Below are 72,089 nucleotides of genomic sequence, written 5' to 3' on the forward strand. Positions count from 1 at the left end.
GAGCAAAAAAAAAAACCCAAATCCTGGCAAAATTTCTCATGTCAGCATGCTTGCACAGATTTTGGGATGGAATACTAACATACAAAAAAAAAAAAAAAAGAAAATGATGCAAGCAGATCTTGTGCAGAAAGCTATTAGATGCAGTAAATAGGCAACAGTTCCAAGTAGAGGCTGACCGAATTTCAGTTTTTGATTTGGCACCAAAACTGGACCAAAATGCCTGTGCATTTTTGGCTGAAACCTGAAACTCACTCCTCTCCTGTCATGATCACTTCCTTTCCACAATCCCACCATCCCATAGGCCCTCCCCGGGCCTACTTTAGGAAGGCCTGGTGGTCTAGTGGAGTCTTCAGTGGCAGGATTGAACCCCACTTGTTCATGTTGCTGGCTCCATTTGCGATGGCTGATGAAACTTCCCGCAGCAGCCTCATGAGACTGCCACAGGAGCTTCTGTCTCCTGGTAGTCATTTTGTGATTGTAACAGCACAGGCAGGAGACTGACAAAGTCCTTGACAATGGAGCTTGCCCTCCCACCAACCCTCTCCTGAGTCTGGCTAGATTATATTGATATTAAAGGATTACATTTTTTAAGGGGGTTGTTTTGGTTTGAGGAATGTGCAATTTGTTTCACTTTATTTTCTCCTGTTTTGATTCAGAAGAGGGCCTAGGTTTGTTGAACTGAACATAAGGCAAGTGGAGAGAGCAAATAGGTGGGGCAATGGAGGGTTAAGTGACTTGCCCAGAGTCACAAGGAGCTGCAGTGGGAATTGAACTCAGTTCCCCAGGATCAAAATCCACTGCACTAACCACTAGGCTACTCCTCCACTCCAATGGGAGAGGGCAGCACAGCCTCTGGAGAGGGGGGGCAGAGAAGTGATAAAAGGGATTGTGGAAAGTGGATCCAGGTCTTTGGTTGCCTGCCCCCACTGAGACCCCGAACACCGAGTAGGGGAGTCCTGGAATGAAGTGGATGAAAACCTGTACTGACTGTTGGATGAGATCCTTGACTAAGGGTAAAGGGTGCCTTCAGCTGGTAAAATGCAATATTTTACTGCAGCATTGTTACTACTGCCTTGAGTCAGCTGAACTTGGGGGGAGGGGAAGTCGTAGGGATGATAAACATGCAGAGATGCCAAGTTACCCAGTTTCAGGCTGAAGACTTTTTGGCCTGTCCTGGTTTTGAAAAGCAATGTGGGATTTGTGGGGCCTGATCCTGTCTATTGAAATCACTGCTGCAAGTCCCATGATGCACCAGGATGGGGTGGTCAAAATACAAGAGTGTCTATTAATTAAAAAAAAATGGAAAGGGTGGACATTTTCCAACAGCAGTAAAAATGGGCTCAGGCTCAGCATGCAGGAAAGACCCACATAAGGGCATGGCAAGGCCACGTTTTACTAAAAGGACCCCTAAGGGAGGTTCTCTTTCCCCTTCATCATTTTTGTGACTCTTTTCTGAACCTTTTCAAAATGTCACTGTGCTTTTTACGATGGAGTGACCAGAACTGCAAAAATAGTTTTTCTGTTTAAAGGCAGTGGAACTTAGTGGAAACAGGATGCCAGGCCAGATGGGCTTATGTTATGTAGGATATTTTCACATCAGATTGATAAAGTGGAGGAGTGGCCTAGTGGTTAGGGTGGTGGACTTTGGTTGGGGGGAACTGGGTTCAATTCCCACTTCAGGCACAGGCAGCTCCTTGTGACTCTGGGCAAGTCATGTAACCCTCCATTGCCCCAGGTACAAAGAAGTACCTGTATACAATATGTAAGCCACATTGAGCCTGCCATGAGTGGGAAAGCATGGGGCACAAATGTAACAAAAAAAAAAAAGCTTCCACTACCCTCTATTACTCTCCCTATTTCCATACTCTGGAGCACCAACATCAAAAACACTGCTAGATCTAGATTTTTTTGTCCTGGGACTAGGCTCAATGACTCAACAAAGTCCTGTTTTCTATTCCAAGCCAGGTGCTCCTCTCTGGGCTTGTTGGGGAGTCACAGCCTTTGCTCAACAGTGACACCTACCGGCTGCACTTAGAGACACATATTCTGGAGGCAGTCCTGTCCTATGACTCTCAGCCAAGGACAAAATGGCTGAGCTATGGGGGAATTATAAATTTAAAAAGAATGGGGCACCCCCCCCCCCCCAAGTCAGGAAACCAGTACCATCCACAAAGTTACAATCTCTTTTTTTTTTAATTGTAATATTTTATTTCTTAAAAAATGAAATGTTGTGTTTTCTAAATAAGAGCAATGTACTGCATTGTTTTATTTTTGTTTGGCAGAGAGGAGTCTGTGTTCCATGGGGCTTGAATTCAAGGCTGCTGCTGAGGTGAATGCAGCATGTTGTATAGCTTGCTCAAGTGTGGGTCCCACTTGTCATAGAAGGAAATCCCTTTTCCATTCTCTTCCTTTCCCTCCCACACACTATTTTTGTAATAGGTGTACAGAATAATCAATAAAACATACACAGCATGCAATGATTGCTTTAACACAAAATCACATAGAATTACACGGGGAAGAAGGGAAAAAAGGAAAGAATAACAGCTGTTACTATAAATATGATTAGATATTGGCAAAGAGGAAATCAGCAGCAATGAGGGAGCTAAGAAATAGTGCCAATAGTCTACCCAAATAGCATTCTCTTACAGGGGCACAGCACCTCCCAGTGGATTTGCATTGTGTATACCATAACAGTACTGAACCTCACTGCTAAGCCAGGATTGGTGGAGTATGATCAGTCTCTCAAATTTACTGCTAACCAGTGTTGCAGGGTTGATGATGGCGGGGGCGGGGTTGATGATGCGGGGGTGGGGGTGTCAGGGGCGGGGTTTGAGTTTGGGCGGGTTTTGGGCTGGATTTGGGCTCCTTTGGGTGGGAAAAAAATTTTCCACCTGGCAACCCTGCAGTGCTAACACTTGGAGGCATATTTTCAAAGCACTTTGGGAGGCTAAGTTCCATAGGTTTCTATGGAACTTTGGGAGGCTAAGTGCTTTGAAAATAAGCCTCTTGGTATAGTACATGCAGACTGGATGGACCGTAAAGGTCTTTATCTGCTGCCATTTACTATGTTACTATGCATGTGAGAGAGCTCCCTTCTGGAGTTCGTAAGATGTTACTTGTGCATACGCCAAGCCCCCTCCCTGCCCATCTTCAAGTCTCTGCTTAAAACCCACCTCTTCATTGTTGCATTTGGCACCTAACTCTTACCGTTCAGTAAATCCAGACTGCCCCAATTTGACCGTTCACTTGTCTTCTAGATTGTAAGCTCTTTGAGCAGGGACTGTCCCTCTATGTAAATTGTACAGCGCTGCGTAACTCTAGTAGCACTTTAGAAATGATAAGTAGTAGTAGTAAGTAGTAGTAAGCAACTAATCCTGGTGTGTTTGAAAATTCCCTTTCATCAGGCCTGTGCACCCAAAATGATCCTATATAATAAAACGCAACTCCAACATTCTGAAGCTGACTGCATGGCTGAGGCATTCCTGCTCTCTGTATCCATCTCCTGAATTGACATCCGGGTTCGTCACAAGCAGAAGTGACCAACCACACGAGGTTTCTTGGCTTCAGAATGTTGGAGGTGCATTCTATTAAATAGGATTGGTCAGTTCCTTTGAGAACAGCCAGAGCTCAGCGTCCTGCACAGTAACGCTCAGACACCAGGGAGAGAGGGGGGTGGGGCATCTCTGTCACACACACACACTCTCTCTCTCTCTCACAGTCATTGGAGCCGACTCTGTGGGTGCTGTGGGTGCTTGAGCACCCCCAATATTGAGAAAATTCCTTGTATGTGTCCAGGGTGGGGTTATTTTCATTGGGCTTACCACCCCCAATAATTTTGAAAAGTTGGCTCCTATGCTCACAGTCAATGTCTTTCTCTCTCACACACACTCTATGTCTCACACTGTATCACATTCACTCTCTATGTGTCACACAGTCACTCACACACTCTCTTGGTCTCATACACTCAGTCTCACAGAGTCTGTGTCTCACACACACTGTATCTGTGTGAAACACACGTTCTCTCTCACACACTGTGTCTCACATACGCACTTGCACACACTCTCATTCTCACACACATACTCTCACCCAGACTCACTCTCTCTCTCACACACAGTCACTCTCACATACACTCTCTCAAACATACACACTCTGAGGAAAACCTTGCTAGCGCCCGTTTCATTTGTGTCAGAAAACGGGCCTTTTTTTACTAGAGGTATGTGCTTGTGGGGGGAGGTGGTGGGCGATGCGCCGAAGAGGGGGCAGGGCCTACTCATCGACGTGCGCGCGTCGCGGTTGTGTTTGTTTTTGTACTCCTGCTCCTCCCCCTGTGTCCGTGGTGGTGCTCCCCCCTCCCCCTGCGTCGGTCACGGTTTTGTGTGCCTTCTGCCTTTCCTGCCCTGGCGTCGACATCTGTCCATGCAACTTGTGGCTTCTGCCTTCCCGGCCCCGCCGGCGACGTCATCGTGAGAGGCGGGGTTGGATCGCCTGAGCTGTCAGTAGAGCGTTTCTCTTGTGCAGTGTAAAAGTAATCCTCTCCACATCGTCGCCTATCCAGAAGGCTCGTCCAATGACACAGTATTTCACCGCGCCTTCTAGAGGAGGTTCGCCCATTGACGACCTGCCTAACATGCGGCTCAGCCAATGGCGGGAGAGGACGTGCCGTCGACTTAATCGCGAGAGGTGGAGGGACGCGAGGGCAGAGGGCGGAGCTACAGGCAACAGGCCAAACCGGATATCTCGGGCGCCTCAAGATCCAGCTTGAGGCTTCAATGGAACGTTGGAGGTGCCTTTTACATATATAGATCTTTTATTGAAGCAATCTGTTGCAACAACTGAATACATTTTTACACACAATGCAACACGGGCATGCTTTTAACGTTCAAGCTAGCTAGAAAAAGTGTTAACGGAACTTTTTTGTTGTTGTTGTAGGGACAAAACAAACCAATTTCCGGGTCAGCCCCCAAGCTGCTGTGCCTGGGTAACGTACTGGTGGGACCATGCATGGTCCCTGAGGCCCACCCATCCCGCTGTCTCTTTCACTGTTTTTATTTTCTGCTGTCACAGAAAGGCCACATTACCATATGGCTCCAGAAAAAGGAGGACGGATTGAGCCAGCCAGGTTTTACTTCCATTGCTTGAAAGCAATGGAAGTAAAACCCGGCTGGCTCAATTACTTCCATTGAAAGCAATGGAAGTAAAACCCGGCTGGCTCAATCCGTCCTCTTTTTTCTGGAGCCATATGGTAACCCTCGCTTCCTTTACAGGATGGCACAAAAAGAGTTGAACTCTGTATCTGGTTGGGCCAGATCCCCCTCCGCCACCTTAAATCGAGTTGCAGAAAATCAGCATCTCCAGCTTTTACCCTGTCCCCAAAGGGTCATGGCCAGGAAGCAGCATGTCCTCAGGCGAAATCACGTTCTGAAGGTGGTAAAGCAGCGGATCTGGGAGATCCGGAGGATCCGTTTTGTACCCAGACTCGGCAAAAGGTAAAAGACGGATATAGTGGGATCCTCCCGGATTCAATTACAATAAACCTTTAAAAGTTCATTTTTTCTTTGCCCAGTCGTTTAGATACGGACGTTTTACATATATCCTAAAAAAAAACCCAAAAGAAAACAAAACTTTTTTTTCTTTTTAAAGAAGACTGTTGATGTATTTAAAGCCGAAGATTATTCTCCCGGTCCTCCTTAAAGGTTGCGAGGCCCCGTGCGACGGTAACGTTACGTCACAGGAGGCGTGACTTAGCGGGATCTAGGCGTTCTCGAGGTTTAAATGAAAGTTGAATAACAGAGAAGGAGAGCTTTTTTGTTTTGACGGCCGGCGCTGCTGCTTACAGTTCCCCTGTAGCGCTTCCTGCGAGCCCCTGACTACAAGATGGTGGGCTACTACTCGCCCCCTCCCCCTACCCGGAGAAGATCTGCTACCTGCAGGGCAGGAATTTGCTGAGCAGCCCTTTCGCTGTCCATTTCCTCTTCTACCACGTGGGTCTGCAGTGCAGACATTGCTAGGGAAGACCCCGATCGGGCAGGGGCAGGTGCTCTCCGCTGCCGTCTTTCTATAGCTACATTAGCAGCCGGGCGAGAGGGGAGCAGGAACCCACCGAACCGGCTTCCCGATCTGCTGGGCGAGATCTTCACTTCCCGGCCCATTCTGCTGCAAAGAGACGGGACGCCGAGTGGTTGCACATCCGTCTGATCCTTCTTTTTTTTGTAGGGTAGTAGAGAAGCTGTGATTGCACCTATTACCATAGGGGATGGGGCACTTGCAGGCGGCTTCCAGTTTACCCTCCTCTTCGTTTACATCTGGGAGTTCTTCCGGGGTTGGGGGCCTGCACTTGGGATTAATCGCACTACTCGCTTAACTTTATTTTTAGGATTTATTTACCGCCTTTTGGAAGGAAGTCACTAAAGGTATGGTAATAGTATAGTACTTACAATGTCAACACAAATACATAGTAGAACATTTTAATTGAAAGTGTAGGGTATAAGGAAAGTTGGACATGTACATAGGTAAGAGGAGTTAGAAAGTAAGGTGACTAATGTAAAGAAAGTTGCACATAAGGCCAGAGAGATGGTTAACATGTAGATAGGTAAGAGAGTAAGGGGAGTTAAAAAAAAATAAGGTGGTTAATTTAAAGAGAGCTGCACAGGAGGTAAGAGGGATGCTTAAATATTATCTCAGCTAGGGTAAGAGTGGATAAACATATCCTGCTGCAGTATGTGAGACTAACAAGTTATTTACTTCTTCCATTAAAGGCCTGGTTGACGAGCCAAGCTTTCACCTGCTTCCTGAAATAGAGTCTTGTGTTAAGGGAGGGAGTGCATTCCAGAGTGGGGGGAGGGGGGGGCTATTCCAGAGAAGGCTTGCTTGTAGGTATCACATCATGTAATGTCTTTTGGAGAGGGTGTAGTTAGTGATAGTCCTTGAGAGGTGTGTAGAGGATCATCCTATTCTTCTGGTACTCGGGGGCCATTTCCTTTAAGGGCCTTGAAGATCAGATATAGAGTTTTAAATTTAGTCCTGTATTGTACGGGTAGCCAGTACAGTTTTTGCAAAAACGGTGTGATTTGGTCACATCGCTTGCAACTTTCCATTAGTCTTGCTACAGCATTCTGAATCAATTGGAGCTGGTGCAGACCTTTTGTTGTGAGACCGTTGTAGAGTGCGTTATGGGTTCGATTACCTTAATGTACTTGCCCAGATGGGTTTTTCTTAGTCTCTATCAGGATGTCCTGTTCAGCTCCTTATTGCGTGTCCACTACATCCACAGAAGCCTCTAGGAGACCAGAGAGAGCAAAAGTCAAGAAGATGTTAGGGATCTCTGCATTTTTATAAACATTAATTTTCTGGATTAAACAACAAAACAACCCTTACAGTATTATGCAAAACATTTATGTACATCATTTTAAAACTCCAGATCTTGAAATAAAATTCTGTTTCCTCAATTTGCATGCTAATACAAAAGAAAAGTGTATTAATATAAGTAGGAAAACATTGATCACGTTTACCTCCAATATTTAATGACAGATTGTTTTCTTCTGTAAATCCTATTAGTATTAAAAATGATGGAGAGTTTCGTGACTATAAACAGCTTACAGAATACCTAGACAAGTTCTCAATACTACATAATTCACAATCAGGATTCTGAGCCTACCATAGCACCGAAACTGTCCTAGTCACCCTCCTGGCCAAATTCAAGCAGGAGATAGCCATAGGTAAAAGCATACTCCTCCTCCAGTTCGACATGTCGAGCGCATTCGACATGGTAAACCACAACATACTACTAAGAATACTAGGCCACTTTGGGATTGAAGGAAACGTACTTAACTGGATCAAAGGCTTTCTAACCACCAGAACTTATCAAGTAAAATCAAAGTCACCGTGGAAAGCAGTCTGCGGAGTACCTCAAGGATCACCATTATCACCAATACTCTTCAACATGATGATGATTCCACTGGCACAGTCCTTATCCAACCAAGGCCTTAACCCATTAATTTACGCAGATGATGTTACAATATGCATCCCCTTCAGACATGATCCGACAGAAATAACCAACAAAATCAATGATAGTCTGAACATCATGGACTCCTGGGCAAACTCATTCCAACTGAAACTGAACACCAAAAAAACCCACATTGCCTCATCCTCTCCTCTCCATATAATACAAACCCACAACCATAAATACTCCAGGACATACCCTCCCTACCTCGGACAGTTTGAAAATACTTGGTGTCACACTCAATCGCAACACCCTCAAGAGCCAAGTAAACTCTGTAACAAAGAAAATGTTCTATTCAATGTGGAAGCTCAAACGATTAAAACCTTTCTTCTCAAGAGCAACTTTTCGATACCTAATACAATCAATGGTCCTAAGCCATGCAGATTATTGCAAAAGAATGTAAGCGGGCTGCAAAGAACAACTCATAAAAAAACTCCAGACAGGCTGATATTCAGCAAACGTGCTAAACCTTTCTGAGAAAAGTTGCATTGGCTCCCAATCAAAGAACGGATCATCTTCAAAATCTGCACCTTAGTCCACAAAATCATGTACGGCGTAGTCCCAGGATACATGACAGACCTTATAGACTTACCAATAAGAAACAAAGTCAGATCGTCAAGATCCTACCTAAACCTACACTATCCAAATTGCAAAGGACTGAAATACAAAACAACTTACGCAGCCGGCTTCTCCTACATAAGCGCACAACTATGAAATGGGCTCCCAAAAGCTGTGAAAATAATCCATGACCACTTGAACTTCAGGAAATCACTAAAAACCAACCTCTTCAAAAAGGCCTACCCCAACGACCCCACGTAACCCTCTTCACCTACCAACACAGCATGACTATGATCGAACAGGACATCACGCAATCTTCATTCATTCCGGCCCTCCATTTATACCTCATATGATCACTATGCAACTTTTTATTTGTTATCCATCGACTGGGCAAACGCCTTTGGCGGTACTATGTAAGCCACATTGAGCCTGCAAATAGGTGGGAAAATGTAGGGTACAAATGCAACAAATAAATAAATGAACAATGAGCTCCTTCCCTATTTTAGCCAAGCAGGGACCAATAGATTCTAGCATTTTTTCCAAATCAACATTTTAATAAGGATCAATGTTTCTCAGGTACTGAATAACTTCATGAAGGTAGGACTACTGAACTGCAGTCAGCAGTAGAATATATATATATATATAACCTTAGCATTAAATTTAATCTTATTAAAGATAAACTTCTTAGGATAACAAATGAAACTCGATGAGAACCTTTGGAAAATGTTGAAAAAACACAAGTCTTCTATGGGATTGTTTTGCGGTTTTTTGTAAAGGTGAAATTCTCTAAACAACCAAGTCATTTAACCCTCTATTACCACAGGTACAAACTTAGATTGTAAGCTTTCTGCAAAAATACCTACTGTGTCTACACTTGCCTTGAGCTACTAAGGGTGTGGGGGGAACAAGCTAAATTAAAAAAACCAAATCCCATAAGTTCTGATAGGGTGAGAATCAACTTTCTCAGGGAATCCACAGTGGAAGCCGTCTTCCCACCAGAGCAAGCAATGGGTCATGGATCAAGGAAATGTTTTTTTTTTTTTTGGAGGGGGGGTTGGGGTTGTGGATGTGTCATGGGTCTGTATAATCAGAACATGACTCATCATTTTGAAGTAGGGGCTTACCTATTCAAGCTCAATGTTCAAATATTACTGCAGTTTTCTATTACAGTGGTAATTTTGAGGAGGGGGTGGGGACCTGTGGGAATGACATTCCCTCAGTTAGCAAGGTGGCAGAATGCTTGGGAACAGCATTCTGCTTGTTAAATGTCTAAGACTAAGTAGTTACATATGTAACAATAAGAGAATTGTCATTTTTATTGAATACTAGTAAAAAAGGTCCGTTTCTGTTTTAAAGGAAACAGGCGCTAGCAAGGTTTTTTTTTTTGGTAACCATACAGTTGTTAGAAAAGTATTATAATGAGAAGGAATAATTGTTACATGTGTAAATCATCTGTTGCCATGTTGTACCACCATGTGCAGCAACTTTCTTCCCATGTGCAGTGTGTGAGAGTGACTGTGTGTGTGTGAGAGAGAGAGAGAGAGTGTGTGTGTGACACCGAGATGGATTGTGACAGATATGTGAGAGTGGCAACGTATGGGTGCTCTGCATCGGTCCATTCTTCCAGTAATATCCACATTCCTTGCCGTTGCAGGAACACAGGGGCGGGCAGTGAGATAGAGTGTATGTGTGAGTGTGGGTATGACAGTCGAACAGTGTGTGTGTGTGCGACATTGAGGCACATAGTGATAGACTGGTTGTGTGTGATTCACAGAGAACGTGTGTGTGACAGATAGAGTGTGTGTGACAGTGAGACACAGATAAAGACTGTGTGTGTGAAAGACAGAGAGAGTATGTATGACCCCCTCCTTCTGTCCGAGGTACAGGTTACCCCCCCTTTCTGTTCGAAGTTCCGGCCCTCCCCCTCCCTCTTGAGTGATTGGCAATGTAAGGTTCCTCTGCATGACAGAGTACGTGTGTGTGTGTGTTTTTCTTTCCATGACCCCCTTGTGTGTGCCAGTGAAACACAGATAATGACTATGAGTGTGAAAGAGAGAGTGTGTGCCTATGTGCCAGAGTATGTGTGTGTGTCTGCATGACACCCTCCTTCTGTCCGAGGTGCAGGTTTCCCCCCGCCCCCCCTTTCCGTTCCAAGAGGAACCCGAATTATAGCTACGTCTTGCAAGGTTCCGCGTTAGGAGTTACGGATCAAGAAAGGGATCTGGGTGTCGTCGTCGATGATACGCTGAAACCTTCTGCTCAGTGTGCTGCTGCGGCTAGGAAAGCGAATAGAATGTTGGGTGTTATTAGGAAGGATATGGAGTCCAGGTGTGCGGATGTTATAATGCCGTTGTATCGCTCCATGGTGCGACCGCACCTGGAGTATTGTGTTCAGTACTGGTCTCCGTATCTCAAAAAAGATATAGTAGAATTGGAAAAGGTACAGCGAAGGGCGACGAAAATGATAGTGGGGATGGGACGACTTTCCTATGAAGAGAGGCTGAGAAGGCTAGGGCTTTTCAGCTTGGAGAAGAGACGGCTGAGGGGAGATATGATAGAAGTGTTTAAAATAATGAGTGGAATGGATCGGGTGGATGTGAAGCGACTGTTCACGCTATCCAAAAATACTAGGACTAGAGGGCATGAGTTGAAGCTACAGTGTGGTAAATTTAAAACGAATCGGAGAAAATTTTTCTTCACCCAACGTGTAATTAGACTCTGGAATTCGTTGCCGGAGAACGTGGTACGGGCGGTTAGCTTGACGGAGTTTAAAAAGGGGTTAGATAGATTCCTAAAGGACAAGTCCATAGACCGCTATTAAATGGACTTGGAAAAATTCCGCATTTTTAGGTATAACTTGTCTGGAATGTTTTTACGTTTGGGGAGTGTGCCAGGTGCCCTTGACCTGGATTGGCCACTGTCGGTGACAGGATGCTGGGCTAGATGGACCTTTGGTCTTTCCCAGTATGGCACTACTTATGTACTTAAGTTCTAGCCTGCACCCCCTCCTGTGTGAGTGGCAATGTAAGGTTGTTGTAAATAACCTTCCCCCCCCCCCCCCCCTTTCCAAGTGAATTGCGTTCCCCCCTCCTTCCGTTAGTTCCAGGAGATAATAGGCAGTAGGACATTTACGCAGAGCACTGTCAGGCTTCTGATTATGATTTAAATCCTTTTCTTTTTTTAGCGGCGTGTCAGACGCCTGTGTCATGGCAGCATCAGTTGTCTGTTCTGTCATTTTTTGTTTCGGGAGGGCGTTCTGAGAGCGGAGCAGGTTCGGGAGGGTGTTTTCTGAGGCAGTCTTGTCAGGTGTTTTTTTTTTTTTTGAGTGCACTAGGTTTGTGAGGGCGTCAGTCTGGTCAGCTGTTATTTTATTTTTATTTTTTTGAGGACAGCAGGGTCGGGAGTGCGCTTTGTGAGGACGGCAGTCTCCTCAAGTGCTTCGTTCATTTTTTGGAGTGCGGCAGGTTTGGGAGCGCGGCACTCTCATCTGTTTTTTTGAGGGCGGTTGGTGTGTGCGGCAGGTTTGGGAGGGCGGCAGCCAGTCTTGAGTTTTTTTTTTTTTGTTTGCGCGTGCCACTTCATTGGATTCTCTCAGCAGTGTGGAAGTCATGACGTCACTCTGATCCACGGACGGAAGCAGACCACCTCCGAGGGATCCACGGTCCCAGGCAGCGTCAGAACGTTGGAGGTGAGAATTATTATATAGGATACTGTCAATGGGGCATAGGTCACCACTCAAATGGGTTATGGCCCATGGCTTGCTTTGCTCTCCACCATATCCTTCGTAGAACTTGAGCTGTATGAGTATCTGTGCATGTAGTAATAAGGTGTAATTTCAACTTATCACATGTTAGGACTGTGTATGTCCCATCCCCTATGCAGATCCCTAACTGCGCTCTCTCATTATATGGGAGATTCTAGGCTACAGCTGCTGAGTTTCTCCTACAGAAACAGTGGGGTAGTGGTTGGAGAAGCTTGTTTCTCTGGAACCCCTGGTCTAATGTAACCTATTTTCATACTATATTTGCCACTATCCACCCCCCCATGCCAAATTTGGTCCCATTCAATTTTCAGCAAGGCATTTTGCCCCAGACATTCCCAACCACTTATGTAGAACTATCACACATTTTGCCAGCTCATTTCAGCACTTTTTGGTGCGGTTGTGAAATAGAGTAGAAAACTTTCTCAGAAAAATACTTGGTCACTGATCTACTATTGCATAACCTCTGTGAAGTTTAGCAACCACAACCAAGTATGCAACAGTTTTAAGGTTCTCAAACTTAAGAAAAAGTAAATGGTAAACAAAAGCTAAGAGGCAGGCAGTAGCAAAAAGAGGAACCTGTTATTTTCTTTTGCACAAGGAATCTAGATTCATAAACCACAGAATTCTGTCACAGGAAAGTAGATGTTAAAGAAAAACTAATCTTGCACGCTAGGACCTGTATAAGACAAATGAAACTCTACAGAGATGTAATTTTGGGGTGATGCGGAAAGCTGCATGCATGGTTTCTACCACAAAGAAAAAAATATTTCGTGCCAATGCAGTAATCAATAAGCATGCAAATTACTGCCACCTTAAAAAAAAATGCATTGTCAGAAAAAACAACAACACACACTGCAATAATCTGCAGCTCATTTCACACAACAGAAGTGGTAATATAACCTCCCCCCCCCCCCCCCAAAAAAAAAAAAAAAAGTTAGCAGAGCCCTAGTAGTCTAGCAGTACTCCCCCACCATAAAAAAAAAATTCAACCCTGGTAGCTTGTGCAGGGCTTCTCAAGTCCCTCCTGGAGGAAGACCTAGCCAGTAAAGTTTTCAAGCTTTCCACATAAGCATGGCATGAATTTGCCTACAATCTATATATAATTCATATCATACATATTAATTCTAATAACACTAAAAACCGCACTGACTAGGTCTTCCTCCAGGACAATATTGAGACGCACTGGTCTAGTGGAAAGGCAGGAGCAATGCTCGCTCACTCACACTTCCGGTACCACAATCATTCAAAATGGGCAGCACCTGACCCCTTAGTGGGGGAATCTCTCTATATAAAAAGCAACACCAACGTTCTATGAAGCCTCCAGCCGGAAGTGTGAAGGGGGCGAGATATCCGGTTTCCCTACGAGTGTCTGCCCCGCCCTCTCTGTAACACAGTCAGTGAAGGAAAACAGCAGAGCATGAAATCAAATCACTGGCTCTGTAACAGTGAAGGACTCAGAGGGGGGAGGGGAGAGAGGCCAGAGGGCAGGGACACACACACTCCCACATGCACACAGAAGAAAACATTGCTAGCCCCCGTTTCATTTGCATCAGAAACGGGGCTTTTTTACTAGTAAAGCAATAACATACATACATAGTAATATAGTAGATGACGGCAGAAAAAGACCTGCATGGTCCATCCAGTCTGCCCAACAAGATAAACTCATATGTGTATACCTTACCTTGATTTGTACCTGCCTTATTCAGGGCACAGACCGAACAAGTCTACCCAGCAGTATTTCCCGCCTCCCAACCACCAGTCCCGCCTCCCATCACTGGCTCTGGCACAGACCGTATAAGTCTGCCCTCCACTATCCTCTATTTGGTAGGGTGCTCCTGGTGGCACTTCAAGATGCTACAGTAGGGGTAGGTCTTCCAAATATTGCCTTATTTGATAGACCAACCTCTAATAGTGCATTGTTAACTTACTGCTGGGGTTCAGGGTTTCCATTCTGAAGGAGGGTGGCTCAAATGCCAAGTGGGCATCACTTCTGCCTTTCTATTGTGAGGGAAGGAAGGGTGTACACTAGACTACCAGCAATTTATATACTTTTTTTTGGTTTTTTTTAAACAAAGGAGGTGTCAGTTCGGGGGGGGGGGGGTATTAAATCCTCTCAACTAACCCTTCTACACACCTGGTGTTAAATTTCACACATTGCATTAGATAAACTATATGGTAATGAGGCTATTAGTTAAATATGCTATGCACCGGTCTACTTTGCGAGTTACCTTCATTGCTGAACAACTTTCTGCGTTGTGCGGCCAGTAACCCGAGCATAGACCAGTTAACTGCACACTTCTGGCTACAGTGGCTTTCTGCATTGGTCCCTTACAGATCAATCTAGTGAGCAGTATTAATATATTGCAGTAGAAGTCACTAGGTTTGCTATGTACCATGGATAGAAACACGGCACAACTAGATGCTTGATCACAGCTCCACTAAATGAAAGCATAGTAGAATAAAATTAGTTATTATCCTCCTCTGTATTAACCTGCACTAAGTGGTGTCATTTTTACTACAGCTCAACACACCAAATTTAATACCCATGTGGATATTAGTGTTAAGGCTCCCTTGCAATGGTGGGGGTAGGGGAAGACAAACACTTCTTCCCTGACCCCTCCACCTCAGCCATACTTCTGCCTGATTAAGCTCCCCATCTCAAAAGCTCTTCAAAATTCCTAAAGATAGGACAGCTACTCACAAGCACTCCCTGTAAGCTGTGGTAAACCGTGCCCTTATATGCATCTTTCCCATGCAGCAAGGCCATTTTTACGACCACCAGAAAAATGGGGGCATTATAAATTTTCCTAATGGCCATGCGCTGTTACCGTTAGTGTGCAGCCATGCATGAAAATTAGCATGTGAGCCTTACCACTCCTCCCCCATTTTGTAGGCAGTAAGCACTGGATTAGCCCATGAGCCCTAATCAGTTAGTGCCACAGGGCACCAACTGATTTGCAGCATCACGTCCACTCTCCACCCCCATACATGCCCTTCAAGAGACATTCTGGATTTTTAGCGCTTGGGTTTGTGCATGCATATTGGGATTTTACCACAGGATGCCTCATTGCATCCCACGGTAAGCCCTTTTCAGCTTAAAAAGGCCCCTTAGCATGTGCTGTTAGGAAATCTGAGCAGCTTAGTGGGAAGTATAGTCAGGGCCGGTCTTAGCAAGTGCGAGGCCCTGTGCAGACCAATTTGGTGGGGCCCTATCCTAGCTCCGCCCCCACCCTGGCTCCACCCCATTGATAAGATTATTCCATTTTTAGAAATTTTTTTTTCTTTATTAAATTTCAAATAAAGACAACTGAAACTAAACTTGTACAAAAAACTGATTGAAATAATAAGCACAATGCTATCATGATGAAACCTCCCCTCCCCAGAAATTATTCAGTTCAAGTCCACTACAATTAGTAGTTCCAATTCTCATAACAAAGGAGAAAATAAGGAAAAATATTAAGAAAAGATCCAGCACAGTGCTACATTGTACGCCACGAATGCTTTATCTGCCTATGGCTGGAGAGAGGTTGAGTGACTCGATGCGGTCCCGGGTCGCAGTGGAGGCAGAGTTGAGGCACGCTGAGCGGGGCCCCCTTAGGCGCGGGGCCCTATGCGGCCGCCTTGGTCGCCTCTGCCTAAGACCGGCCCTGAGTATAGTTACAAAACTAAATGAAGAGCTGTGAAATTCATGGGTTTTTAGAGGTACAATCCCTCCCCCACCTCAGTATTTCTTTAGCATTATATAGTATATCAGTATGCAATTGACTGCCAAAATAGTTCGTTATCCTTTTCAAAATAAAAGATGTTTTCGGACAGCTAGTATATATATAAAAAATCCATTAGTACATGTTGATTTTGTAAAAGCCTCAAAAGTTACCATCTTCCTCCTAGAACAGCATGTAGCGTGTTCTTGTTGCAGGGGACTTATTTTAATCCTTTTCTGTTCTCGTTGCCAAAAGAGACCCAAATCAAATTTCAGACACACATACACGGGTAACCCATTTTATTCTTGAGGTATTATGATATATCAGGCTATGAACATAAGGCAACAGGACAGACATTTACATCACATTAAAAGTAACTACTTTCTCAAAATTTCTTAACATTCAAAGAGAATGTTTACGTTGGCATTCAGACAGCGACACTGCCACAGATGTCTGTGCAGTAAAATACTTGGGCTGCTATATTTCATTTGTTACGACGTTTATTCCACATCAGAAGGCAATGTACTAAACACTAGACATTATACATGCATATGCTTTTCACTTGAAAAAAGTCTGGCTCCAAAAACTAGTCGTTTTTTTCTGTCTTATTAAGGCGATAAAGAACAGATACTGTTAAAAAAAAAAAAAAAAGGACACAGATGAGCAGTTGAAGTTCTTTTCAACAAAATCTCATGAGGTATGAGTCTTGCTAGTGTTTGGACTTCATTCTCTTTTTCTTGTGCCAGTTATTCAGCCAGGCTTGATGTGCTTGAGGCAGCAAGGGCACTGCTTCTTTTCAATAGTGCCTTGATTTGGAGTGCTGAATAAGCCACTGTAAGGTTATGTCTGAAACACAAATTACAAAAATGTCAAAGCTTATACTAAGGAAGAAATTCAATTTTGGCAACAGCTTGATAGGCATTGTTGTGCTGCCATGTAAGTGACCTGGATAAGATTAGAGCCAACAGAGTCTCTTCTAAAATCCAGGAATGAACATGTATGTACTGGTAAAATGGATTCTCCCACCGCGTTACACGTGTCAACCTCTAATATCATTGGTATCAGCATCCATGTGTATGTGTGCCATCTTAAGTTTGTAGGTCTCTATATGCAATCAATTAAGAACAAACACCACAGTAATTTGGTGGAATTGATTTTTTGGGGGGGAGGGGGGACGACCCTCCCCTACTAGTCTGCTGCCCCAAAAAAGACAACTATAAAAAAACCAAACCAAAACACAACATAGATGTCCCTGGGAGCAGCTATATATCCTGCTGTTCAGAATAGTGAGCAGAGATCAGGGCTGGGCCTTGGGAGGGGAGTATCTTGATACCCTAGATGAATCTTAAAAAAAACAAAACATGAAGAAAAAAACCTCTGCAGGGCAATGTAGACAATACACAAATTGGAAGATGCCGGTCAATCTCCAAGAGGATCAATAAAAAGTGTTTATTTTCCAAATCTGGTATACAATGGTGCTGACAGCATGAACCCAACAGGGGTAGTGTTTCGGCGCCCAACCCTTAGTGGACTGGAACTCTTTCTGCAACCCGCGGTGCTGTTTCTATGCTAGGCATGATGACATTCATATAGTTTTACAGTGGTGGAAATAAGTATTTGATCCCTTGCTGATTTTGTAAGTTTGCCCACTGACAAAGACATGAGCAGCCCATAATTGAAGGGTAGGTTATTGGTAACAGTGAGAGATAGCACATCACAAATTAAATCCGGAAAATCACATTGTGGAAAGTATATGAATTTATTTGGAGCATCTACCTGGTCTGTAGGGGCCAGATCTCTTATTGGTTGGTGGGGGATCAAATACTTATTTCCCTCTGCAGAATGCAAATAAATTCATATACTTTCCACAATGTGATTTTCCGGATTTAATTTGTGATGTGCTATCTCTCACTGTTACCAATAACCTACCCTTCAATTATGGGCTGCTCATGTCTTTGTCAGTGGGCAAACTTACAAAATCAGCAAGGGATCAAATACTTATTTCCACCACTGTATGTTCTTACAGCTGACCTATATGAATCCCTGAAAAAGGCATTTTCCATTTTTGTGTATTGTCGTCTAGGTGAATATTCAGCCATAGATTCATGCCCCTCCCCACCATGTGCCCAGCATCTCCCCTTTCCATTTCCCCTCCCCCCCTACCTCCATCCTGCACCAGAGCAGAGCCTGCCTCGTAAGGAAAATATAGTGCAGCAGTGACCCTTTCAGCACCCATACGTGCGTACTTGAGGCCTGCTGCATCTTACCCCCTCTGATGTAAATTCTCTGTTGGGAGGGGGCAGGACATGGCATGCACACATGGGTGGCCAAAGGCCTGCTGCTGATAGTGGCTTTAAGCGTTGTGTATTTCCTATTGCAGAAGGCGAATGCACATGTATATTTTGGAATTACCCTAGTCCTGCCCAAGCCACGCCCCCTTACCACATATGCTTATTATTGATTTGGAGAACTAAATCCTAGCTTTCAGAAATCAGGGTTTTTATATTTGTTCGATATAGATAAGCAAATTGATCTTCTAAAATAACCACCTAAGTGTAAGGTACAGGAAATATGGATAAATATCATGTATATTTATGTATGATATTTCACACTATCACTCCAGACAGTTATAATGTTACATCAAATATTCACTTTATTAAACATCAATACTAGTCCAATATATGCCTCAGCAGGTGGTGTATTGCATAGTATGTCCCTGCAAACTATACTATATTGGACAGACAAGTCAGAAACTAAAATTGCGTATTGCAGAACATCTGAGTAGCACAGGCAGCTCCTTGTGACTCTGGCCAAGTCACTTAACCCTCCATTGCCCCATGTAAGCCGCATTGAGCCTGCCATGAGTGGGAAAGCGCACGGTACAAATGTAACAAAAATAAAATAGATACTATTGGAGATTCTACATGGAATGTTGCTACTATTGGAGATTCTACATGGAATGTTGCTATTCCACTAGCAACATTCCATGTAGAAGGCTGCGCAGGCTTCTGTTTCTGTGAGTCTGACGTCCTGCACGTACGTGCAGGACGTCAGACTCACAGAAGCAGAAGCCTGCGCGGCCACATTGGTGATCTGCAAGGGCCGACTTCTACATGGAATGTTGCTAGTGGAATAGCAACATTCCATGTAGAATCTCAAATAGTAGCAACAGTGGAGGAGTGGCCTAGTGGTTAGGGTGGTGGAATTTGGTGGACTTTGGTCCTGAGGAACTGAGTTTGATTCCCACTTCAGGCACAGGCAGCTCCTTGTGACTCTGGGCAAGTCACTTAACCCTCCATTGCCCCATGTAAGCCGCATTGAGCCTGCCATGAGTGGGAAAGCGCAGGGTACAAATGTAACAAAAATAAAATAGATACTATTGGAGATTCTACATGGAATGTTGCTACTATTGGAGATTCTACATGGAATGTTGCTATTCCACTAGCAACATTCCATGTAGAAGGCTGCGCAGGCTTCTGTTTCTGTGAGTCTGACGTCCTGCACGTATGTGCAGGACGTCAGACTCACAGAAGCAGAAGCCTGCGCGGCCACATTGGTGATCTGCAAGGGCCGACTTCTACATGGAATGTTGCTAGTGGAATAGCAACATTCCATGTAGAATCTCAAATAGTAGCAACAGTGGAGGAGTGGCCTAGTGGTTAGGGTGGTGGAATTTGGTGGACTTTGGTCCTGAGGAACTCAGTTTGATTCCCACTTCAGGCACAGGCAGCTCCTTGTGACTCTGGGCAAGTCACTTAACCCTCCATTGCCCCATGTAAGCCGCATTGAGCCTGCCATGAGTGGGAAAGCGCAGGGTACAAATGTAACAAAAATTAAAAAATAAGAAATGAGTGTATTGAGGTCCCTTTAGTGGCTCATTGTAAGGCAGCTAATCATGCATTAGGGGATTTAAGATTTACAGCACTGAGACAAGTGATATTGAGCCACGGAGGTAACATTAGTGAGGCTTCGAGAGTACACGAGCAAAGATTCATTTTTGCATGGCGCACAGTGGTCCCATTTGGCTTAAATTTGGAGACTGAATGGTAATTAGGGGAGTAGGCGGCAGTGGTGCATTTGAAATAAGGGATTGGGTTTCCCTATATAAACCCGGAAGATGATAGATGAGGATAGTCCGGTTTTGCATCTGGAAATGAAGAGGGCGTGATCAGGACGTGAGCCTTCTGGTAAGCAGCCAGTGATTTATGTGTCTGTATTAAGAATTTTTTGAAGTTGTATCAGAAATGGTCAGTGAAAATGTTGTATATGTGCCTTTAATTTGTAGAATGAGGTATCCTGATGAAGATACTGAAATACAGTCCCATATTGGGGAACAAGGAGACCAATTCAGATGTTTGAAATTTTCTGATAACTATGAAGTTTGCACGACATGGGTTGATGGGTAACCTGTGCTATGATCGACTCCTGCGTCCTTTTGAAGAATAAGGATTGAGTTGACATAACCTGAACTGTTGGAACGGAGTTGAAGATTAGTTCTGGGCTTTTCTTCTCGCTGTGGGTTGAGTTGTTCCACAGCGTCAATTGATGACTGCAGCTACCTTGTTAGGTTACTACGGAGGGGCTGCGGAACAACTTTAAGATTCCTTACAATAACAGAGACAGTGCTAATTAACAACTAAGAGACTAAAGGAATTTTCAAGCCTTGTAAGAGCTTTATTGTTCAGCATTTTGGAGTTGAGAAAACGCTTCTCAATTATGGAAAGATCAAACCACTGAACATTGATAGAACAAATGGAAATTTAACTGTTTAGTTATTTTGCGTTTATTAATCTATATAATAGTGATTGGTTTGTCTGGGAGTATGAAGTGATTCAGCAGAGTGTGTTGTGGAATGGAATCGTATGATTAGAGAACATGTGTTGGATGAATATAGGATGGATGAATGGCAACTGTTAGAAGGTTAAGCAATTTAGGCATATATTGGATTAGTATTGATGTTTAATAAAAGTGAATATCTGATGTAACATTGTAACTGCTGGAGTGATAGTGTGAAATATTGTACTGTTATAACTCTAAATTCAATAATAGTGCTCCCTATTTTTGAATATTTATGTATGAACCAAGATAGGCATAGGAAGATTCAAGAACACCGAGTACCTACCGAGGAGGTAAGGCAAAAACCTGGAAAAGGGATCCATAGTCCAAAAGCTAAGGAAGATAGGGTAGAGTGGAGGAGTGGCCTAGTGGTTAGGGTGGTGGACTTTGGTCCTGGGGAACTGAGTTCAATTCCTGGCATAGGCGGCTCCTTGTGACTCTGGGCAAGTCACTTAACCCTCCATTGCCCCATGTAAGCTGCATTGAGCCTGCCATGAGTGGGAAAGCGCAGGGTAGATACTATTGGAGATTCTACGTGGAATGTTGCTATTCCACTAGCAACATTCCATGTAGAAGGCTGCGCAGGCTTTTGTTTCTGCAGGATGTCAGACTCACAGAAGCAGAAGCCTGCGCGGCCACATTGGTGATCTGCAAGGGCCGACTTCTACATGGAATGTTGCTAGTGGAATAGCAACATTCCATGTAGAATCTCATAGTAGCAACAGTGGAGGAGTGGCCTAGTGGTTAGGGTGGTGGACTTTGGTCCTGGGGAACTGAGGAACTGTGTTCGATTCCCACTTCAGGCACAGGCAGCTCCTTGTGACTCTGGGCAAGTCACTTAACCCTCCATTGCCCCATGTAAGCCACATTGAGCCTGCCATGAGTGGAAAAGCAGGGGGTACAAATGTAACAAAAATAAAATAGATACTATTGGAGATTCTACATGGAATGTTGCTACTATTGGAGATTCTACATGGAATGTTGCTATTCCACTAGCAACATTCCATGTAGAAGGCTGCGCAGGCTTCTGTTTCTGTGAGTCTGACGTCCTGCACGTATGTGCAGGACGTCAGACTCGCAGAAGCCTGCGTGGCCACATTGGTGGAACAGCAACATTCTATGTAGAATCTCAAATAGTAGCAACAGTGGATGAGTGACCTAGTGGTTAGGGTGGTGGACTTTGGTCCAGGAGAACTGAGGAACTGAGTTTGATTCCCACTTCAGGCACAGGCAGCTCCTTGTGACTCTGGGCAAGTCACTTAACCCTCCACTGCCCCATGTAAGCCGCATTGAGCCTGCCATGAGTGGGAAAGCGCGGGGTACAAATGTAACAAACAAAAAAACCCAAATAATAGTGCGAGTCTAGGGGCCTGTGCCTTGAGTAAGACACAGACTGGTGTGGACATAGCTCTGTCTCTTATTTAGGTTCCTTTCAGTGCGGTTTACAAAATAATTGAAGAGAAACATAACTATACAAATAAGGAGAAAAGAAGAGTGAATGGAGTCAAAGGCAGAAAAGAAGTAAGCCGGTGGTCTTCCGTGTTGCATCCCTTGCCGGAGGTAGAATACCATGGCTCAAAAATGTCTTAAGAGCCAAAAGCATCTGTAAATGGTAGCAGCCATCTCCTGATGTGGCTGGAAACAAGTAGCTATAAAAATTGATAGCTTTGAACATTGTAATGAACTTCTTACCTATATTGTCCTTCTGTTTACATGAGATGGAATAGCAGCAAACTTCTCTGTCCTGAATAGCTGAAAGATTTCTAAAAAAAAAAAAAAGCACACATTTCTGAATCATAAATTAAGCTTTGATGGACATTTTTATGTCACTTGTTATACTGTCATTCACCAATTGTCATCAAGGTGGCTTACAAACATATCCGATATTGTTCTGCCCCTACGGTTGTGTGTGCATGTTTACATTTGTTGGTAGCTTGCATTATAGTAATATAGTAAGTGACTTCAGATAAAGACCTGAACAGTCCATCTAGTCTGCCCAACAGTCACATTCATTATCAATTTATGATTAAATCAACAATGAACTTGATATTATAATTAATCATGGTCTTTCTTTGGTGTTTCTGGGACACAGAGTGTAGAAATCTGTCCCGCTCTGTCTTTATGTTCCAACTACTGGAATTACCGTCAAATCTCACTCCAGTCTATCCGAGTCCTTCCTGTCATTTGCGGGTCACAGACTATAAAAAATCAGCCCGGCACTGTCCTCACACTCGAAATAATTGGGGTTTGTCGAAGCTTTCTGCAGGCCCATCCTAAACCAAATTGCTATAGAACACAAATTATATAAACACTAATAAGTACATCAACTTCCTGGTAGGACTTGCAAGGGGTGACCTATGAAAACAAAATTATAGGTGACAGATTTCCTTCTGCCACTGAGAAACCTATTTCCATGCTTCATCCCCCTCCCCCCACAGCACTTTCTCCGACATTATATTGGTCAATTCCTCAGTCCCCTAGTCTTATGGGTATTCTCTTTACTCCTCCCTGCAGAGCAGAATGTTCCATCTTGGGCTAAAGAGCAAGCTGTCCTCAGTCTCTTCTGAAAAAGAGTATCCTCTTTTTCACCAGATGCCCAACATCCTAATTTCACAAGACCTGACATCCTTCCTGCAATGAACCCTGCATTTATTTTTATTTTTGTGACATTTGTACCCCGCACTTTCCCACTCATGGCAGGCTCAATGCGGCAGGCAATGGAGGGTTAAGTGACTTGCCCAGAGTCACAAGGAGCTGCCTGTGCCGGGAATCGAACTCAGTTCCCCAGGACCAAAGTCCACCACCCTAACCACTAGGTCACTCCTCCACTCCAGTCAGACATCCTTTTCCTCCTAAAGTTTAACTTCCACCTCTGCAATAATTTAGAATCTGTCTCTCCAGTCACTTAACATTCCCATCCACTCCTCCAGTCTGTTTACCAATTGATCAGCATCCAGCTCCAAGAACTTATCCTGCCTGGGCAGTATATATATATATTTTTTTTTTAACAAACTGCATGCAGTACGTTTATCTGTTTCACTTACTGGCAATAAACAGAAATTAAGAACGCAAGTCTTCCGTACATGTTGGCCTGGTTTAGCTGCCTGCTTAATAATGCATGGATACATGCTGTTGTGAGCACAGTGTATTCTAACTATTAAGAGATAATAATCCTGGTATTTGTTGAAACATTTTGGAGCAGTGTTAAGATAGACTGGAGCGTACTGTACGGTCCACGTTGTTTTATGTTTCTTAATATCTGTATAACTGTTAATAAAGACTTCATGCAAATAAAATAAAAAAATTCTGGAGCAGACAAGAAGATCCACCAGTGTAATGATGAAGACTTTGGTTATACAGTTAGTGATAAGTTCATACACTTACTGGAATCTGTTGATGCATCTGCATTAATGACAGTAACAGACCACCATAAACCCTCAAGCACCAGCAGTTAACACATTGGCTCAGTCTTTAAACATTTATGGAACAAAAACTAAATCTATGAACAGCATGCACGCCCTTATACGCAAGCTAATTAAAAATATTTATTCTTCTATTGTGTGTAAGAATACACTAAAGACAGATAAGCTGTACTTAAAATGTAGTATCAACATCTCTACAGAGGAAAGCAGCAGGGAGGCTGTATCACTGAAAAGTGATGTGTGCAGAAAGTCTGGCCAGAGCTGTGCTGGAGTAGCTGCAGGGGAATGAGACCCTCAGCCTTACTGGAGACTAGGAAGAGTGGACAGGCTCCTCCAGTGTACTACATGATAACTGCTGAAATTCAAACAAAAACAAACAAAAAAAAAACGGGGATGTATGCAAAATAAAAACAAACTCAGGTTTTAAACAGTGAACAGGACTCCCATTGTTGGGAGTGAAACAGCTTAATACATTTTTTTTTTGTATCTGCACCAAAACCACTCGTAGCTTTGGGGAGGAGACCCGGTTATTGGTAACAGTGACACGTGGTGGCTGAATTCAAGGTCCAGGACTGTACAGCTTTGGAAAGGGTCCTGGTGCAAAGCCCCTGGCTGAGCAAGTCACTGCAATGACTGGGCTAAAAGGTGGGGGGAAGTCAACAGAGTTGTGATTGGAGGCTTCTGGCGTCAGCTCCGAGCTCTGCTTATGAATGAGTTAACATCCAAGGATCTGGGAGCAGAACATACTTTTTTTATATTACTGGTGCTGGGTTAGTGAGAATTGATTTTGGTTATAGCTGAAATGTAATGTATTAAATATACTTCCCATAACAGAAAACAAGAAATGGAGGAACGGTATGGAAAAATACATAAAAAGCAATTAATAAAAGGCACATTTCTAAAGAGACCCTCCCCCCCTCCCCAAACCAACCTTTCCTCTAGTAAACATCAAGTGGGGGAGTGGGGAGAAGCTCCATAGCCATAAAGCAATTGAAGGGGGGGGGGGGGGGGGGGAGAAAGATAAACCACTTGCAGTTCCTTTGTGCAAAATATAAACCTCCCAATTAAGCAAGCTGGATACTTGCATATAGGAAAACAAAAATCAATGTATTTTCTTGTGTGGAATTTATTCCCCTTTGTAAGTCTCTACGAGCCTCGTTGGTAGTAGTATTTCATACTACTACTATTTAACATTTCCAAAGCGCTACAAGGGTTACGCAGCGCTGCACAATCTAACAAAGAAGGACAGTCCCTGCTCAAAGGAGCTTACAATCTAAAGGACAAAATAGTGCAGTCAATCAAATTGGGGGCAGTCTAGATTTCCTGGATAATTGTTAAGTACACACTTAAAAAAAAAAGTCCCCTCAAAATAAATACAGGATTGTTTTACTGTCAGACAGGCTATGTATTTCATAGAGTTAAAAAAACAGGAAAAATTCAGAAACAAGAATTAATTTGCAGCTGCTGACAGTTTCAGGTCCAAATTACTTAATTACTTACAGTTTTTCAATTAGCTGCTTTTCATCTAGTGCATTAGGAAGATCTCTCTTGTTTCCAAGGACTAATACCTGGCAGAAATATTTTGCAACATTATGAATCACAATTATATCTTTTCATAAAAATGACAATGTTATGTACTGTACAAGTTAGCATATAGTTAAACACTGTAGAAATCTGTATTACTAAAGCTCTACCATGCTGTAGTGCTAAACCAGTGGTTCAAAAAACAAACAAACAAACAAACCTGTCCTGGGGGATCCTCCCCCCCCCCCCCCGGTCAGTCAGAATTTCAGGATATGCACAATGAATATGAAGGAGATAAATCTGCATGCAGTGGAGGCAATGCATGCAGATCTCTCATGAATATTCAATGTACATATCCTGAAAGCCAGACTGGCTTGAGGGTCCCCCGGGGCAGGTTTAGGAAATACTGCACTAAGCCATGGACAACGGAATATATAAGATGAAAAGCTGTTAAATTCAGTTGTTTAAATTTTAGAACAATGAAATACATCATAGCAAACCCAGCTTAGCATTAATTCCTTGAACCAGTTGAGAAACTGATGTATATTAAAGCATATTCAGACAAAAGGTTTTGCCTCCTCACTCGCTTTTTATATCAAGCACTACAGTGCCATTCTTCCTCTGGAAGCCATTCCAGAGCACTGCAATCAAAAGCTTTAAAACCAACCACTAGCTAATCTACGCTTACCAGGAGCCCCCTCCCCAGCCTTGGTTAACCCAGGCAACAGAAGACAACCTACGAATTAAACTCAGGTCCTCTGCATGGCAGCACCAACCCATACTATTCACTTCAGTGAATCCTCTTCACTAAGTTACATTACATTATTAGCCTTAAAGTTCAATGTGGCTTACGATTTGTGAAAAACTAAATAAGTACAACAGAATTAAAGAAGACCAAAAGGAAACAGTACAACATATAATGCTGGCTGCAATTAAGTAGTAAACATTGCAGATGACAACAGATAAAGGACCAATTGGCCCTGTAGCCTAGTGTGATAGTGTGAGCAGGCTTAAGGCACGGGCCCTCCATAGACAAAGCTAACAGACAGTATAAAGTAGAACCAAACTCTTACTGGGTTGTGCATCAAGTATACACCTAGAGACTTGTTCCTGTCACAGGCGTGGCAACTAAGGAGTAAGCATAATTCTCTTGTAACTCAGTTCCAAAACAAAGGGAGTGACTCCTGCCAGACTACAATTAGTCACTGTGTATACAGCAAGATCAACAAAGCTCAGCATTCAACAGACAAGAAAAGAAAATACAAAATAAAAAAAGCTTCTTCGTGTCTACAGAATCCAGGCCCAACAGTTCATAATGTTCAACCGAGAACAACTGAGAACTTTCCTACCTTGGCCACTCTTTGTGTTTCTTGTCCATAACACATGGAAGCCTACCCCTGAAGGGCTATTCATTGTTGCTCTGGCCCTCCCTGTTTTTGTTCATACTCTAGGATTTTATTTCCCCCCGGCTGGACCACACTCTCTTGGCTAGGCAGTCTAGAGCTAGACCTCTTAAGGTAGCTATGAGAGGGAGTGTGCTTAGGAACTGGATTTATTCCACACAGTCTTCCTAATTGTCTTCCTTTTTGGTTCTCTGTGATTTAAGTAGATCAACAGAAAATTTCAAATATACCAGTTCCCCACTCTCATGCCTTCTGCCCAACGTTCCAACTCTCTTCCTATCAGCCCTCTCTATCTGTCCCAAGCAAATTTAAATTCTGTTGCAATGCTGACTGGTAGACCATTCCATACATCATCATCTTCCTCTTTGGGTCTTACTAATCCCTACTTAACATCTAGCTCTCTTTCCACATCATATCAAGGTTTGTATTAATCTAAAAACTGCCACCAAAATTAGTGAGGTTATACAAAATATCCTACCGCCTCAGGTTTACTGACATTAGTATTCATGTGGGTTACTCCAGCCTTCTTGGAAACCTAGAACATAAGAACTGCCATACTGAGAGAGACAGAAAATCCATCAAGCTCAGTATCCTGTTTCCAACAGTGGCCAATCCAGGTCAGAAGTACCTGGGGCAAGATCCCAAATCAGTACAATACATTTTATGCTGCTTATCCTAGAAATAAGCAGTGGATTTTCCCAAGTCCATCTTAATAATGGCTTATGGAATTTGATGTTAGGGTTGTAACCACTGACTGCATTACGACAAACTTGGCAACAAAGTATCAAACATAAACGACAAGTGACCGACTCACCTGCAAATGTGCAGTAGAGTCGGAACACTGAGAGTGTAGAAGTCCAAGCCCCGCCTCCACCACCAGTACAGCCCAATAGGGAGGCGGGCTTGGACATGGGCATGGAAATCGGAGGAGGAGGGAGCAGGGAGGGAAGGAGGGGGCAGAACTGAGGGAAACAGACACTGGGGGGAGGGCGGCCTTAGAAAAACAAAAAAATTGCCCGTTGTTACGGGCTTAACGTTTAGTTTTCATATAAAACAAGTAATTTGAGACTCACTGGAATTCCATGTAACTGAGGCTTGTCTAATAGCTGGTGTAATTCATTTCTTGAAACTTCCACTTTCTCCACGTCTGCTGCATCAACCATATACCTAATATTGACCAAAACAAGTTGAAGCAACTCTTGAGTATCTAAGCTATTTGGCTAATAATATCAAATATAGTAAAAGCCTTCTCAAAACATGAAACGCTACAGAAGTGTTCTTTGAAAAATGTTTCTACAGCTTCTACGGCATCTGGAGGAAAGAGTTGACATCGTGTGCAACATGTTTATTATCTGTCTGCTAAACAACTTTTTTTTCCAGTTCAATCTAGGTCGATACGGGTCTTATTTTAGATACGTGCAGTAGTATATCTGGTTTATTGGAAAAACTGGACTTGGGATATGATTTCTCCTGCTAGGTTATTAGTTACCGATTGGGATTTGAAAATACACTTTAAGAATCACCAAATATTTTTCAACCTAAGGTATAGGTTCTCAAACATTTCTAGGGATACCCAGAAGAAAAACACCATCATCAATTTTCACTGATGTTGCCTGGAGTCACACAGCTGGGGCCTTATTTTTTTTTTTTTTCCAATTTCCATATACTGTAAAATTTGTGGTGAAGTTCTGGTGTCAGAAAATATACACATTTTTGCTTTCTAACATCAACTTGTTTGGCTGCTAAAAGGTTATCTACTGGAGCTGGATTTGTCCCTGGACCCGCTGCAGATTCGTATATCTTGTATATAGAATCCTGATGTTTTGGACGTGATCATTTGTAGTTTTTTCTCTCTCTATGGTCTTATTAGGATAGTTTTCCTTACTTTTCTTTCGTTATGTTACTCGGGACCTTGCAGTTATTTTTATCTATAGTGGGCTCTTATTTTTATTTATTTGCAACATTTGTATCCCACATATTAGCAGGTTCAATGTGGCTTACAAAATACCGTAATAGTGAACGCCAAGTACGGTAGGTATTAAACAAATACAATTAGAAAAAGGGTCAGGTAAGGTAGGGGTAAATGGGTACAATAAGGGACAAGGAAATAAGAAATAAAAATGTCCATTGCAATGTATGTATAGATGCATTGTAGAGTTGAGGCATTTAAGTAGAATCAATAGGGTAGGCCTTGCAAAACAGATAGGTCTTTAAAGATCGCCTGAAGTTTTGATGGCCGTGCATCATTTTCACACTCTTTGGTAACGCATTCCACATTTACGTAAGAAAAATTCGATGCATAGGTTGATTTGTATCTGAGTCCAATGCAGCTTGGATAGTGAAGGTTCAGATAAGTATGTGATGAACTATTTCTGGCTGGAAGATCTATTAAATCAATCATATATCCTGGGGCATCACCGTAGATTATCTTGTGGACCAGAGAGCAAATTTTGAAAGTAATGCGGTCCTTGATAGGAAGCCAGTGTAGTTTCAATCGAAGAGGTTTAGTGCTATCAAATCTTTTTTAAATATTTATGACATTTATATAGAACTCGGGTTCAATGTGGCTTACATAACAATTAGAAAAGCATGAACATGTTCAAAATATAACAGAAAGTAAAATACATCATATAATCTTAGACCAGTAAAACTTGAGTTAGGAACAGATGTAATGAAATACTTCAGTGATTTAAGATAATTGAAATTTGAGGAAAAAGGTAAAGGGCTAGGATTAACTGGGATAGACCAGAGTGGTGGTGGGGGGGGGGGGGGGGGGGGGTGAGGTAAAAATTAATGCCATGAGTTTATTTCCTTAAAGGATAGACTGAAGAAGTGAGTTTTCAATAGCCTTTGGAATAGCAACTCATCGGTGCATTTGATAGTTTTAGGTAAGGAGTTCTAAATTTTAGTGCTTTGATATGAAAAGTTAGCAGTATGGATTGTTTTGTAGGCTACTTTCTTACAATTTGGGAAATGTATTCTCTAGATGATTTAGAGGCATTACAAGAGGGTAATTCAATAATGTTCATGTATATTGGGGGCCAAACCATACAAACGTTTATGAAGTTACATAGCGTGAATGATATTCTATCTTTTATTGGTAAGTTGGTTATCTAGAGTGAGGAATTGGTCAAATGTGACTCGTAAGATTTTCATAGTGGAGTCAAGGGGATATGTGATGTTTTCAATGGTAAATGATTTAACTTAATCCTTTGGATTATATGTTTCTTATTTTTAATATTCATTGTAACATTGTTACTATGCCTGAAAAGCTCTGTTTTTGTACAAATATACCTGAATGTTATTCTAAATTTCCATAAATAAAAAGTAAGAGAAAATTGTTTCTACATTCACAAAAACATACAAGCTACACTTACGCCTGAAAAATCCTCTTAAGCAAATACTACACAATTCAAGATCGAGTGAGCAAGAACAGAACTTAGATTATGCTAAAAAAATTGGCATTATTTTAGGCACACATTCTATAGTAAAGGACAAATATTAGAACTGAAAGATTGACAGGGCATTTTTACAGGAGGGCGGAAGTAACAATCTATAAAATGATTCAGGTAAAGCAGTATATAGGACTTACACAACTGCATTGACTCCTCTGCAATAGCGCTCCCACATACTTCGAAACCTAGGTTGGCCTCCAATGTCCCAAACCTGGAGAATTACAGAACAAGACTTCTGTATTATAGACGCACGTGAACCATATTCAGCTGGCATACACAAACTGCCCAGAGGGCCACAAACCAGTCTGGTTTCCAAGCTGTCCCTAATAAAAAAAATTTGTATATCTGCATACAATGGAGGCAGTGCAAGCAGATCTCGGATGCATATTCATCAGACTAGCCTGAAAACCAATTAAGGTTGTCTCTTCTGGCCCCAAGGTTTTATGCCACTGTCATAGTGATTATCCTATATAATAATTCTCACCTCCAACATTCTGACTTGCTGCCTGGGACCGTGGCTCATTCTGAGTTGGTCTGCTAGGCTCTGTAGATCAGGTTGACATCACCGTAGCCATTATGATGTCAACTTCAGAACCCGGGGGGGAAAAACATGCCTCACAGCTGATCCATGTCCAGAGGAGGGTCGCTGGACATGGGTGGCTGGAGGGGGGGCAGGGGAGAAAGCAGGGTCACTGGACATGGGTGGCTGCAGGGGGTCACTGGACATGGGTGGCTGCAGGGGTGGCAGGGGAGAGAGGAGGGTCACTGGATATGGGTGGCAGAAGGGGGCAGGGGAGAGAGGAGGTTCACTGGACATGGGTGGCTACAGGGGGAGAGGAGGGTCGCAGGACATGGGTGGCTGCAGGGGAGCCGAGGAAAACCTTGCTAGCGCCCGTTTCATTTGTGTCAGAAACGGGCCTTTTTTACTAGTTATAAAAATATTTGAGAAAAAAAAAGTGATATCCCACGTTGATGTTTATTAAGTACTTGCTATATACCACCTTTATTAGGACTAGTAGACCAAAGTGTGCTTGACCATACCAGTCCCAGGTTTGTTTATTGCGATTTATTAACCGCCTTTATGAAGAGATTCACTCTAGGCAGTGTACAGCAGGTACAGTAACATAAAACTTACAATTTTTTTTTTTAACAGCATAACAATATGACCAAGCATAAACTTAAATGTAATAAAGGAGATAAACTTTGAAACAGCAAACTGAAACCTAATAGGACTACCATGACACAGTATCAAAAATATACACCCTTAACAGCACTGAAATATATGATAATACTAATGAAACATATGCAGATGATGTCACAATATACATTCCTTACAAAATAGCGCTATACAACATGATGATTGTACCCAGATGGTTATATGTGTTCCAAATGCTCCCACTTTATCTTCCAAGGAAAGTGGAACGGCAAATAAACAAAATATTGCGGAAATTCCTTTGGAAAGGAAAGAAAGCAAAAATTGCTCTGCGGATTCTGCAGATCCCAAGAGAATACGGGGGCCTGGGCTGCCTGAGTTTGCGATACTTAACGGTAGCCTGTGGAATCAGGCACCTAAATGACTGGTTTCGAAAGACAAGTGAATACTCTGCTACCGCTATGGAATTAGGCTTGTTTGGCCCAGACAACTTTACAGGATTTCTGCATGGTAGCAAGCAACATCCCCCAGCAGTCCTACACAAGTCACATATTTTGCCTACGATGAAAGCGGTGTGGAAATGGATCTGCCGCATGCATGGCTTTTCGCCTAAAACTACCCCCTGCCTGTCGATTTGTGGCAACCCGGGGTTCGAGCCTGGGACAAGTTATACTGTATTCAACAGATGGAAGGAAAAGGGGATAGAATACCTATATCATGTGCTCACAGACGAAGGGCGTATCAGAACGTTTCCAGAACTGAGAGCTCGGTTCAAAATAAATTCAGCGGACTATTTCCATTATTACCAGCTGAGGCACTATGAGGCATATTTTCAAAGCACTTAGCCTCCCAAAGTTCCATAGAAACCTATGGAACTTAGCCTCCCAAAGTGCTTTGAAAATATGCCTCTATGTGTCCAGTCTGACTTGGACATACCTCACCGAGGACGTGAGGGAAGAACTGGCTGCTGCTATGTCGCTGGGGGCGCAATTGAAAGTGCCCATGGCCTACTATCATCGCCACATCCGAGATACAATGCCAGAATTGGATTACAGGGGCTACGCGGCAAAATGGAGCCAAGATCTGGGAAGCCAGATAACTGAGACTATGTTTAAGGACCATGTGCGGTCGCTCTGGCAGACCACAAAACTGGCAGAGCACTGGGAAATACAATATAAATTCGCACTAAGGATATATGTGGCGCCTAGAAGAGCTTTCCATATGGGAGCATCACCGGATGGAGCATGTGGGAAATGCCATCAAGAAGGGGCTTCATTGGCTCACATGTTTTGGACATGCCCAAGAGTGGTTTGGTTTTGGAAAAGTATACTACAGCAAGTGACAGAACTCTGGTCCCGAAGATGGACATATGATCCAAAGTTGCTTTTTGGACACCCAAGGCTAAGCATGCCAACGCCGAAGGGATTCACAGACTTTGTAAAAAGAGCTACAGTAGTAGCGAAAAAAGCAAGCCTGCAGGAGTGGCTGGGGAACAAACCACCATCACTGCAATATTGGCAAACTCAAATGCTTATACTTTTACGTACAGAACATCTGGCAATGCGGAACCAGCCACGGATAAGAAGACAACAATTTGAATGCAGATGGGCACCCTTTTGGGAAACCTTGACCCCAATGGTCCGGAGCCAGATATTGAACCTATAATCCCCGTTGCTGCTGCTCCTGTAACCTCTGCTTGTTATTGGATATATAAGGGAAAAAAAGGGGGGGGGGGAGGGTAAAAAACTTGCATCAGGCGTGGATGCTGTTTAAAAACACCATCCTGGAGGTTCAGGACAAATATATTCCACGTATTAGAAAAAAGGGAAAAAAGACTAAACGTCAGCCGGCGTGGCTAAACAGTAAGATAAAGGAAGTCATTAGAGCCAAAAAACAATCCTTCAGAAAGTGGAGAAGAGAACCAACTGAAAGTAACAGGATAGATCATAAGGAATGCCAAGCCAAATGCAAAGCGGAGATAAGGAGGGCAAAAAAGGACTTTGAGAAGAAATTAGCGTTGGAAGCAAAAATACATAGTAAAAATTTTTTTAGATACATTAAAAGCAGGAAACCGGCCAAAGAGTCGGTTGGGCCGCTGGACGAAAATGGTGTTAAAGGGGCGATCAGGGAGGACAAAGCCGTAGCGGAGAAATTAAATGAATTCTTTGCTTCGGTCTTCACCGAGGAGGATTTGGGGGGGACACCGGTGCCGGAAAGAATATTTGAAGCGGGGGAGTCGGAGAAACTAAACGAATTCTCTGTAACCTTGGAGGATGTAATGGGTCAGAGTTCAGCAAGCTGAAGAGTAGTAAATCACCGGGACCTGATGGTATTCATCCCAGAGTATTAATAGAACTAAAAAATGAACTTGCGGAGCTACTGTTAGAAATATGCAATCTGTCCCTAAAATCGAGTGTAGTACCGGAAGACTGGAGGGTAGCCAATGTTACTCCGATTTTTAAGAAGGGTTCCAGAGGAGATCCGGGAAATTATAGACCGGTGAGTCTGACGTCGGTGCCGGGCAAGATGGTGGAGGCTATTATTAAGAATAAAATTGCAGAGCATATACAAAAACATGGACTGATGAGACAAAGTCAGCACGGATTTAGTGAAGGGAAGTCTTGCCTCACCAATCTAATGCATTTTTTTGAGGGGGTAAGCAAACATGTGGACAATGGGGAGCCGGTTGATATTGTATATCTGGATTTTCAGAAGGCGTTTGACAAAGTGCCGCATGAAAGACTCCTGAAGAAATTGCAGAGTCATGGAATCGGAGGTAGGGTATTATTATGGATTAAGAACTGGTTGAAAGATAGGAAGCAGAGAGTAGGATTGCGTGGCCAGTATTCTCAGTGGAGGAGGGTAGTTAGTGGGGTCCCGCAGGGGTCTGTGCTGGGTCCGTTGCTTTTTAATGTATTTATAAATGACCTAGAGATGGGAATAACTAGTGAGGTAATTAAATTCGCCGATGACACAAAATTATTCAGGGTCGTCAAGTCGCAGGAGGAATGTGAACGATTACAGGAGGACCTTGCGAGACTGGGAGAATGGGCGTGCAAGTGGCAGATGAAGTTCAATGTTGACAAGTGCAAAGTGATGCATGTGGGTAAGAGGAACCCGAATTATAGCTACGTCTTGCAAGGTTCCGCGTTAGGAGTTACGGATCAAGAAAGGGATCTGGGTGTCGTCGTCGATGATACGCTGAAACCTTCTGCTCAGTGTGCTGCTGCGGCTAGGAAAGCGAATAGAATGTTGGGTGTTATTAGGAAGGGTATGGAGTCCAGGTGTGCGGATGTTATAATGCCGTTGTATCGCTCCATGGTGCGACCGCACCTGGAGTATTGTGTTCAGTACTGGTCTCCGTATCTCAAAAAAGATATAGTAGAATTGGAAAAGGTACAGCGAAGGGCGACGAAAATGATAGTGGGGATGGGACGACTTTCCTATGAAGAGAGGCTGAGAAGGCTAGGGCTTTTCCGCTTGGAGAAGAGACGGCTGAGGGGAGATATGATAGAAGTGTATAAAATAATGAGTGGAATGGATCGGGTGGATGTGAAGCGACTGTTCACGCTATCCAAAAATACTAGGACTAGAGGGCATGAGTTGAAGCTACAGTGTGGTAAATTTAAAACGAATCGGAGAAAAGTTTTCTTCACCCAACGTGTAATTAGACTCTGGAATTCGTTGCCGGAGAACGTGGTACGGGCGGTTAGCTTGACGGAGTTTAAAAAGGGGTTAGATAGATTCCTAAAGGACAAGTCCATAGACCGCTATTAAATGGACTTGGAAAAATTCCGCATTTTTAGGTATAACTTGTCTGGAATGTTTTTACGTTTGGGGAGCGTGCCAGGTGCCCTTGACCTGGATTGGCCACTGTCGGTGACAGGATGCTGGGCTAGATGGACCTTTGGTCTTTCCCAGTATGGCACTACTTATGTACTTATGTACTAGTTTAGGGGGGGAAATACTAATATCAATAAAAATACAAAATGTGAAGATATGCCAATTGCTGTTATGGAACTTGCTTATGTAATGTGAAATGTTACAGCTGATTATGTTCACTTAATAAAAATGATTGAAACATACATTCCTTACAAAACCAAACTGACAGAAATCACCAACGAAATCAAGCTCAGCTTGAATATCATGGACTCATGGGCAAATGCATTTCAACTAAAAAAACTCAATAAAGAAAAAACACATTGTCTCATCCTCTCATCCCAACACAGCGCGGACAACCCCCCTCGGCATTACAATGGACCGTAACCTAACACTAGAGATCCAAGTGGCATCCACAACAAAGAAAATGTTCCATTCAATGTGGAAACTCAAACGCGTGAAACAATTTGCAACCTGATACAATCAATGGTACTAAGCCACGTAGACTACTGCAATGGAATTTATGCGGGATGGAAGGAACAAACCGTAAAGAAACTTCAGACCGCTCAAAACATGGCAGCTAGGCTCATATTTGGAAAAACTCGATTTGAAAGCGCAAAACCCCTCCGCGAAAAACTACACTGGCTCCCAATCAAAGAACGCATCGCCTTCAAAATGTGCACCCTGGTTCATAAAATCATCTACGGTGAAGCACCGAGATACATGACAGACCTGATCGACTTACCAATTAGAAACACATCCGAATCAACACAAACTTATCTAAATCTGCACTACCCAAGCTGCAAAGGACTTAAATACAAATCAACTTACGCATCCAGTTGTTCCTACATAAACACACAACTGTGGAAAGCATTACCAAAAGCCTTGAAAACGACGTATGACCACCTAAACTTCCGGAAATCACTAAAAACTAACCTGTTGAAAAAGGCATACCCTACCGATCCAACTTAAATGCCTGATCTCTGCAACACAACCAAACTAAAGCACGTAATGGACATAACACAACCCTTCCGTTCTACGATTCCCTAATGTGGCTGTGCCACAGGAACTTTCTTACCCACAACATCACTTGTATTTGTTCACACCGGAGTCTGCAAACGCCTCTCCGGTATTATGTAAGCCACACTGAGCCTACAAATAGGTGGGAAAATGTGGGATACAAATGTAACAAATAAATAAATAAAATAAGCACACATTAGAAAGTTCAATGATATCAATGGTTTTCTACAATACAGCTTACCATATAGTTAAGGGACCAAATGCAGATACATAGATGGGGAGTCAGTCCAAAGAAAACAAAAAAGCTGGGTGGGCTCAAAAGGTTTTAGTCTGTTCCAGATAGAAAATTAAGGTTCTTTTACATCTTACGTTTACAAGGCACATTTGCCATCATGCCTGGGTTAACATGCTGGCAGTGGCGTTCCTAGGGGGGGGGGGGGGGCGTTGGGTGCGGTCCGCCCCGGGTGCCGCGCGTGCCTGTCTTCCGTTGTTCCATGCTTCTTCTCTGCCCTGGAACAGGAAGTAACCTGTTCCGGGGCAGAGAAGAAGCATGGAACAACGGAGGACAGGCGCACGCGGCACCCCACCCCAGCGGCGTGCACCCGGCGGGGGGGGGGGGGGGGGCGCATCGGCGATCCGCCCCGGGTGCCAGCCCCCCTAGGAACGCCGCTGCATGCTGGAAGGATAAGACAGATGGTTGTTTCACCGGTGAAATACAGGTACTATGTGACCGAGGTGGTTGTTATAGGGACAGAAAACAGTCAACTGCTTAAGCTGAGTAGTACTAACAGTTGTTGCAACTATGCAAAACGGGTGACTGTTGTGTAGTTGCAACAGAGGTGGTGGGAGCAGGAGCCACACAGGTAGAGATGTTGCAGGAAAGCTAGACCAGCAGCCGCATAGGATAGCAATATAGTTGGTTCCTGCTACCGGGAAGAAACCCAAAGGGGTGCTACAACTGTGCAATATATGTGGCTACTGCAAAAGTACAAACAAGTGGCTAGCGTCAACTCTTCAACCAAGACGGTTGCTGCAACTGCACAACCAAGGAGGCTGCCATCCTGTGCAATACAAGGTGGGTACAGAAAGCTTACAACCCAGGTGAACAACAGTGCCACACAGGTGGTGTAAAGCACAGGACGATACAGTAAGAGTTGTGCATTACTTGTGGAGGTCAAGTGCTACTACTATTTAGCATTTCTATAGCGCTACAAGGCGTACGCAGCGCTGCACCACGACTGAATGGAACAACTGTGCAATTGGGCAACTGAGCCAGCTCTTGAGTCATCACTAGCTACCAAACTTTTTTGGCTGTATTTATTTGGATTCATTTACCGCCTTTTTTGAAAGAATTCACTGAAGGTGGTGTACAGTAAGAATAAATCAAACAAATAGCCAATTACAGCAGCAAAAATATTCAAACAACAATACAAAGTATGGCATAGTATACTACTTACAATGTCAACACAACACAGTATGTAATAGAAGACAGCGTAGGGTATAAGCAAAAAAGGAGCATATAGATAGGCAAGAGTAAGAGGAGCTAGAAAATAAGGTAATCTCAGAGAAATGATAAAATGTTATCTCAGCTAGGGTAGAAGTGGATAAACATGTCCTGCTGCAGAATGTGCAGCCCATGTCACTCCTTGTGTATGTGAGTGAGACTGACAAGTTGGTTACTTCTTCCACTAAAGGCCTGGTTGAAAAGCCAAGCCGTCACCTGCTTCCTGAACTAGAGATAGTTAAGTGGGGCCTTCAAGTAGTGCATTCCAGAGTGTGGGGGCTATGCAAGAGAAGGCTCTCTTGCAAGTATCACATTGTGTAATGTTTTTTTTTTTTTGAGAGGGTGTGGTTAGGGCCAGTGGCGTAGCAAGGGGGGGCGGGAGGGGCAGTCCGCCCCGGGTGTCAGCTCCCCCCCCTCGGTGCATCGACACCCCCCCCAGTGCCTACCCTCCTCCGTCCAACCAGCTCCCCCTAGCTTTAAAAAAATATTGGAATCTGAAGCGAGGTGCAGCGCCTCGCGCCTGCACGTAAAAGAAATGTGCAGCGTCTCATCGGGCCTTCTCTCGCTCTGTCCCACCCTTGCGGAAATAGGAAGTTGCATCAGCGGAGGGCGGGACAGACAGAGCGAGGGAAGGCCCGATGAGACGGTGCACATTTCTTTTACGTGCAGGCGCGAGGATTCTGATATTTTTTTTAAAGGTAGGGAGCTGGTTGGACGGAAGAGGATGGGCACTGGGTCGGGGGGGGGGGGTGTTGATGCACCGAGGGGGGGTACGTCATCGTGCTGCACCCAGGGGGGGGTGGTGCAACGGCAAACCGTCCCGCCCTGGGTGGCAGCCCCCCTCGCTACACCACCGGTTAGGGCTACCCCCTTGGGAGGCCCTTAGTGTTCTTAGAGGTGTGTAGAGGGTCATCCTGTTTTTCAAGTACTCAGGGCCATGTCCTTTAAGGGCCTTGAAGATCAGACAGTTTTAAATTTAGCCCTCTATTGTACTGGTAGCCAGTGAAGTTTTTAGAAAAATGGCGTAATGTGGTCACATCGCTTGCAACCTTCTAGTCTTGCTGCAGCATTCTGAATCAATTGGAGTGGTGCAGACCCTTTGTAGTCAGACCAGTGTAGAGTGCATTACAGTAATCCAGTCTTGATGTTATCATGGCATGCTGAACTGGGATAAGATTTGCCTTCTCAATGTAAGGAGAGAGGCAGTGTATTTGTTGCAAATAGTAGAAGCAACTCTTGAAGGTTGATTGGATTTGGGGAAGGTTGTTTGGATTCATAAAACTGGCTCAGGAGCACAAAACCTCAAAACATAAAGCTCAACTGAAACTAGTTAGAAACCAGGTCAGGAGCAGGGCTGTTAGCCCATTGTCCATCTGCTTGGGAAACAGAGAAATACTGAACATTCTAGGCAGCATGATATCCTTAAGGGGCAAGTCACTTGAGAACTAATTTTCATTCTCCGCCTCCATTCGCTGGTAGAGACACAACCCATTGGTCTGGACTGGTCTGATAGGATGCTATGGAAGTGATGTATGCCATTCTGGGCATCATCTTCACATACCAAACTCAAAGTACAACTGCCTATCTTAATGCAACAGATCACTGGTACTTTTTTTTCCTGATCCCATTATGATGTATTCCTGTTCTATCCAACACTGAACCTCCTGTGCTGCATTGAAGAGCAGTGACATCAAGGCTTATCTAGAAGATATATTGTCATCCTGACTGAGACCTATTCCACGATGTCTCATAGCCTTTGGCATACCATCTTACCTCAAGACATCCACTATGGAGAAATACAACACTCATGTGAGTGGAGAGAGAGAAATGAAAGTTAGAACCTATGGTCAATTCAAACCTTGCGATGACCCTACTATTTGACAGCCAGGATTTAATCTCCCTCATTGTCAACTGTCCTTCCTCAACCCTTCTGCACAAGACAGGGTCACCGCAGAACCTGCCTTGAGAGATACAGAATGGTGAATAGCAATCTACTCTACTGCAGAGAAATGCAAAATCTTGTGTCAGTAACTCCTGTCTGCTGAGCTGGCTGAATGTTAATATGGCAGCATTTCATAGATGAAACTGTCATTGTGCTAACTGGCTGACTATTCATAGCACTGTTTGAACACAATTTCATACCTCTTGTAGCTAGGGAAATGGTTTTAATTGCTTTATTAAAACCTGCATTTTTGTCTTTTCTATAATTCTTGTATCCCAATAGCTCCAGCCTTTACTAATTTCTATTGCACCAGCCCATGTTAGAAGTGCTTTCTGCTAGGAGGTGGTTGACTGAATTATTCAAGGTGGCCATGATTATTAAATGGAGGGTAAGTGCAACTAGTAGGTTTGTGCAGGCAATTAAAAAAAAAAAGTTAGCACATGTATTATTTTTGAATCACGTGTAATATTTCTGAATCTAAATGTAATTCAGGATATCACTAAGGAAGTAAATATCCTTAAGCATATCAAGCAATTTTCTCTCCATCCCAACTGCCAACTCCACCTTGTTAATTTACTTGATTGAGTCAGCCAATTTCTGGATAAGTAAAGCATCATATGAGTTATCCGAAGCCTGGCTGCCTGCTCCATCCGGTTTAGTTAACTGTTTTATAGCCCACATCTAATTTCCACTCCCTAAACCTCTTCCACGAGCTATGGACTCAGACTGCAAGAAATGAGTGCAATCAACATTTTTCTGTTTCTATACAAATCCCTCACACACAGTGCTCGTTTGTATACTGAAGTCACTATCCATTATCTCACGTTAGTATAACCATTTACTTTGAATTCTGGTTTATTGCTTTCTTATAGCTGAAAATATGCAGATGTATCATTCTGTAGTTTGAAACGGACAAAATCTAAAATGGAGCATGACCATGGCATTTCCTCTACCTAAGCTCTGAACATTTTTGCACTATCGTTTATTTATTTATTTGTTACATTTGTACCCCACATTTTCCCATCTGTTTGCAGGCTCAATGTGGCTTACATGGTGATGGAGAGGTGTTGGTAAACTCCGGAGTAAACAAATACAAATAATAGGTTAAGTAGTGGTAGGAAAAGGTTCAAGGTTCATGTGGTGGGGCCACATTTTCTACACCGTTTCTTATTGCATACACAAACCAGAACGGTTTACATCTTAAACAATAAAATACCAAATTTAAAATAACATATAAGAACTCCATTAATTTGACAGGAAAGCACAGCAAGCTAAAAACATCCATTCTAAAGAGTAAAAAACATCAGTGGACAATCCATTCATAACAAGTTTATATAAGCAAAACATATGATTTGTTACTGCATATTCATTTTGCCCATGTTCCCCCTTTTCATCCCAGATTACTTTCAAATGTATTCTGAAATAGATGTGTTTTTAGAAGTTTGCGAAACTTAACATATGATTCTTCCAATTTAATAGTTTTAGGCAGACAATTCCAGAGAGAGGGAGCTAGAAAGAAAAAAAGCTGAATTTCTAGTAGATTCCCATCTGGCCTTTTGTGGTGATGGAATTATTAGTCTGTTATCGGTAAATGATCGGAGAGTTCGTGTAAGTGAATATGGTAAAATAACGTTGGTTCACTATGGTGAATCCAGGAATTTTTCACAGACCTGGAGTTCCATCTTCTTAACCCTTTCATCCAGTGGACCCCTTTCTAGTTCTAGCAGAGATTATAGCGACAGACTCCAGGAGCGCGTCCTTAGACATGCCACCACAGAAAGACCATCAAGCTCTCTGGACTGAGACATCAAGTAGTTACAGATACAGGCTCCTGACTACCGGCCCCCTGGAGAGCAAGCCAGCAGCTCCACCAGATAGAGCAAGATGACATCTGGGGGTGCTGATGTGGTGGGAGCAGGGACTACTGCGACGAAGACAGTGATTTAGGCCAGAAAGAGAGGTCAGGATTGTCACAGGGAGCAGTAGGGCTGTGGGAAGATTGCTAAAGGGTACTGCAGCCCAGGTATTTATGCTAAGATAAAACAGATGTTTCTGTTACAGTGTTTGTCCATGCAGAGAACATGTTTAGTCCCTGCTTAATACTGGACATCTTGGATATTTTAATCAAATGCCACTGCAGGACTAGTGAGGTCAGTCACTTTCCAGACAAGTCTCTCAAAGACCAATGTAATATAAGTTGTTAATATGGGTTGTTTTCACGCAGTAATCACATAACAGCCCATGTTAAAATTTACATGAAATCAAAATAAAAGTCACCAATAAAATCCCATCCTCTACACATCCACCATCCCCATACATAGTAACATAGTAAATGACAGCAGATAAAGACCTGAATGGTCCATCCAGTCTGCCCAACAAGATAAACTCATTTTACATGGTATGCAATACTTTATATATATACCAGAGTTTGATTTGTCCCTGTCTTTCTCAGGGCATAGACTGTAAAAGTCTGCCCAGCATTGTTCCTGTACTAAAAGTTCTGAAGCTAACGCTGAAGCCCCTTAAAATTTACACTCCAGCCCATCCATATCTATTCTGTCACGATCAGGGCACAGACTGTAAAAGTCCGCCCTGCACCGGTTTTACTCTCCGAATACCGGCGTCGCCACCCAATCTCCATTAAGATTCCGTAGATCCATTCCTTCTCAATAGGATTCCTTTGTGTTTATCCCACGCATGTTTGAATTCCATTACTGTTTTCATCTCCACCACCTCCTGCGGGAGGGCATTCCACGTATCTACCACCCTCTCTGTGAAAAAAATACTTCCCGACATTACTCCTGAGTCTGCCCCCCCTTCAACCTCAATTCATTTCCTCTAGTTCTACCACCTCCCGTCTCCGGAAAAGGTTCGTTTGCGGATTCATACCTTTCAAATATTTGAACGTCTGTATCATCTCACCCCTGTTTCTCCTTTCCTCTAAGGTATACAGTGGGGGAAATAAGTATTTGATCCTTTGCTGATTTTGTAAGTTTGCCCACTGACAAAGACATGAGCAGCCCATAATTGAAGGGTAGGTTATTGGTAACAGTGAGAGATAGCACATCACAAATTAAATCCGGAAAATCACATTGTGGAAAGTATATGAATTTATTTGCATTCTGCAGAGGGAAATAAGTATTTGATCCCCCACCAACCAGTAAGAGATCTGGCCCCTACAGACCAGGTAGATGCTCCAAATCAACTCGTTACCTGCATGACAGACAGCTGTCGGCAATGGTCACCTGTATGAAAGACACTGTCCACAGACTCAGTGAATCAGTCAGACTCTAACCTCTACAAAATGGCCAAGAGCAAGGAGCTGTCTAAGGATGTCAGGGACAAGATCATACACCTGCACAAGGCTGGAATGGGCTACAAAACCATCAGTAAGACGCTGGGCGAGAAGGAGACAACTGTTGGTGCCATAGTAAGAAAATGGAAGAAGTACAAAATGACTGTCAATCGACAAAGATCTGGGGCTCCACGCAAAATCTCACCTCGTGGGGTATCCTTGATCATGAGGAAGGTTAGAAATCAGCCTACAACTACAAGGGGGGAACTTGTCAATGATCTCAAGGCAGCTGGGACCACTGTCACCACGAAAACCGTTGGTAACACATTACGACATAACGGATTGCAATCCTGCAGTGCCCGCAAGGTCCCCCTGCTTCGGAAGGCACATGTGATGGCCCGTCTGAAGTTTGCCAGTGAACACCTGGATGATGCCGAGAGTGATTGGGAGAAGGTGCTGTGGTCAGATGAGACAAAAATTGAGCTCTTTGGCATGAACTCAACTCGCCGTGTTTGGAGGAAGAGAAATGCTGCCTATGACCCAAAGAACACCGTCCCCACTGTCAAGCATGGAGGTGGAAATGTTATGTTTTGGGGGTGTTTCTCTGCTAAGGGCACAGGACTACTTCACCGCATCAATGGGAGAATGGATGGGGCCATGTACCGTACAATTCTGAGTGACAACCTCCTTCCCTCCGCCAGGGCCTTAAAAATGGGTCGTGGCTGGGTCTTCCAGCACGACAATGACCCAAAACATACAGCCAAGGCAACAAAGGAGTGGCTCAGGAAGAAGCACATTAGGGTCATGGAGTGGCCTAGCCAGTCACCAGACCTTAATCCCATTGAAAACTTATGGAGGGAGCTGAAGCTGCGAGTTGCCAAGCGACAGCCCAGAACTCTTAATGATTTAGAGATGATCTGCAAAGAGGAGTGGACCAAAATTCCTCCTGACATGTGTGCAAACCTCATCATCAACTACAGAAGACGTCTGACCGCTGTGCTTGCCAACAAGGGTTTTGCCACCAAGTATTAGGTCTTGTTTGCCAGAGGGATTAAATACTTATTTCCCTCTGCAGAATGCAAATAAATTCATATACTTTCCACAATGTGATTTTCCGGATTTAATTTGTGATGTGCTATCTCTCACTGTTACCAATAACCTACCCTTCAATTATGGGCTGCTCATGTCTTTGTCAGTGGGCAAACTTACAAAATCAGCAAGGGATCAAATACTTATTTCCCCCACTGTACATGTCTCTCCTCATATGGTTTGCAACGCAAATCCCATACTATTTTCGTAGCTTTTCTTTGCACTGCTTCCAGTGTTTTTACATCTTTAGCAAGATATGTCACAAGAAAAGCCTTAAGTGCCAAGTGATCAACTCTATGGTGCTACAATTGAGATATACTATCCAATGGTGGGAAAAGGGTTATATTAAAAAAATAAAAGTCTTCTATTATCTAGCTTCCTGCCCCCAACTGCAAAATATGTTTTTCTAAAGAAAGAAAAATCCTTCTAGAATTCATTTGGGGCATACACTGAGACAATATTATACATGCACATCCTTGAACCTCAGCATAGATGGCTACATAGCATCCTAAGAGGTCTGCAATGGTTTCTATAACCTTAACTTGAGCTGCTTGTGATGCCTAAATAACAAAATGAACAGAGTGGGTAATTTGATAAGAAGCTAAAACACACATAGGAAAGTGTTTAGTACTGACAAGCCCCTCAGCCCGTCTGAATTCAACACATTGAAGAGAGTTGAGTTGCTTCCCTTCGAAGTGATTGTCTTTTATAAGGGTTCTTCAAGCCCTCGAAATTCATTGTGACCACTTTAAAAGTCAGTCATGCTCAACTATGCTGATCTACTCTTAACTGGGGCAGAATATTGCCAAATACACTTTAGAAATACCAACAACCTTCCCAACCCAAACTCCCAATCAGTCCCAACTTCAAACCCCTTCTCCCAGCCTATATATAGGATGGATAAAGGGTGGAGGAAGGACCCCATTACATCAGGTGAACAAAACAGAGAAAAAACCCCAGTCACCTTTTGTAAGAATAAATCAGTTTCTTACTATCATGGCTAGTATTCATGCAATGCAATGCATGTTGAATTCTGCAAACATATATAATCAGTCAATTCATACAACTGAGCAGCAGTACATGTGTTAATGGCATGCACATTTTTCAAAAAGAGTAGTACACATGGCTGATTTAGGTTGCCCCATTTTGTATCTAAATACATGTTAAACAGCCAGAGGTTTTTTGCTTAATATGCTTGACCTGTTAGGGGTATCCCGTCTGTTTAATGCAACTTCCTGTGGGTGGGACAAGACAGAAGAAAAGGCTCTGCCAGACAGACAGCACTTTCAGTGCCATCTCTGCTGTGATCTATCTCAGTGTTTGGAGGCGTGGCGGAGGAGAGAAACTTGGAGCATAAAGGGAGAGAAGCAGGGGAGTGCAGGAGGAAGGGAAGAGAGAAACTGGCCATGAGGAGGGACAGGGACATAAAAGAAATGCTGGCTCTGGAAGAGGCATAGGGACAGGGACACAGAGTGGAGATACAGGACAGGATGGATAGAGACACACAAGAAAGATGTATGGTGCACATAGAGAAGAAATGTCAAAAGGATATAGGAGACTCTGGAGAGAGTTTAAAGAAAACAAAACAAAACAGAAAAGAGACACGAGGAACAAAGCAAAGCCCAGACAAGGTAGGAAAAAAATTATTTTTCTGAATTTATTAATTGCAATATGTCAGCTTTGGGAAATGTGTATCCTCCCTCCTCCCCTTCAGGGTCCCCACTACCTTGGAAGCAATTGTGTTATGGTGGGGCCCACTCAATCCTATCTATGCCATTGGTCATTACCACATATTAACAGCGTAGCTTGTAACATATTAGTTAGCTACACCTTGCCCTATTTTCTAGCTCAAATCACTTTTGTTACACCAAAGAAAATGGATTTTACAACCCTCATTAAATGGGGCAGAGCACAACAGACTGCCCTGTATACACTGTTCTAACCTTTAATACATAGGGTGACTGACTGTACACCCATTCTGCATCTGGACTAGCTAACGTAGATGAGTTCCTTATCTCTTGCTTAACTATACAAAGAACTTGCCTTGAGTTTAGCTAACCATCAAATTATCCCAACTGACTCTGTACCATGCATCTTATCCCAATCATATATCTGCTCTTGGTCCCTCAGCTATATGGTAAGCCGTATTGTAGAAAAACTTTAGCATCATATCTCTGTTAGTTGAATGCTCTAATGCATGCTTATTAGGTGTATCATTAGTATTATGCTAACATTGTGTTATATCTCTGGTATCTCCAGTGCTATTAAATGTGTATATTTTTGATACTGTTTCATGGCAATTCTATTATTAGGTTTCAACGTACTGTTTTCAAGTTTACCTCATTTATTGTATTTATGTTTATTCCTAGTTATTTTACTATTGTTATGCTGTTAATTGTAAGTTTTATGTTAAACTGTACCTGCTGTACACCGCCTTGGGTGAATCTCTTCATAAAGGTGGTTAATAAATCCCAGTAAATAAATAAAATAAGGATTTCTTTCAGGTCTTTACTACACAAGCTTGACCATCTGTACTGCCTCACCTTTCTTTGCTCTCACCCACTGTGCAATACATCTGTTGTTTGCAGTCTAAGATCAGTCATTTGCAGAACAGGGAAGATGAAATATTGACAATTAAAAAATAAAAAAAAGCATCCATAATGCAATTTAATGAATATTACTAGGTGCTCGCTCTACAATGAGATTTTGTGTTTTACAGAGTATATATTTTCTTCCATGACATACATCATGCAAGTCCTAACTAGCAACTTACCTTTATAGTAACATTTCCTTTTGTTATTTTTCTCATATTGAAACCCACAGTGGGAATCATATCTTCTGTGAACTGACCTGACTGTATGAAAATAAAAAAATGTATGATTAATATCATGAATGATCAATGCTTCACATAATGCAGCATGCATGCTATTTCAAATAGCAAAATTTTAAAGATATGGACACTGAACACAAATTAGAAATAAAATCATGCTCTGGAATGGCCCTGCTTTGAGCACTCCCAGTTTTTGAAGGTCTCCAGAATTATGTGCTAAAGCTTTCACTCTCAGCCTCATGTAAAAAAAATCTGATGCAGATTTTCACAGTTTTAAACACATTTTCTTCTGCACCAATGTAAAATGCTAATTATATGCAAAAGTGTAGTAAAATGAAAACTTTACAATACAAAATGAAGTAAAATATTCCAGCTGAAGTCATTTAACATCAGCTGGACTGCTGACAGTGAGAAGTGGATGGTGCCCCCAGAACAAAGGGGTTTGATCTCTGGGAATGGAGAGCCTCCCAACAGCCTCCACTGCTCATATTTCATAGTGGAGATAAAGTTAAATGCATTACTTCTTGTTTAGTGCTTTTTTTTGTATAAAATATACCACCATTTCAATGCAAAATTTTACTCTGCTTTTTGTGTATTATTACACTAAAACTTTAAGTGAAAACAAATTCAGCATAGAATAAAAAGTAAATGCTGATTATCACAGTTTTACTGTGGAGCTCATTTTCAAAGCACTTAGACTTAGGAATCTATGGAATTTTGTATGGGCTGTGTCGGCACTACTGCTGCTTCGTAAACCGACCCCTAAGTGCTTTGAAAATGCGCCTCTATATGTATCAGTAATCATGCTTCTGGTTTAGAACCGATTATGTGAACCATTTCCATCATAAATACCAGCACAAAATCAGCACTAAACAGAAGCAAACAGCTGTTTATCTACTTAATTTATATTCCAACCTAAATTTCTAGGCAGGTTACATCACAACACCGACATCGAAAACTTCAACGATCTGGACCTAACCTCCAATGGATACCCAGCTGACCGTATTTGGACAACATTTAATCTCCTTAACACCGAATCAGTTACACAAGCGACTCACAGGTTCGCCAAGACCCACTGCAAACTGTATACATGTCCCAGTCATCTACTAAAATCCGCCCCCCGACCGCTTCATAGCAGACCTCACATCCCACCTAAACTTCATGTTACAACAAGGTCTCTTCCCTGAGGAATATGGCAACATTCTACTCATCCCAATACCAAAAGACACCAAGAAAAGCACAAACGATCTCACCAACTACCGCCCAGTTGCGTCTATCCCACTAGTAGTAAAAATGATGGACAGTATGGTGACTAAACAGCTTACGAAATACCTGGACAAGTTCTCAATATTACATAATTCACAATCAGGATTCCGCTCCCACCATAGTACCGAAACTGTCCTAGTCACCCTCCTGGCCAAATTCAAGCAGGAGATAGCCATAGGTAAAAGCATACTCCTCCTCCAGTTCGACATGTCGACATGCTAAACCACAACATACTACTAAAACGCAGGGGCGTATCTGCGTGGGGCCTCAGGGGCCTGGGCCCCCGCAGATTTTGCCCTGGACCCTCCTACCGCCATCAACCCTCCCCCGCTGCCGTTGCTTACTTTTGCTGGCGGGGGACCCCAACCCCCGCCAGCCGAGGTCCACTTCCACCTGCCGCTGCCTTAAAAACTACTTCTTCAGCAGGCGGGGGACCCCAAATCCCCGCCAGCCGCCCCGAGGTGTTTAAAGTCCTTATCCAATCGTGGCCTCAACCCATTCATCTATGCAGATGTTACAATCTACATCCCCTTCGGACATGACTTGACAGAAATAACCAATAAAATCAACGATGGCCTGAATATCATGGACTCCTGGGCAAACTCATTCAAACTGAACGCTGAAAAAACACATTGCCTCATCCTCTCCTCAACATACAAACCCACAACAATAAATACCCCAGGACACTCCCTCCCTACCTCAGACAGCTTGAAAATACTCTGTGTCACACTCGACTGCAACCTTACCCTCGAGAGTCAAGTAAACTCTGTAATAAAGAAAATGTTCTCTTCAATGTGGAAGCTCAAACGATTAAAACCTTTCTTCCCAAGGGAAACCTTTAATACAATCAATGATCCTAAGTCATGCAGATTATTGCAACGGAATCTAGGCAGGATGCAAAGAACAACTCACAAAAAAAACTCTAGACCGCCCAAAATGCAGCAGCCAGATTGATATTCAGCAAAACACGCTTCGAAAGTGCCAAACCCCTTCGAGAAAAGCTGCATTGGCTCCCAATCAAAGAACGGATCATCTTCAAAATCTGTACTCTAGTTCACAAAATTATATATGGCGTAGTCCCAGGATACATGATAGACCTACCAATAAGAAACAGAGTCGGATCGTCAAGATCATACCTAAACATATACTACCCAAATGGCAAAGGACTGAAATACAAAACAACTTATGCATCCGGCTTCTCCTACATAAGCGCACAACTATGGAATGCCCTCCAAAAAGCTGTGAAAACAATCCATGACCACTTGAACTTCAGGAAATCATTAAAAACCAACCTCTTCAAAAAGGCCTACCCCATCGACCCTATGTAAACCTCCTCACCCAGCAACATAGCATGACTAATGATCGTACATAGCATGACTAATGATTGTACTGGACAACACAATCTTCATGCCTTCCGACCCTCCACATATACCTCATTCGATCACTATACAACCTTGTATTTGTTATCAACCGACTGGGCAAACACCTTTGACAGTACTATGTAAGCCACATTGAGCCTGCAAATAGGTGGGAAATGTGGGGTACAAATGCAACAAATAAATAAAATACATACTCTATTTCAATAATAGAACAATACAAAGTTTATCAAAAGTCATAAGACATCAGTTACAAGGTAACTCTAATTCAAAGTATCAAAATTACCAAGCATATTAGCAAATGGTTTTTTACAAAAACAAAACAAAATGTGCCTTCAATTATTTTTGGAAAATTAAAATATTATTCAGCTGATGTATATCACTTTGACATGTGTTCCATAATTGAAGTCCCTTAACTTAAAATGTACTAATCCTGGCGAGAGTACTTATCACATTAGGACCATAGATATCAAATGGTTTGTATAGCCAGCATTAATAAGTAATAAAAGCCATTTAAATAAATACTTAAAACAATTCAGGTCCCAACTTTAAACAGACTGATGATCCTTTATTTTCCTCCTATCCAAACACCCTCCCCATCTCATTCCTCCCTTGTTCTAGAGCATGATGGATTGTTCTAGCTTTGTATTTTGTTCGTTTTCATTTTCATCATGCGTTTGTTGCAATAGATCATTAATAAAAATATTTTCATTCAGGTGATGTGTATGCCCATTGTGTGAGCAAACCATGTAATATAATGCTATTAATGTTAGTAACATAATAGATGATGGCAGATAAAGACCTGAACAGTCCATCCAGTCTGCTCAACAGTCACATTCATCAATTCATGATTAAAGCAACAGTGAGTGCTATATAAAACACTTGATCCTGGTCTTTCGTTGCCATTTTTAAGGCAGACTGTAGAAGTTCACCTGGCACCGTCAGGTGGAATTAGAATAGGTACAGGGAAAATGATAAAGGGGATGGGACGACTTCCCTATCAGGAAAGGCTAAAGCGGCTAGGGCTTTTCAGCTTGGAGAAAAGACAGCGGTCCATAAAATAATGAGTGGAGTGGAACGGGTAGATGTGAATCGCTTGTTTAATCTATCCAAAAATACTAGGACTAGGGGCATGCAATAAAGCTACAAAGTAGTATATTTAAAACAAATCAGAGAAAATATATGTTCACTCAATGTGTAATTAAACTCTGGAATTCGTTGCCAGAGAATGTAGTAAAAGCACTTAGCGGGGTTTAAAAAAGGTTTGGATGGCTTCCTAAAGGAAAAGTCCATAGACCATTATTAAAATGGACTTGGGGAAAATCCACTGCTTATTTGTAGAATAAGGAAACGGTTCAGGCCGTCACTCTGTCTCATGTGTTAAAATACCAAACAGAATACACAGAGTGTATAGATGCCAATGCGATAGTCGACAGGTTCCCGTTTCGTATAGACTTTGTCAAGGGGGAGTGGCTACAATTCTGTCGAAGAGAAGGAAAAGACAACAAAAAAACAGACGTCAAGTCTCTGATATTTATATCTTAAACTATTGTTAAACTTCTCTAAAACATCGCAAAAACATTGGGACATTATTAGATCCCATCCTGTGTTTGCAGATTATAATATTAGAACTGCATTTTCACGTTCAAAAAATCTTAAAGAGATTCTGAGTCCAGCTGTTTTGCCGACTGTATTAAAGAATGAAGAGCAGTTGAAATCCACAGGGCATTACAAATGCATGAAACCACGGTGCAAAACATGTTTGGCCACTATTGAAGGCACAAGTTTTACTTTTAAAGATAGAACAATCATATTGAAAAGTCACACCACCTGCCGTTCAGTGGGCATTATTTATTATAGTTTGTCCATGTGGTAAATATTATATCGGCAAATCAACTAGATCTCTACATGAAAGACTGATAGAACATCGCTCACGAATAAATGCCCAAAATTTCGGAGCACCCCTTGTTCATCATTGGGTATCTTTCAAACACACTACAGAAGACTTAAAATGCATGGTAATTGAACAGATACTCCCCTCCAAATGAGGAGGTGATCTTAACAGAAGAATCCTGCAACGTGAGACCTATTGGATTTTCACATTAGAAACAATTGAACCAGCAGGATTAAACACATATATTCAATGGGGAAGTTTTTTCTAAATAAAAAAAACTTTTTATTTTTTCTAAATTGTTATTATTTTTCCAACTTACCCCCCGTAGTTGTCCTACTGCTTCATTAAGTCTAGAACGTTTTCCAATACTTGCCGTAGTCACTAGTTTGTCCGATTCGTTAGACCTTTAAATGTTCCTGATGCCTCTGACGTATATACGTTTGACGCAATATCATCAGCTGTTGATTCGCCTTTAAATGGGACGGTATCGCCATTTTGTTCTTTTCAAAGCATACAAATCAATACACAAAAAAGCCTGGGGCATGAATCAGGTAAGCCTAGAGCCGCTCTAAGAAAGTTTTTGCGATGTTTTAGAGAAGTTTAACAATAGGTTAAGATATAAATATCAGAGACTTGACGTCTGTTTTTTTGTTGTCTTTTCCTTCTCTTCGACAGAATTGTAGCCACTCCCCCTTGACAAAGTCTATACGAAACGGGAACCTGTCGACTATCGCATTGGCATCTATACACTCTGTGTATTCTGTTTGGTATTTCTAGAATAAGCAGAATAAAATGTTCAGGGATCTTGCCAGGCACTTGTGACCTGGATTGGCCACTGTTGGAAACAGGAAACTGGGTTTGACGGACCTTTGGTCTGTCCCAGTATGGCAACACTTATGTACTTACATTCCAACTATTGAAACTTTCCAGCCTATCCCAATCTGTCTTTTGTCATATAGGGGACACCAACTGTAGAAGTCCGCCTGGCACTGGCCTTAGTTCTTCACAGCCAGACTTGAAGTCATAAGCACCACTCAACACAGCTGGACTCATGGTCAAAAGTGCCACTCAACACGTATGCAATCATTTAAAGTTTTGTTTTTTTTTATATAATAAATTTTCTAATTATAGATCCTCTGGGTTCATCCCATGCCTTTCTGAATTCTGTCACTTTTTTGTCTCCACCACCTCTTTCGGAAAAGCATTCCAGGCACTGATCACCCTCTTTGTGAAAAAGAATTTCCTGACATTACTCCCAAGTCTACTACCCCTGTAACCTAATGTTTATGTTTATTTTGTCACTTTTTAACCGCCTTACCAAAGGACCAAAGTGGTTTACAGATTAAGGAATTATCACACGAGAAAAGAATGCTATTGTAATCTGCAAAATATTTGTTTCTACATTAATACCTTTCAAGTATGATATAGATGACCCAAGATGGAATCATGAATGGACACTCGAGTGGGAACTCCGTTTGGAGCCACAATTAGTTTGCCGAGTTGGCTCCTTACCTATCATTCAATGGAGAAAAAGAGAGGGAAGACAAGGCAGTTGCTTCCGTTGCCAGGTGGACCCAAGCCTTTGAGGCAAACTACGTTGGAGTCTTTTGCCATTCCTGCTCGTTCAGCATTACTCTTCTCTTCAGCTGTGCCGGTGGAAACCAGCAGTGATGATGTAAGCAGGGATTCTCTAAGCCTTGCTCCCAGGTCGGCCCTGCTGCAACCCAGAAGCTCTTTGAACGATGGTCAGAATGTGGACCTGAAGGGAAGAATTTCTCCATCTGAGATTGCACAGGAGGACTCTCCAGTTTTCACCTCTTCCCCTGTTGTGATCGTTGGCACTCACTTCCTGCAGAAGCGGTCGCAACTACAAGTAGCGAGTATAGAGCTTAGTTTGGGGAAAGGAACTTCTGATTTAAAGGTGTACACGTTGGTTAGACCGGTCATAATGATGCAGTGAATGCTCTTAATTCATCTTTATTACAAGTGGCTACTAAGTTTTCTATTGAGGTTGGAATGGTATCAGGAATGGTAGCCCATTCTCAGGCTCTAGAACAACTGTCAGACTAAATTGGAAAATAAAGTGTCTGAATTACAAGGATTATGTGGGACTCTTGGATAAGAACTTAACTAGTAGGAAGATGGAATACATGGAAAAATCAGTTAAGAAGGAACACCTTAAGATTTTTGAACTTTCACATTCACCCTTGATAGCTCCTGTTGAAATGGCCAGAAAATATTTTAGGGAAGTTTTAAAACTTCCATCCAAGACCTTACCACCATTGGTGAGAGCTAATTATCTGGTGTTACCTGGAGCCAAGCAAAGAAAGATAATCAAGACGCTAATTTAACAGACGTTTTGGAATTAACATCATTGGAATTTGTAGCTCAATGTACCACTTTATTGGTGACTTTTGCCTTAGAGACACTTCCTCAGTTATATTTTTGTCATATGGATTGTGATTTCTTAGGCTCCAAGATAAGAGTATTTCCTGATCTATCAAGGAATACCCAGAGGAGACGCCAGAAATATAATGGGCATTGCGGCGTTTACTGCCAACTGATTTCTACCGTGAGCTAAAAACGCTACCGCAGCTTAGTAAAAGCCCCCCTCAAATTCTTCTTGCATGTCAGAACTTTGCCACCTTTTTTTCGTGAGATTATTCAAGGGATCTGTTTGCATTTTAGTAGTGAAAACAGCAAGTTATTTTTTTAACCTCTGATAACGCCATGGGAATACTTTTTACCTGCCTCTAGTGCAGTGACTGCAAAAAGTTAAAGTTTAATTGAACACTCTTTGGGCTCAGTGAGCAGATGCCCTATTTCCATTTTTTAGATCTATAGTGAACAAAATTTGTGAACTAGCAACACCAACCTGAATGCTTCTTTGCTTCCACTGAATTGACCATTTACACTAATCAACCTTCTATTCGTCCAATCTCAACACAGCTATAATTTAAAACCCTTTTGATCTGGCAAACTATCGTTGAACAACTTCTTTCTCGTTTTTTGTGATGGTAGTTGACAGTAGTTCTACAACAGCAGCAAGAGATCAGAGCTTCCCAAACTGTAGGTTGAGACCCCAAATGCACTGCCTGGGGGGGGGGGGGGGGGGGTCACACAATTTGAGTTGGCTGCTATCATGTGGTTACCGTTACAACAAAAAAAAATTTTTTGATTCCAAGCACTGCTTTACATGATCATGTCCTCGACCCATAACAGTTTGGATTTTGCTTGGCTCATAGCACAAAGTTGATGCCGTAACCTACTTTTATTGGTTGTGATATGGTTTTGGATTTTTTTTCATCAGATTTATTGTGGTTTTTATTAGATATCCACTGCTTTTGATATTCTTTACCATGATATTCTATTATCTAGTCTTGGCTATTTATGTTAAGGTTGCTTAAGACATTTTGTAGATTGTTGGCTGTAACTATGTGCAGACTCTAAAAACTTGGTTGGTTCCCCTTCAGATATTTCACCTCGTTGTTACACGATTTAACATCCTCTCTTTCCACACCGTGCTTATATAGGTGTATTGTCTTTCATCCGGTATTGGCCATTGGATATGCTACTGGAATCGCAGGCAGACTGCTATCAAAACGCTGGATACTTTTCAATGAATTAGCCTTTAATCTTGACAAAACTGAGTTAATGGTGACTGATTTCTTTTGAAGGCTCCGATTTAGTGGTGATTTTAGATCCTTTATTACATTTGAAGATGAAATTGGTTGTCTAAAACAGGGCTCAACAAACACCATGTGCCAGGTTGCCATGGCGACTAAAAATTTGTCCCTGGCGCCTAGGATTTTTTTTTTTTGCCAGTGCTGACACAGGAACTTGTGTTGGTCTCTGCTCCCACCTTTTCTGCAGCTGCCTCCATCCCATGCGTCTTCGGAAGATTGCTCACAAAAGGATGAACCAATAAGTACAGGGCCATTCAGTCTGTGGCACGCTTCCAATACCCTGCCGATCCTACCCTCTCTGAAAGCATACATCAGAGATGTGTCAGAAGGGGTGGGACCGAAAGGGTCTTGGAAGCTCACTGGAGTCTGAATGATAGTGCTTATAGCAGACCTGGGGAGATGCAAGGGAGGGAATATGGGGAGAAAGTGAAAATGCTGGATATAAAGAAAGATCAGTAGAGAGAATACAAATGGTAGACCCATGGGAGATGTGCCTTGGGAGATAAAGAGGAGAGAGAGAGAGCAAGCAAGCAAGCAAGCAAGCAAGCGAGAGAGCGATCTCAGCTGCTGGATTCTAAAGCTCAAGAAAATTTGTGAAGGCCTAGTTCAGAATGCTCCCACCAAGCTGCTTTACTTTACAGGTTGAAACCTCTTAAAATGACTTCTGAACAGTGCTTTTAAGTGCTCCTTTCGTCTGATCTAATGTGCTTTATATGTGTTTAAACAAAACGCAAAGCAATGGCGTGCAGTTAAAACAGGTTCTTTATTGAAACAAAAAAGACCCAACACGTGCTGTGTTTCAGCCAGATGGCATACCTCAGGGGTCTGAGCAATCTGTAAACTGTGTAGGTTATATAAATTAATTCAGTTGTTGAACCAGGGAACAAGACCAATGTTAGAGGTTCCCAGGCAGAAATCTAGTCAAAGCCAGGAGCTCTGCTCCCAATCCCAGCATGAAGTCTCTGAATGTCGGGTCCTTTTTTTTCCAATAAAGAACTGGTTTTAACTGCACAACATTGCTTTGTCTTTTGTAATCTTCACCGTTTTGGATCGTTTGACTTTTTAGTGGAGCTGTGTCTTCCTATTTTGGTACTGCAGAAAACATGCTAATGGGGATGGATGTATGGTAGACCAGGACCGATTTTCAGAACTCTGTTTGGGAGTAGCTGGCTAAACTAAAAGTAGACAAAGCGATGGGGCCTGATGGGATATATCCAAGGATACTCAGGGAACTTGGAGATGTTCTGGTGACACCGCTGTCTGACCTCTTCAGTGCTTTCTTAGACTCTGGAGTGGTCCTGGAGGAATGGAGAAGGATGGACACAGTCCCTCTGCATAAAAGCGGAAGCCAGGAATTAGAGACCTGTCAGTCTGACCTCAGTGGTGAGTAAACTAATGGAAATGCTTCTAAAGCAGAGGATTGCGAGGTTTCTCAAATCAAATGGACTGCAGGACCCGAGGCAGCATGGCTTCACTAGATGCAGGTCATGTCGGACAAATCTGATTGGTTTCTTTGACTGGGTGTCCAAACAGTTGGTCGTGGGAGGGGAGCTAGATGTGGTGTACATGATTGGGTGACCAAACAGTTGGACGTGGGAGGGGCGCTAGATGTGGTGTACTTGGATTTTAGCAAAGCTTTTGACATGGTCCCGCACAGGCGACTGATGAATAAACTGAGTGCCCTCGGTATGGGACCTAAAGTGACTGACTTGGGGTGAGCAAACAGTTTGATATGGGAGGGACACTAGATGTGGTGTACTTGGATTTTAGCAAAACCTTTGATGTAGTCCCATACAGAAGACTGATAAATAAACCGAGTGCCCTTGGTATGGGAACTAAAGAGACTGACCGGGTTAAAAACTGGTTAAGTTGGAGACATAGTGGTTAAATGGAGCTTGCTCTGAGGAAAAAGGCTGTTATTAGTGGTGTATCGCAGGGTTCGGTCCTCGTGAGCGATATTGCGGAAGGACTGTCTAGCAAGGTTTGTCTCTTTGCGGTTGATGCCAAACTCCCTGGAGGATGGTATGAAGAAGGATCTAGCGAAGCTTGAAGAATGGTTCGATAATTGGCAACTAAGATTTAATACTAAGAAATGCAGGGATATGAAATTGGGGTACAAAAATCCAAGGGAAAGGTACATTATACAGGGTGAAGTGCGGAACTTGGGAGTGATTGTGTCTGATGACCTTAAGGTGGCCAAACAGGAAGAAAAAGCAATGGCTAAAACCAGAAAGATGCTTGGGTGCATAAGGAGAGGGATGACCAGTAAGAAAAAAAAAGGTAATAATGCCCTTATATAAGTCTCTAGTGAAGCCCCATTTAGAGTACTGCGTGCAAATACTCTTTCATGGAAAGGGTGGTGGATGTAAGGAATGGCCTTCCGGTGGAGGTTGTGAAGACAAGGACTGTGTCAGAATTTAAGAAAGCATGGGACAGGCATATCGATGGGATAATGTGGGATACAAATGCAATAAATAAAAAAAATAAATAGTGGTTACTGAGGATGGTCAGACTAGATGGGTCATTTGGCACTTATCTGCTGTTTCTAAAATGTAATTCAACATAGCTACAGTACTACTCAATAGGGTTATCAGGCATATGTTGCCAAATAATTGTTACTGCTCAGTAATAAGAGCATCACATGATGCAAATAATGAGATCCAGGAGAGCTAGAAATCAGCCAAGGTAAAATTCTTGTGAGGAAAACTACTACTACTTATCACTTCTATAGCGCTACAAGGCATACGCAGCAGCGCTGTACACCATACATGAAAAGACAGTCCCTGCTCAAAGAGCTCACATTCTAAATAGGACAGGCAAACAGACAGAACTACTTATTTCTAAAGCGCTACTAGACGTACGCAGCGCTGTACACTTGAACATGAAGAGACAGTCCCTGCTCTGCAGAGCTTACAATCTAATTGGTTCAGAATTCAGTACAGTACACACTACACTCAAGAACAATACTGCACGTCCCTCAATAAACAATCTACCATACCAGAAAGCCGGCTATGGTGCCAAGGTAAAATTTTGTAACATTTCAAGTTTCTTAAGAGCTGATGATAGGATAGGGGCTTAACCATACTGCTGAGATTAGGCAGAGATCACATGACAGCCCAGTGTCTGCTGACAAGCCTTTGGTTTGTTTGCCCGGTTTCTTTTTGTGCAATGATTTCTAATATGTATGCTAAGTCAAGAGCCTGGGACTCTAGTTCCTCTTTTTTTTTTTTCCCCCTCTGCAGCAAGAACCTGGCCAAGCTATGTCTGACTCTCTATTAAAAGCTGCTATACTACAAAGCCCAGCTTTGGTGCAGACAAGAAGTCCCACCCAAATCTAAAGGGGTCTACTTTCTAGGAAGCATGTGTGTATCCAGGGTTTGCCACAAGTTAACCCCATCAGAGGAAAGGGAGGAGAGACAGTAGTCTTAAAAGCCGCATTTCCCTTTCGAAAATATGCAACAAAAGAATTCCACTTTCAGGGGAGAGAAAGAGGAGGAGGAGGGCAAAATCAGCATGCAAATCGCAGCTTAGTAAAAGGCTGTTGAATTGGCAGCCTAAAACCAAGATCTCCCTTACATTTTTGATCAATGCAAGCACAGAATTCCATGTACCATAATGTGGAATTATTCTATGGAAAGTCTCAGTAATCAGATTACCAGATTTATTAAACATTAAAACAAAACCTAAAATTCCTTCTTGGAAGGATAGCAGCGGGCCACACTGATTGCTGGTTAAGTGACAGGGCAAGGGCAAGGCCAGGGCTGTTGCCCCCCCCCCCCCCGGGAGAAGCAGGTGACAGCTCAAGGCACAGGCGGGGGGAGGGGAACGCCTTACCGCTATGACGTTGACGAACGTCGTCTTGCCAGAATATTGCAGCCCGACCAGGGTCAGCTCCATCTCTTCCTTCCAGAAGAGCGACTTGAACCAGTCCAGCAGCCTGTTAATGAGAGCCAACATGATACCACTGCACGGCCGCCGCCCAGCACTAGAGAAACCCGGCCCGTCCTCACAGACCACGGCAGCACGCACCCCCCACTCTTTCTTCCACGTCCCTTGCTCGCACTTCCACCGGCGCCCGAGCTCAGCTCAACCCCAAACCGTCCGCCTCCGCCCGGCCCGGGTCATATGACGGGAGTGATGTCACACTGCAACAGCTCAGCACGCGGGACTACTGGAGCCAATCTCTAACCTCCTTAATCGGAGCCTTCGAGGGAGCGGCACGTGACACACGTGATTCGCTTCTAGGCCGTCTGCCCATCACGTGACACAAGGGGGCGGGGATTTAGTCAAGTTGTGTCTGTGGCTTTTTTTTTTTTTTTTTTACCCTTTAAGCCTGATAAATATTTGTGGTTCATCATTTTATTATTATTATTTTTAATAGTACTGCACTGGAAACTCTTTAGTGTGATCAAACTGTTAGTTATATTATGAAAAGACACTGAGGATATTAGTTTGGGCAAACGTAGACTAATTCGATGAGGATATAGCTGACGATGACACTAGGGATGAGTAAATTGTGAAGGGTGTGAGATAAGGCAATAAGTAAGTGTTTCTATAAAAAGCTGAGACGGGGAGGGTGGAGAAGGATGCATATTATTAGAGTGAAGACAATTTCGAATAGCACTACCACAAAGCTTATTGGTTAAACCAAACAAAACGATCACTTTCTGGAGTAATATAAGGATTTGAAAGTTTTATTCTTTTTCTTGCTCACCCACACCATATACTGTTGAGAAAGTAAACATATTGCTAATATCAGATTTCTTCACTAACACCTCTTCATATATCCAAAGTACAATTATAACATACATGATTAAAGAGTAGTTCAGTGTTATTCTGGTTTGTCTATCCTGACTGCTTGGGTATTAATTTGAAGTGCGATGTATGTATCAAATCGATGTAAATAGATAATAGTATATTTATTTTAATAGGGAAGGAATGTAACAATGTTTTACTGAACTGTAGACATGTATGAAGTAACATTTGGACACAGAGAAAATAAGAGCTGACTGCTAGAAAACTGAAAATGAATTTCCTTTGAACTCAGCAGTTTCTTTTTATGTCAGTGTGCTAAAGCTCAATCAGAAATGGCCCTTAGGGCTGTGGCAGTGGTAGGGATATGGCATGCCCTGTAGAAGGACTAGTTTGATTCCTAGTTCAGGTCTTCTGCACTCTAGATAGGTGGGGGTTAGGGAAATCCATAGCTGTACAGTGGTGACACCTAGAGGTCTAGAAATGGTTGGGTTCATGGCCAAGCACTGTTAATGCAGTGACTGAACTAGAATAATTTTGGTAGGGCATAAAATTATACTGGGGGAAAAAAATCTTACTTCAGCCTCATAAAGACTTCCAATTCCTGCAGTCTCAGGGAGAGGAACTTACAGTAATGTGAATGTTAACCCTTCTTTTCCAGTTTAGCCCACATTCCCTTACAAGTATTTGGTTTAACTGGATAACTATTTAGCATTCCTACCAGTGTTTTGAGGGGCAGGTGTAAAGTGGATGACCATCCTTCTGTACTTTATATATGGTGATTTTCCTGAGGTAGAATCAAGTTTGTTATTCTGATTTCCTGTATGGAAGTTTGGTGCTTTACTTTCTTATAGTTACCTGATGCTAGGGTCCACCTTGGGGGTCAGCACCCAAGAAAAAGATCTAGGTGTCGTACATAATACGCTGAAATCTGTTCAGTGTGCAGTGGTGGCCAAAAAAAGCAAACAGGATGCTAGGAATTATTAAGAAAGGGATGGTGAATAAGACCAAAAATACTATAATGCCTCTGTATTGCTCCATGGTGAAACCTCACCTTGAATATTGCATTTAGTTCTGGTGGCCATATCTCAAAAAATATATAGAGGAATTAGAAAAGGTTCAAAGAAGAGCGACCAAAATTATGAAGGAGATGGAAATACTCTCATATGAGGAAAGGCTAAAGAGGTTAGGGCTCTTCAGCTTGGAAAAGAGGCAGATGAAGGGAGATATGATTGAGGTCTACAAAATTCTGAGTGGTGTAAAATGAATAGAAGTAAATCCATTTTTTTTACTCGTTCCAAAAGTATGAAGACTAGGGACACTTGAGGAAGTTACCTGGAAATACTTTTTTTACTGAATGAATAGTTAAACTTTGGATCTCTTTGCTGGAGGCTGTAGTAACAGTGATTAGCGTATCTAGGTTTAAAAAAGGTTTTGACAAATTCCTGAAGGAAAAGGCCATAGTCTGCTATTGAGACAGACATGGGGAAGCTACTGCTTGCCCTGGCATGGGTATCATTGAATGTTGCCACTGTTTGGGTTTCAGCCAGGTACTTGTGATCTGGCTTATCCACTGGGTTGGATGGCCCATTGGACTGACCCAGTTTGGCTATTCTTATGTTCTCCAGATCCATGAAGATAAGCTGGAAAACTACTGGCCACTAACATCCCTTTTCTGAGAAAATGTATAGAACTGACAGTCAGCCTTCCACTCAACGATTCGCCAAAAGAAAGAAACTGGCTTGATCCATGTCTGTCTGGTTTTAGCCCTGCATATGGAAAAGAGGCAGTTCTCATATTCCTGCTGGAAGATTTCCACAGAAACTATGACAGGGAGTTCACATTGTTAACCACACTTTTATGTTTGCATGGCTTGTCTCCATAGCACAATATTTGTGTGGTTCAAATTCTGTCAGACAGGAAACAGTCCATTCTGTTCAGGAACACTTTATCATCACCTTGGGCACTGACCTGCAGGGTACCACAGGGAACCTTCCTGTTACCTATTTTATTTAATATCTACTTCAAGCATTTAGCTGAACTGTTTCAGTTGATTGATAGAAAACTATACATCTTTGTTGATAATGTGCTCATATCTATTGAACCTGTATAATTCCTGCTCAAGAATGGGCAAAAAATTAGCAAGCTCTTGGAGCCCAAGAAAAAGAGATTCTGATCTAATAGGAGGGGCCAAGTTTACCTTGCTGTTCTAACTATACATTACACTGACATTTGGTCATTTTACTATATTTAATTAATTTAAAAATGTATAACGTGCACTATCTAAAATCCTAGGTGGGGAACAATATGAACATACATAAAATCATTTAAATCAAAAATGAAAACAGACAACATACAATACTTACATAAAAATAATAGTTTTACTATTACTACAATGCAGCTAAACTTGCTGTAAACCACATTGGATAAATCATAGTTGGACGTTCATTCTAATATCCCTTTATGAGGATTTTCATTGTCCTTTAACATTTGTGGGGCTCTCTTTGAGTCAGTCTGAGATGGTTTGATACTCTGCTCCCTCTTCATTCGGTACCAGCAATCCAGAATATGTAAAAAGGTTTACTGAGTCCTGATGAAGGTGGTAGTTCCGAAACATGTTAAGTTCTTAATGAATCTTTAATATTCACTGGATTGGTAGAATTGACCGAGAGTGACTCCAACTAGACTGGTTTATTTCTAATAATTTTATGCTTTGTTTTATGTGTTAAATTATGTTTAAGCACCTACGTGTTCTGTTTTTGCTTTGATAATGCAGTTATCCCTACTTGGCTATCCCATGTTAATTTGGGATAGAGAAGGGGTGGCCTGGATCTTGGATTTCAACCTTTTGGTTTTGCAAACTAGAATTCTTCTATCTTATTTCATTTGGTGCTTATTGTCTAATTTTTGTAGTAACTTATTTTTATCGAATATTTCACAGCATTTATACAGTCCAGCCACTTTGGCTATTCATATAACCAAGGAGCTACAATCATCACTGGTAACTTACATATGATTGAAACAATTCACAGGAGAGAAACAACATCCAGCGCAAATATGTTATTAAGACCCCTACCCCCCACCCCATTCCTCAGCCCTGTCTGCATATTCCATGCTGGCTGTGATACAGTACATTTCCCAAGGAACACCAGCCTATCACTTGAAGTTGTAAATTGCAGAAGGGAGTTTAAATGGACCAAAAAAGTGTCGTCGTCTTTTAGTCTCCATGCCAACTGCTCCATGATACAGTTATTGCACCCTTTCTGTAGCCATTCCTCATAATTTGGGGGAAGATCCTTTTTCAAAAAACGAGCAACCACACACCTAATAGCTAAAAATAGAAAACAGGTAAATCATAATTTAACCTTGGAGTAGCGCTGAAGGGAAGGGCAGTCCTGGTGATAGCCTGTGTGCACCTTCCAAAAAGATGTGCTCGAAATCACCAGTCAAACCCTAACCCCTCCAATAAAGATTTGAAGAGGTAGAATCCCATCTATGAAGTCTGACAAGGGTGCTATAGAGGCTCATCTTCAAAGCACATAGACTTACAAAGTTACATAGATTACTATGAGGCATATTTCCAAAGCACTTAGGGTGTTTTTACTAAGGCGCTAACGTTTTTAGCGCTCGCTAAAATTGTGGGCACGCTAAATGTTAGAGATGCCCATAGGAATGCATTGGTGTCTCTAACGTTTAGCACGCCTACAATTTTAGCATGCGCCAAAAACCTGAGCGCGCCGTAGAAAAAGACCCCCTTAGATTTACAAAGTCACATAGAGGGGCATTTTTGAAAGGGACGTTCATGTTTTGAAAGGACGTCCTCACAAAACGTCCCGATCCAGGGGGCAGGGAAACCCGTATTTTTGAAACAAGATGGACGTCCATCTTTCATTTTGAAAATACCGTCAGGGACGTCCAAATCCTTAAATTTGGTCGACCCTAGATTTGGTCGTCCCTAAACATGGACGTTTCTGATTTTCGGAGATAATGGAAACCAAGGACGTCCATCTCAGAAACGAGCAAATGTAAGCCATTTGGTCTTGGGAGGAGCCAGCATTTGTAGTGCACTGGTCCTCCTGACATGCCAGGACACCAACCGGGCACCCTAGGGGGCACTGCAGTGGACTTCATAAATTGCTCCCAGGAACATAGCTCCCTTACCTTGTGTGCTGAGCCCCCCTAAATCCCCCCAAAACCCACTCCTCACAACTGTACAACACTACCATAGCCCTAGATGTGGGTACAGTGCGTTTGTGGTGGGTTTTGGAGGGCTCGCTGTTTCCTCCACAGATGTAACAGGTGGGGTAGGGGGGGGGGTATGGGGTTGGGTCCGCCTGCCTGAAGTGCACTGCACCCACTAAAACTGCTCCAGGGACCTGCATACTGCTGTGATGAACCTGAGTATGACATCTGAGGCTGGGCATAGAGGCTGGCAATCAATATTTTGAAAGATGTTTTTTGAGGGTGGGAGAGGGTTAGTGACCACTGGGGGAGTAACAGGAGGTCATCCCCAATTCTGTCCGGTGGTCATCTGGTCATTTCAGGTACCTTTTTGTGCCTTGGTCATAAGAAAAACACGACCAGGTAAAGTTGTCCAAGTGTTCATCAGGGACGTCCTTGTTTCTTTCGAATATGGGTCAAGGATGTCCAAGTGTTAGGCATGCCCAAGTCCCGCCTTCGCTACACCTCTGACACGCCCCCTTGAACTTTGGTCATCCCTGCAATGGAAAGCAGTTGGAGATGTCCAAAATCGGCTTTCGATTATACCGATTTGAACGACCCTGGGAGAAGGACGTCCATCTTCTGATTTATGTCAAAAGATGGGCGTTCTTCTCTTTCAAAAATGAGCCCAATAGTAACCTGTGGAACTTTAAGTGCTTTGAAGATGAACCCTTATGTAAGTGTATGTGCTTTGAAAATGAGCACCATAATTTCTCATTAAGATCTTAGGGCCTCTTTTACTAAGCTACGGTAAGAGACCCTGCAGTAGCGTCAGCTCGTGGATTCACCGTGCATTGAGGTCTCCTTTTACCACTGCAGATTAAAGGCTTTTTTTTTAAAGGAAATGGCCCTATAGTAAGTGAACCACTTGCCACGTGGCCATTTCCTGGTGGAGTCCTTACCGCCACCCATTTAGGAGGTGCTAAGGGCTCCTGTGCTACCCCGGTGATAACCAGGAAACACGTGGTGCTGCCCGATTACCACCAGGTAAGCCCTGGCACTAAAAAAATGCATTTTCTAGTGCTGGAGTTGGCATGTGGCAGAGGCCGGAACTATTGCTGGGCTGCTGTGGTAGGCCTGGTTTGCCACGTGCCAATGTGGCCATAGCCCTACCGCCCTTTAGTAAAAGGGCCCCTTAATCTTTGTGGAAACCAGGCTCCATGACCTAGAGAACATTTAAAGGTGGAGTTCAATATTGGTCTCCAAGAAGCTTGTGGACCTAAGGACCATTCCCAAGCCTGAACATAATTGTGCAGGGTAATGTGGCAGATATTTATCATAGTTTGCTATTATCATGAGAGTAAGCCATATTTCACTTTCATATGAGCATAAAGTTTTCATTACTGGTTAATGGCTTCCAGGGCACCCTGAAAGTTTGCCTAATTGGCATGATGTGATAATCGAAGCCACCTCTAAGTTCTGTCACTTAACCTTCTAGTTAATTTTTGGGTTGTATAAATGATTTTTTTTTGTCTTCAGTGTTTCCAGGGCTAATGTAAGGATATTAGGCACTGTAGACAAATCTTAATTTCATGCCCTTCCTCTATTTACACACCTACCTACTGGCAACAGCCCTGGCATACACAATTGTACCTTTAGAAATGTTCATTGCACATAATACACAAATTCTGGAGTCACATCAGTAACAGCAGCACAGACTCTCCACTACCAGGCATGGGAGCCAGCTGTGTGGGTGTTTGAGCACCCCAAATATTGAGCAAACTCCTTGACTGTGTCCAGAGAGGGGTCATTTCCATTGGGTTTAGAACCCCCAATCTTAAAAAAAAAATTGGTTCCTATTCTACCAGGCACTTTGGCGATAATACAAAAGCCCAACAAATAATACATTCCAAACCTACAGCCCTAACTCCCAGGACTCACACTAAAATTCCTGTTACACCAGATCCTAGAATACTAAATACCTCCTGGGAAAATAGAACAGATCAGACTGCTAGAGATCCCTGCACGAAAACTTTGTTCTGTTAAAATAACTTGCTCCTATTGTACATGTGGAACAAAGAGAAACTGCCAGCTGGCTTTAGAATTTGAGAACAGGTTGACCCAGTCCTGGTTTCACTTTCTGATAGTTCTGATTTTTATATTCCTTAGAAAAGGCAAGACTACAAGTCTATGCATACAGTGAGGTAAACCCAGGGACTGGCATTTCTTTGTATTCTAATGTATTTCTTGTTCTTTCAGTAGGTATTAAAATGAGACGGCTGGATGGTGTTCCTGGGTTCTCTTATTCCACGTACTCTGCAGGTACAAAGCATGTGGGGTGAACCTTCAATAAAGTAGGCACAGGGATTTCGAAATTAAATCCCCACACATTGCCCCTTTATATTAAATACTATTCTTTTTATTACATTTGTAGCCCGCGCTTTCCCACTCATGGCAGGCTCAATGCGGCTTACATGGGGCAATGGAGGGTTAAGTGACTTGCCCAGAGTCACAAGTAGCTGCCTGTGCTTGAAGTGGGAATTGAACTCAGTTCCTCAGGAACTAAGTCCACCACCCTAACCACTAAGCCACTCCTCCACTGTTGCTACTATTTGAGATTCTACATGGAATGTTGCTATTCCACTAGCAAATATGAGAGAAGATCCGCCAGCAAGCGGAGACTCCTGATGCAGGCCTGACGGCCGAAACACGACGTTGTGTCGAGTCTTCAAACCTTCAATAAAGTTCTTTATTTAAGAACATCCTCCAGTTTCTGGTATCCTTGGTCGTACTCCCACTTTTTGCACATTATTGCTATTCCACTAGCAACATTCCATGCAGAAGTCGGCCCTTGCAGATCACCAATGTGGCCGCGCAGGCTTCTGCTTCTGTGAGTCTGACGTCAGACTCACAGAAACAGAAGCCTGCGCAGCCTTCTGCCTTCTACATGGAATGTTGCTAGTGGAATAGCAACATTCCATGTAGAATCTCCAATAGTATCTATTTTATTTTTGTTACATTTGTACCCTGCGCTTTCCCACTCATGGCAGGCTCAATGCAGCTTAGGTACTTATTTGTACCTGGGGCAATGGAGGGTTAAGTGACTTGCCCAGAGTCACAAGGAGCTGCCTGTGCCTGAAGTGGGAATCAAACTCAGTTCCTCAGTTCCCCAGGACCAAAGTCCACCACCCTAACCACTAGGCCACTCCTCCACTGTTGCTACTATTTGAGATTCTACATGGAATGTTCCTATTCCACTAGCAACATTCCATGTAGAAGTCGGCCCTTGCAGATCACCAATGTGGCTGCGCAGGCTTCTGCTTCTGTGAGTCTGACGTCCTGCACGTACGTGCAGGACGTCAGACTCACAGAAACAGAAGCCTGCGCAGCCTTCTACATGGAATGTTGCTAGTGGAATAGCAACATTCCATGTAGAATCTCCAATAGTAGCAACATTCCATGTAGAATCTCCAATAGTATCTATTTTATTTTTGTTACATTTGTACCCTGCGCTTTCCCACTCATGGCAGGCTCAATGCGGCTTACATGGGGCAATGGAGGGTTAAGTGACTTGCCCAGAGTCACAAGGAGCTGCCTGTGCCTGAAGTGGGAATCGAACTCAGTTCCTCAGGACCAAAGTCCACCACCCTAACCACTAGGCCACTCCTCCACTCCACTATAGTGATTATTTTGTACAATTTAAATTTCTATAGAGTTAGCTTGTTTTGTAAAAAAAAAGTATTTTATTAAACATTTCTGTAGAAAGGGATAGCTGTGAGACTCGTCATTTTTGATTGCCCCTGATTTCTGCGGGTTCCTTTATGTATGGTGTAAGATTTAAAAAAAAAAAAAAAAGGTACTGTTTCCTGATGCTAAGATCAAATATAAGATCTGAACTGTGAGCTAGTGTACAGCCTGTTCTTGGCGCTTTGGTGACATTTAAAAACACCCTGGCACCCAATCCTCTTTCAACATGAAACTGGACGGGTCTTTTTGTATTTGTTGATCTTTGACCAACAGGTGATATATCAAGTGCAGACTTCTATAGCCTGTGTCCTGAAAATGGCAAGGACAGATCAAGTATACATATTTTATATCCCATCATACCACATGCTATGAGTGTATCTCAGAGGCAGGGCCGCTAAGGGGGGCGGGGGGAGATTTCCTGGGCCCGGCCTCCAAGAGGGACCCAGCGCCGGCAAGGCTTCCAGAGGCAAGCAGAAGGTTCCTGTCCCTTGATCTATCTTGTGCTCCCGTGTGTCGGGACCTGGGTGATTGCGTTATCACGATAATCTGGGTTATGGCTCACAGGAGCAGGAGAGTGACAGACTGAGGGATGAGCAGATGCAGGAAGGTAAGGGGGCGGTGGTGGTGGTGGCTTGATTGGGGAGGGAAGGGGGTAGCGACTGCGGCTCAAGTGGGGTGGGGTGGCATTGGCTGTGGCAGCCCTGGACCCGGCTCTGTCTTTCTGTGGCCCTGCTCAGAGGGGAAGGAGAAGGCATCCTAAGGTTGATACTTAGTAAAATAGTAACATAGTAGGTGATGGCAGAAAAAGACCTGTACGGTCCATCCAGTCTGCCCAACAAGATAAACTCATATGCGCTACATTATATGTATACCTGACCTTGATTTGTATCTACCATTTTCGGGGCACAGACCATAGAAGTCTGCCTTCCAACTACTAGGCCTGCCTCCCAACTTCCGGTGCTGCCACCCAATCTCCGCTAAGCTTCTGAGGATCCATTCCTTCTGAAAAGGATTTCTTTATGTTTATCCCACGCATCAGTGGCGTAGCCAGACAGCCAATTTTGGGTGCGCCTGAGCCTATAGTGGGTGGGCACAAAATTATCTCTGCCCCGCCATACCTCCACCTCAAAATATAAATACTTTAGCTAATGAGGATCCTCATGCTCTGTTAGCTGAAGACTTTCTCCGAAGGCAATTAATACCAATCGGTCCACCACTTTTCTCTCTTCCCCGCCTCCAGTCCCCGGTCTGGCACCTCTCCCTAGCTCCACCCCATTGACAATTAATACCTTTAATTAAATTTAGATATTAGATATGTATCAAATGTCAAAGAATTTTAGATATTAGATATGTGTCATATGTCAAAGAATAAAGTGGTTGCTGAAAGCATATACTAACCACAATCGCTCAACTGCAAAACACTATGCACAGATTTGTGCAAAAACACACTCAGAACCTTACTGTATCATAAATATTACACTGGGCAGACCCTAATACACCAATATACCGATACGGAAAATGCAGACCATCAACAATATGAACCAAGGGATCATATCACAATTCTCATGTAGAGCCACTAAACACCTTTTTAGGGTGGATAGTGTTCACAATGAGCTCCTTTTATTAACGACCATATATAGATCCTTCAAGAGGTAGTGTGTCATGATTTAGGCTCTACACCATTTCTGATGTTTTGGTGCCACCTCAGTAAGGCCAACACACAATCTCTCCACTGCAAAACACTATACACAAACTTGTGCAAAAACACACTCATAACCTTACCAAACCATAACAGCACTAATTCCAAGGACAGGACGAGCTACAACCTTATGCATGGAAAGGCAGCACTACAATTACACCGGGCTCTAAAACACCAGTACACAACCTAGTGAAACAAAAAACAAAACAAAACAAAAAAGGCTGCAAATACTACACGCTAGCAGAATACTGCATCTTGATCACACATGAAAAACACATGACACAACAGTGTAGCGCTCTAGAAATGTTAAATAGTAGTAGTAGTAGTAGTAATATGAAGGCAAATTTCTGAACTGGAAAGTTACCTCAAGAAGTCAGACTCAGCATGCAGCAAAACTAGAAAAATTGAAACTTACATGCAAAATATCACAGATGCACATTTCCAAAAGCTGACATATTCCAATTAATAAATTCTGAATTAAAAAATGTTTTCTACCTTTGTTGTCTGATCATTTAGTTTTTCTATTCGCTTTGGTCCCAGTGTCTTCTGTTTTATGCAGTTTTCTTTCTATTTGATATTTTTTCACTCACCATGTCCACCATCCTCCTGTGTCCTTATGTTCTCTCCCCCTGCCCTCCCCTCTCCTCATCCATGTCCAGCAATTTCCTCTTTCCCCTCCATCCATCCATCCATGTCCTGATGTCCAGCAATTTCCTGTCTCCCCTCCCCTCCAGCGATCTGTTCTCTCCCCACCCCCGCCCTCTTCTTCATGTCCAGTGATCTGTTCTCTTCCTCTCCCTCTCCCTCCCCCTGCCGTGATGGCCAGCGATTCTCCCTGCCCTCCCTCAGCTCCCCAACAGCCCTCCGAGTCCTCTCCGTTCCCCCTCCCATCCCATCCATGGCCAGTGATACTCCCTGCCCTCCCTCAGCTCCCCAACAGCCCTCCAAGTCCTCTCCATTCCCCCTCCCCTCCATGGCCAGTGATTCTCCCTGCCCTCCCTCAGCTCCCCAACAGCCCTCCGAGTCCTCTCCGTTCCCCCTCCCATCCATGGCCAGTGATTCTCCCTGCCCTCCCTCAGCTCCCCAACAGCCCTCCGAGTCCTCTCCATTCCCCCCTCCCCTCCCATCCATGGTCAGTGATTCTGACCATGGGAGGGGAGGGGGGAACGGAGAGGACTCGGAGGGCTGTTGGGGAGCTAACAGCCCTCCGAGTCCTCTCCGTTCCCCCCTCCCCTCCCATCCATGGTCAGCGATTCTCCCTGCCCTCCCTCACCTCCCCAACAGCCCTCCGAGTCCTCTCCATTCCCCCCTCCCCTCCCATCCATGGTCAGTGATTCTCCCTGCCCTCCCTCACCTCCCCAACAGCCCTCCGAGTCCTCTCCGTTCCCCCCTCCCCTCCATGGTCAGCGATTCTCCCTGCCCTCCCTCACCTCCCCAACAGCCCTCCGAGTCCTCTCCGTTCCCCCCTCCCTCCCATCCATGGTCAGCGGTTCTCCCTGCCCTCCCTCACCTCCCCAACAGCCCTCCGAGTCCTCTCCGTTCCCCCCTCCCCTCCATGGTCAGCGATTCTCCCTGCCCTCCCTCACCTCCCCAACAGCCCTCCGAGTCCTCTCCGTTCCCCCCTCCCCTCCCATCCATGGTCAGCGGTTCTCCCTGCCCTCCCTCACCTCCCCAACAGCCCGAGTCCTCTCCATCCACCCCCCCCACGTGCACACGAGTGTGTTGAACCTGTCCTTTTTCTTTCAGTAGCAGCGAGCGACGTGAAGGCACTGCAAGTTCGCCAGCTTCAAGTTCTCCCTTCCCTGTCTTCACACAGCGTCCGACCCGCCTTCGCGGAAACAGGAAATACATCATCGTAAAGGCGGGACGGACACTGTGTGAAGAGGAAAGGCCGCCGAGAACTTGAAGTAGTGTCTTCACGTCGCTCACTGCTACTGAAAAAAAAAGGACAGGTTCAACGCTCTTGCGTGGAGGGGGGGAACGGAATGGAGGAGGAGCGGAGGAGGGCTGCCGGTCGGGCCGAGGGAGGGAAGGAGGAGCACCACGCGGGGCCTCTTAGAGTGCGAGGCCCTGTCACCCGCACTGCCCTAAGACCGGCTCGACTCGGGGTGCACCATTCCTGGGTGGGCCTT

At 43.2% G+C, this 72,089-nt stretch overlaps 1 protein-coding gene across 1 annotated transcript; it reads right to left on the minus strand.

Moving 5' to 3' along the window:
• Window positions 1–16,306: 16,306 nt before the first annotated feature.
• LOC115478874 (ADP-ribosylation factor-like protein 8B-A) lies at window positions 16,307–59,814 on the minus strand. Its single transcript, XM_030216516.1, has 7 exons — window positions 59,433–59,814; window positions 47,320–47,400; window positions 30,802–30,875; window positions 28,283–28,376; window positions 25,783–25,850; window positions 22,553–22,623; window positions 16,307–16,870 (listed from the first exon to the last, which is right to left on the minus strand). Exons 1-7 carry the CDS (start codon window positions 59,553–59,555, stop codon window positions 16,821–16,823), a joined length of 561 nt encoding a protein of 186 aa, XP_030072376.1. The 5' UTR covers window positions 59,556–59,814; the 3' UTR covers window positions 16,307–16,820.
• Between the last annotated feature and the right edge of the window lie 12,275 nt (window positions 59,815–72,089).

This window comes from Microcaecilia unicolor, chromosome 10, assembly GCF_901765095.1.
Source record: "Microcaecilia unicolor chromosome 10, aMicUni1.1, whole genome shotgun sequence".
Taxonomy (NCBI): Eukaryota; Metazoa; Chordata; class Amphibia; order Gymnophiona; family Siphonopidae; genus Microcaecilia; species Microcaecilia unicolor.

Coding starts and splice junctions, on each gene's coding strand:
- LOC115478874 (XM_030216516.1), bottom strand. CDS start 59,555: ATGTTGGCTCTCATTAACAGGCTGCTGGACTGGTTCAAGTCGCTCTTC. Junction 28,377..30,801: donor AGAGGAGTCAATGCAGTTGT/GTAAGTCCTATA, acceptor GGTCAATATTAG/GTATATGGTTGATGCAGCAG. Junction 22,624..25,782: donor AAGCAGCTAATTGAAAAACT/GTAAGTAATTAA, acceptor TTTTTTTTTTAG/AAATCTTTCAGCTATTCAGG.